This window comes from Salmo trutta, chromosome 38 (assembly GCF_901001165.1).
Source record: "Salmo trutta chromosome 38, fSalTru1.1, whole genome shotgun sequence".
Classification (NCBI taxonomy): domain Eukaryota; kingdom Metazoa; phylum Chordata; class Actinopteri; order Salmoniformes; family Salmonidae; genus Salmo; species Salmo trutta.
This window is the reverse complement of record NC_042994.1, coordinates 24,195,231-24,266,462: the sequence shown is the minus strand read 5'-3', so window position 1 is coordinate 24,266,462 and position 71,232 is coordinate 24,195,231. Positions and strand designations below refer to the sequence as shown.

At 41.5% G+C, this 71,232-nt stretch overlaps 4 protein-coding genes and 1 long non-coding RNA gene across 11 annotated transcripts; 1 reads left to right on the top strand and 4 right to left on the bottom strand.

Annotated features, from left to right (window-relative positions):
• Positions 1–3,832: 3,832 nt before the first annotated feature.
• LOC115177980 (zinc finger protein 180) lies at positions 3,833–11,675 on the bottom strand. Its single transcript, XM_029738993.1, has 2 exons — positions 11,541–11,675; positions 3,833–5,233 (listed from the first exon to the last, which is right to left on the bottom strand). The coding sequence occupies exon 2, from the start codon at positions 5,127–5,129 to the stop codon at positions 3,966–3,968; it is 1,164 nt and encodes a 387-aa protein (XP_029594853.1). The 5' UTR covers positions 5,130–5,233; positions 11,541–11,675; the 3' UTR covers positions 3,833–3,965.
• Positions 11,676–11,760: 85 nt separating this feature from the next.
• Positions 11,761–12,681, bottom strand: LOC115177960 (uncharacterized). The gene is made up of 2 exons (XR_003872529.1): positions 12,601–12,681; positions 11,761–11,934 (listed from the first exon to the last, which is right to left on the bottom strand). It is a non-coding gene; the product is annotated as an uncharacterized LOC115177960 (long non-coding RNA).
• A 14,604-nt stretch (positions 12,682–27,285) lies between these two features.
• LOC115177959 (trichohyalin) lies at positions 27,286–50,032 on the bottom strand. 4 transcript variants are annotated; one of them, XM_029738958.1, is made up of 3 exons: positions 49,816–50,032; positions 49,268–49,354; positions 32,014–33,789 (listed from the first exon to the last, which is right to left on the bottom strand). In XM_029738958.1, the coding sequence occupies exons 1-3, from the start codon at positions 49,918–49,920 to the stop codon at positions 32,740–32,742; spliced, it is 1,242 nt and encodes a 413-aa protein (XP_029594818.1). In that variant the 5' UTR covers positions 49,921–50,032; the 3' UTR covers positions 32,014–32,739. The 4 variants fall into 4 exon arrangements, 3 of the variants coding, with proteins under 3 accessions (XP_029594818.1, XP_029594819.1, XP_029594820.1); XR_003872528.1 differs by lacking the exons at positions 32,014–33,789; positions 49,268–49,354; positions 49,816–50,032 and adding exons at positions 27,286–28,388; positions 48,601–48,807; XM_029738959.1 differs by lacking the exons at positions 49,268–49,354; positions 49,816–50,032 and adding an exon at positions 48,601–48,820 and having other exon boundaries at positions 32,014–33,870.
• Positions 50,033–53,586: 3,554 nt separating this feature from the next.
• LOC115178559 (endopolyphosphatase-like) lies at positions 53,587–56,039 on the bottom strand. The gene is made up of 4 exons (XM_029739817.1): positions 56,010–56,039; positions 54,964–55,087; positions 54,665–54,812; positions 53,587–53,701 (listed from the first exon to the last, which is right to left on the bottom strand). The coding sequence occupies exons 1-4, from the start codon at positions 56,037–56,039 to the stop codon at positions 53,587–53,589; spliced, it is 417 nt and encodes a 138-aa protein (XP_029595677.1).
• Positions 56,040–60,518: 4,479 nt separating this feature from the next.
• Positions 60,519–69,763, top strand: LOC115178636 (zinc finger protein 239). 4 transcript variants are annotated; one of them, XM_029739890.1, is made up of 6 exons: positions 60,519–60,593; positions 63,586–63,705; positions 67,315–67,400; positions 67,431–67,461; positions 68,215–68,536; positions 68,630–69,763. In XM_029739890.1, exons 2-6 carry the CDS (start codon positions 63,600–63,602, stop codon positions 69,345–69,347), a joined length of 1,263 nt encoding a protein of 420 aa, XP_029595750.1. In that variant the 5' UTR covers positions 60,519–60,593; positions 63,586–63,599; the 3' UTR covers positions 69,348–69,763. The 4 variants fall into 4 exon arrangements, 3 of the variants coding, with proteins under 3 accessions (XP_029595750.1, XP_029595749.1, XP_029595751.1); XM_029739889.1 differs by lacking the exon at positions 60,519–60,593 and adding an exon at positions 61,152–61,447; XR_003872652.1 differs by lacking the exons at positions 60,519–60,593; positions 67,431–67,461 and adding an exon at positions 61,152–61,447 and having other exon boundaries at positions 67,315–67,388.
• The last annotated feature ends 1,469 nt before the right edge of the window (positions 69,764–71,232 follow it).

Genomic DNA, 71,232 nt, shown 5'->3' with positions numbered 1-71,232 from the left:
AAGCACAGTTCCCGCTCAGCCCAGTCAAAACTGTTCGCTGCTCTGGCACCCCTATGGTGGAACAAGCTCCCCTACGACGCCAGGACAGCGGAGTCAATCACCACCTTCCGGAGACACCTGAAACCCCACCTCTTTAAGGAATACCTAGGATAGGATAAAGTAATCCTTCTAACCCCCCCCCCCCCCCTTAAAAGATTTAGATGCACTATTGTAAAGTGGTTGTTCCACTGGATATCATAAGGTGAATGCACCAATTTGTAAGTCGCTCTGGATAAGAGCGTCTGCTAAATGACTTAAATGTAAATGTAATACAAATGTCAAATATATGTCAACAATCCTTCCTCCAAAGGACCCATCTGTGGATGAAATCGATTTTTGTTCAAGTTTCGTGATGATTAGCTTTCTAATAGCTACAATAATGTGGCATACAGACTGTGACTTTCTAGCTAACCTTCCTTCCTCAAGTAGTTAATGTTTCCTCTTTCAGGACCTATTCATAATTCACTTCCCTGCCGGTGACAAGCATACACATAACATGATGCTGCCACCACAATACTTAAAAAATCCAAAAGGGATCAACATCATTGCATTCACTACACTCGCATTAACATCTGTTAACCATGTGACCAATACAATTTGATTTGATTCACTCCATGTTACTGGCCTGTATGACAAAGTGAAAAGGAAGAAGCGTGTGTTAAAGAATCCACTCCCATTCTGTTAGTAACAAGGCTGTTAAGTAATACTGCAAGACAAAACCTTTTGGCATAAATTAAAAACTACAGGGTTGTGTCAAATCCAATCCAACACAGACTGAAACAGTCTATTTTCAAGTATTGTGGTGGCAGCATCATGTTATGGGTATGCTTGCCGTTGGCTGGGAGTGGGGAGTTTGTCAGGATCCAATGAAATATGAAAGGTAAAAAGTTAGAGGAAAACCAGTCTCAGTCTTCTGAAAACCCTGGGATAGAATACAACTTTTCAGCCAGACAATTACACAAATGTTTTTGCCAAAGACACACCAAAATGGATTTCCAAGTGGTGTTAAGTGTTCTGGAATCGTCTAGTCTCAGTCCTGATTTAAATTTCCTTAATAAAAATCAGAGACTAGGTTTGAATACTGCAATCCATCAATGATTCCCAACCAAATTGAATGAGCTTGAGCAATTTTGACAAAAACAATGGATATATGTAGCCCTAACAGTTGTGCAAATTTGGTCAAATCTTATTCCAAATGATTCACAGCTGTAATGGCTGACAAAGGTGCTTCCACCAAGTATTAACTTAGGGGCGTGGAGACTTATCCAATTACTATATATTTTTTTCTTAATTTGGAAAATTGTATAACCTTCTTTCACTATGAAAATATGGAGTAAATCTGTAGGAAAAATGGTCTAATTGAATCATTTTTCACATTTAATTTTAAAGGCACCAAAATATGAAAAAAGTTAACGGGGAATTCAGGGCACAGCGAGCATTGCAGAGCAGCTAGCTAACTAAAAGCTAGGCTAGGTTGAAGATACCATTGTAGCTAGCAACAAAACAAACAAAATTGTTTAAAATGTCAACGTATGCCGTGTCCGTCTCGCAACGGTACCTTAAACTACAACGGGCGTTGCTTTTTCACTCCGTTGTGGACGTCCCCATTAAAATGCATGACATCCGGGGCAATGTAATGGAGTGTTTATGGGTGATGTGAACGAGGCTTAAGTTCCATCGCTATCGGGAAACCGGGCCCAGACTGATTACCACTGGAATCCATGTAGCAAAACAAAACATAAGCTTGCGAGACTTCCGGATAGTTGTACGACATTAAGCAACCTTTGCAGTGGCAGGCAAGAAAAGGCCCCTTGCGTAGCCTCTTCTAGCCTGGGCGTTTATTCCCCTTTATTGGAGAATAGTGATACTACATGTTGTTTGGATATTTGCTATACACGGTTGTTTGGATATTTGCGATACACACCTACGTATTTATTTGGACAGTGAAGCTAAAACGTTTAATTTGGCTCTACACTCCAGTATATTGTTTCATATGAGGCGACAGTACAGAATGTCACCTTTTATTTAAGTATTGCATTCCCAAAAAGACAGCTGTATAGTGGAAATACTGACGTTGACAAGCCATGTCTGTTAAGCACCAACAAAATAAATACAGTTTCTGTAAAACTGCCTTTTCTCTGCAGTGCTGACTTTTTGGTGATTCCTGAAAAAGTGATATGATGATAATGGCTTATTGTGAACATACCAGCTTAATTTCAATAAACAATATTCAAACAACTCCAGAACACAGTAAGGCTTCTAAACTGTGCGAGTACAGCCCATTAGGGATAGGGGGCAGTATTGTCAATTTCGAAAAAAATTTGCCCATATTAAACTGCCTCCTACTCAAACTCAGAAGCTAGGATATGTATATTATTAGTAGATTTGGATAGAAAACACTCTGAAGTTTCTAAAACTGTTTGAATGATGTATGTGAGTATAACAGAACTCATATGGCAAGCAAAAACCTGAGAGAAATCCTACCAGGAAGTGGAAATCTGGATGTGTGGGCTCTCTTCAAGTCATTGCCTATTGAACACACAGTGATGTGGTAATCATTGTGCACTTCCTAAGGCTTCCACTAGATGTCAACAGTCTTTAGAAAGTTGTTTGAGGCGTCTACGATGAACAGAGACCGAACAAGAAGGCTGGGAAGTTGGTAACCCAGGGAAGGACATCACTTCATTGGCGCGCATTCACGCGAGAGGTAGCTCTGTTCCAAAATGTTTTTCAAGACACTGGAATGGTCCGGTTGGAATATTACTGAATTTTCACGTTCTAAAGGCCCTAAAGATTGATGTTTTACAACGTTTGACATGTTTTAACGAATGTAAATACAACTTTTTTAAACTTTTCGTCGTCAAGTTTTCCGCGCGCTTCCTACATTTGGAGTAGCTGAACTGAACGCGCGAACAACAAGGAGTTATTTGGACATAAATTATGGAGTTTATCGAACAAAACAACATTTATTGTGGACCTGGGATTCCAGGAAGTGCCTTCTGATGAAGATCATCAAAGGTAAGGGAATATTTCTAATGCAATTTATGATTTTAGATGACCCCAAAATGGCGGCTATCTGTATTGCCTAGTGTATTTTTCTGAGCGCAGTACTCAGATTATTGCAGAGTGCTTTCCTCGTGAAGCTTTTTTGAAATCTTTCACAGCGTTAGCATAAAGGAGATGTTCATCTATAATTTGAATGACAGTTTAATATTTTATCAACGTTTATGACAAGTATTTTTGTAAATTGTGGTGCTGATTCACCGGCAGTATTTGAGGGAAAATATTTTCTGAACGTCACGCGCCAATGTAAAATGCTGTTTTTATATATAAATATGAAGAGCTTTATCGAACAAAAAATGCATGTATTGTGTAACATGATGTCCTAGGAGTGTCATCTGATGAAGATCGTCAAAGGTTAGTGCTTCATTTAGCTGTGTTTTGGGTATTTGTGATGCATGTAGTTGCTTTGAAAATGGATGTGTGGTTATTTGTGTCTATGTACTCTCCTAACATAATCTAATGTTTTGCTTTCGCTGTAAAGCCTTTTTGAAATCGGACAACGTGTTTCCATTCAGGAGAAGTGTATCTATAAAATGGTGTTAAATAGTCTTATGTTTGAGAAATAGAAATGATTAGATTTGTGGTTTTGAATATGGCGCTCTGATTTTTCACTGGCTATTGTCAAACTCGTGTCGTAACAGGTTTAAATGGTGTGTCTTCAAATTTGATGCCTGACTGAAGCTTTCCACACAGACATCTTGTTCCACACTCCTTTGCAAGTTTTTCCCCCTTCAAGTAACCAGTTAAAGTTATTGTTAGTCATAATTAGTTGGTGTTATATTTTATTAATATAAACTGGTGAAACTATCCCCATATTGACAGCAGAGTTTAGGCTTCTTCCCTATGTGAATAAGCTAGTGTCTTCAGCTCTGATGACACAGCTTTCCTCCTGAGTGAGTTCTCTGATGTTTCTTCAAAGTTGATGACTGGCTGAAACTCTTCCCACACTGAGAGCAGCGGTGAGGCTTCTCTCCTGTGTGAGTTATCTGATGTGTCTTGAGAGTTGATGAATGACCAAAACTCTTCCCACACTGAGAGCAGCGGTGAGGCTTCTCTCCTGTGTGAGTTATCTGATGTGTCTTCAAAGTTGATGAATGACTGAAATTCTTCCCACACTGGGAGCAGTGGAATGGCTTTTCTCCCGTGTGAATTAGCTGGTGTTTCTTTAGGAAATATGAACTGGTGAAACTATCACCACATTGAGAGCAGTGGTAAGGTTTCTCTTCTGTGTGCGTTATTTGGTGTGCCTTCAGTTGATATAACCTGGTGAAACGCTTCCCACATTGAGAGCAGTGGTAAGGCTTCTCTCCTGTGTGAGTTAGCTGGTGTTTTTTCAGAGTTGATAACTGACTGAAACTCTTTCCACATTGGGAGCAGTGGAATGGCTTCTCTCCTGTGTGAGTTCTCTGGTGTGACTTTAAGTCTTTTGGATGACTGAAACTCTTCCCACATTGAGAGCAGTGATATGGCTTCTCTCCTGTGTGAATTAACTGGTGTGTCTTTAGATGGTGTAACTGACTGAAACTCTTCCCACAATGAGAGCAGAGGTAAGGCTTCTCTACTGTGTGTGTTAGCTGGTGTCTCTTTAGGTTTCCTACCAGACTGAAACGCTTTACACACTGCGAGCAATGGTAAGGCTTCTCCCCTGTGTGAGTTATCTGGTGAGTCTTCAGGCTGTGTAACCAACTGAAACTCTTTCCACACTGAGAGCAGTGGTAAGGCTTCTGTCCTGTGTGAGTTCTCTGGTGTGTCTTTAGTTGGTTCGACTGACTGAAACCCTTCCCACAAACAGAGCAGTGGTACGGCTTCTCTCCTGTGTGAGTTCTCTGGTGCGTCTTTAGTTTGCTTGGTGTTTGAAATCTCTTCCCACATTGACCACATGGGTACACCTTCCTCCTTTTTTGAGTCTGTTTTGATTTGAGGTGAGTTGGGCAAATAAAGCTGCCACTGCAATCTGAGCAGGGGTGGGGCCTACAAGTGTGCCTTCTCAACTCCTCTGGCTCATAGAAACTAGTGAAGCAGTCCATGCAGTGGTGATGTTTCTGTCTTGAGTTCCTCTGTCTGTGTTGTTTATGGTTTCCTGATGCTGTGGAACTGGGCTCACTGTCTGAACCTGGGTTGGAGATCTCTCCTGTGGGAATATGAACAGATATGGGGTTAGAATCAGGGACAGCATTGAAATGGTCTTTAAAAGACTTGTTTAAAGGCCTAATGCAGCCGTTTTATATCAATATCAAATCATTTATTAGGTAACAATTAAGTAATTTACTTGAATACATTGAACAAAAATATAAAAGTGTAACATGCAACAATTTCTAAAAATATACTTAGTTTTAGTTCATAAGGAAATCAGTCAACTGAAAAAAAAATCATTAGGCCATAATCTATGGATTTCACATGACTGAGAATACAGATATGCATCTGTTGGTCACAGAAACCTTTAAGAAAAGGTAGGGGTGTGTATCAGAAAGTCAGGCAGTATCTGGCATGACCAACATTTGCCTCATGCAGAGCAACATCTCCTTTGCATAAGTTGATTAGGCTGTTCAAATCAAATTGTATTGGTCACATACACCTATTTAGCAGATGTTATTTCGGGTGTAGCGAAATGCTTGTGTTCCTAGCTCCAACAGTGCAGTAGTATCTAATAATTCACAACAATAGACACAAATGTAAAAGTAACATAATGTTAAGAAATATATAAATATTAGGAAAAGCAATGTCGGAGTAGCATTGACAAAAATACATGAAATGAGTAAAGCAGTATGTAAACATTATTAAAGTGACTAGTGTTCCATTATTAAAGTGACCAGTGATTCCATCTAGGTAAATGGGGCAGCAGCCTCTAAGGTGCAGGGTTGAGTAACCGGGTGGTAGCCGGGTAGTGATGGCTGTTGAACAGTCTGATGGCCTTCAGATAGAAGCGGTTTTTCAGTCTCTCGGTCCCAACTTTGATGCACCTGTACTGACCTCACCTTCTGGATGGTAGCGGGGTGAACAGGCCGTGGCTTTGGACTTCCTGTGACATTAGGTGCTATAGGTGTTCTGGAGGGCAGGCAGTGTGCCCCGGTGATGCGTTGGGCAGACAGCACCACCCTCTGGAGAGCGCTGCGGTTGCGGGCGGTGCAGTTGCCGTACCAAGCGGTGATACAGCCCGACAGGATAATCTCAATAGTTCATCTGTAAAATTTTGTTAATGTCTTAGAGGCCAAGCCACATTTTTTCAGCCTCCTGAGGTTGAAGACGCGTTGTGGGTGGACCATTTCAGATTGTCAGTGATGTGTATGCCGAGGAACTTGAAGCTTTCCACATTCTCCACTGTGGTCCATCGATGTGGATAGAGGCGTGCTCCTTCTGCTGTTTCCTGAAGTCCACGATCAGCTCCTTTGTTTTGTTGACGTTGAGGGAGAGTTTCTTGATTGTGGCCTGTGGAACATTGTCCCACTCCTCTTCAAAGGCTATGCAAAGTTTCTGGATATTGGCGGGAACAGAACACGCTGTCATACACATCGATCCAGAGCATCTCAAACATGTACAGTGGGTGACATGTCTGTTGAGTATGTAGGCCAGGTCCTTGCGACATGGGGTCGTGCATTATCATGCTGAAACATTAAGGTGATGGCGGTGGATGAATGGCACGACAATGGGCCTCAGGATCTCGTCACGGTATCTCTCTGCATTCAAATTGCCATCAATAATATGCAATAGTGTTAATTGTCCGTAGCTTATGCCTGCCCATATCGTAACCCCACCGCCATTATGGGGCACTGCGTTCACAACAGAAAACCGCTCGCCCACACGACCCCATACACACTGTCTGTCATCTGCCCAGTACAGTTGAAACCGGGATTAATCTGTGAAGAGCACACTTCTCCAGCGTGCCAGTGGCCATCGAAGGTGAGCATTTTCCCACTGAAGTCAGTTACGACGCCAAAATGCAGTCAGGTCAAGACCCTGATGAGGACAACGAGCATGCATTTCTGACAGTTTGTGCAGAATTCTTCGGTTGTGCAAACCCACATTTTCATCAGCTGTCTGGGTGGCTGGTCTCAGCCAATCCCGCAGGTGAAGAAGCCAGATGTGGAGGTCCTGGGCTGGCGTGGTTACATGTGGTCTGCAGTTGTGAGGCCGGTTGAACATAATGCCAAATTCTCTAAAATGACGGTGGAGGTGGCTTACGGTAGAGAAATTAACATTACATTCTCTGGCAACAGCTCTGGTGGACATTATTGCAGTCAGCATGCCAACTGCACGCTCCCTCAAAATTGCAGACATCTGCGGCATTGTGTTGCGTGACAAAAGTGCACATTATAGAGGGCCCTTTTATTGTCCCCAGCACAAGGTGCACCTGTGTAATGATGCTGTTTAATCAGCTTCTTGATATGCCACATCTGTCAGGTGGATGGACTATCTTGGCTAAGGAGAAATGCTCACTAACAGGGCTGTAAACAAATTTGTGCCCTACATTTCAGAGAAATAAGCTTTTTGTGCATATGAAAAATTCCTGGTATCTCAGCTCATGAAACATGGGACCAAAACGTTACATGTTGTGTTTATATTTTTGTTCAGTGTAGATTTCCATTATAAAATGGGGAAAATAATAGCTTTTTAGGACAGAAAAAAACTATTTCTCCAGCAAGAAGTTTGCCACAATTTACCACATGGTGATATCACCATAGAAAGCCTAAACTCCCATCCACGCAGGTCTGCTGATTAGAAGGTCCTGTGTAACAGATTTTTTTTAAATCACACTTTTACAGCTTTAGTTTCATCCCGTTGTACAATATCATATAAAACACAGGAAAAACGGAATGTTTTGCACTTGGTCTTTATAGCTAGAATCCTTAAATTAAACTAATAACAAAACCCTTCTCTGTTTTGGTAAAAAGCTGAGGGATGGGCTTTGAGATATGTAACTACTCAAATGAATAGACAGGTAATAGACGGCTCAGCCACAAAGTGGTAGGCCACACAAGCTCACAGAACAGGACCACAGAGTGCTGAAGTGCGTAAAATTAATCTGTCCTCGGTTGCAACACTCACTACCGGGTTACAAACTGTGTCTGGAAGCAACATCAGCAGAAGAACCGTTCGTCGGGAGCTTCATGAAATGGGTCTCGAGGGCCGATCAGCCACACACAAGCCTAAGATCACCATGTGCAATGCCAAGCGTCGGCTGGAGTGGTGTACGCTTGCCGCCATTGGACTCTGGTGCAGTGGAAACACGTTCTCTGAAGTGATGAATCACGCTTCACCATCTGGCAGTCCGATGGACGAATCTGGGTTTGGCAGATGCCAAGAAAACGCTACCTGCCCAAATGCATAGTGCCAACTGTAAAGTTTAGTGGAGGAGTAATAATGGTCTGGGGCTGTTTTTCATGGTTTGGGCTCGGCCCCTTAGTTCCAGTGAAGAGAAACCTTAATGCTACAGCATACAATGACATTCTAGACGATTCTGTGCTTACAACTTTGTGGCAATAGTATGGAGAAGGCCCTTCCCTGTTTCAGCATGACAATGCCCCCGTGCACAAACGAGGTCCATACAGAAATGGTTTGTCAAGATCGGTGTGGTAGAACTTGACTGGCCTGCACAGAGCCCTGACCTCAACCCCATCGAACACCTTTGGAAAGAATTGGAAAGCCGACTGCGAGCCAGGCCTAATCGCCCAACATCAGTGCCCAACCTCACTAATGCTCATGGCTGAATGGAAGCAAGTCCCCGCAGCAATGTTCCAACATCTAGTGGAAAGCCTTCCCAGAAGAGTGGAGGCTGTTATAGCAGCAAAGGTGGGAGCAACTCCATGATTTTGGAATGAGATGTTCAGACGAGTAGGTGTCCACATACTTTTTGTCATGTCGTGTATTTCAAGGCATTCTCAGTAGACTATTTGAAACCACTTCATTCATAGGCTACTGGGCTAATGACCAGGATAAAAAGAAGCACCTACAGTAGCAGTCAAAAGTTTGGACACACCTATTTATTGCAGGGGTTTTCTTCATTTGTTACTATTTTCTACATTGTAGAATAATAGTGAAGACATCAAAACTATGAAATAACACATATGGAATCATGTAGTAAGCAAAACAAAGTGTTAAATAAATCAAAATATATGTTTTATTTGAGAGTCTTCAAAGTAGCCATCATTTGCCTTGATGACAGCTTTGCACACTCTTGGCATTCTCCCAACCAGCTTCATGAGGTAGTCACCTGGAATGCATTTCAATTAAAAGGTGTGCCTTGTTAAAAGTTCATTTGTGGAATTTCTTTCCTTCTTAATGCGTTTGAGCCAATCAGTTGTGTTGTGACAAGAGGTAGGGGTGGTATACAGAAGTTATCCTTATTTAGTAAAAGACCAGGTCCATATTATGTCAAGAACAGCTCAAATAAGCAAAGAGAAACGACAGTCCATCATTACTTTAAGACATGAAGGTCAGTCAATATGCAACATTTCAAGAACTTGCAGTCGCAAAAACCATCAAGTGCTATGATGAAATGGTCTCTCATGAGGACCGCCACAGGAAAGGAAAACCCAGAGTTACCTCTGCTGCACATGATAAGTTAATTCGAGTTACCAGCCCATGAAATTACAGTCCAAATAAATGCTTCACAGAGTTCAAGTAACAGACACATCTCAACATCAACTGTTCAGAGGAGACTGCATGAGTCAGGCCTTCATGCTCGAATTGCTGCAAAGAAACCACTATTAAAAGGCCACCAATAAGAAGAGACTTGCTTGGACTAAGAAACACAATCAACGGACATTAGACTGGTGGAAATCTGTCCTTTGGTCTGATGAGTCCAAATTTGAGAGTTTTGGTTCCAACCGTCATGTCTTTGTGAGACGCAGAGTAGGTGAACGGATGATCTCCGCATGTGTTGTTCCCACCGTGAAGAATGGAGGAGGAGGTGTGATGGTGCTTTGCTGGTGACGCTGTCTGTGCTTTATTTAGAATTCAAGGCACACTTAACCAGCATGGCTACCACAGCATTCTACTACGATATGCTATCACATCTGGTTTGCGCTTAGTGGGACTATCATATGTTATTCAACAGGACAATGACCCAACACACATCCAGGCTGTGTAAGGGCTATTTGACCAAGAAGGAGAGTGATGGAGTGCTGCATCAGATGACTTGGCCTCCACAATCACCCAACCTCAACCCTATTGAGATGGTTTGGGATGAGCCAACAAGTGCTCAGCATGTGTGGTAACTCCTTCAAGACTGTTGGAAAAGCATTCCAGGTGAAGATGTTTGAGAGAATGCCGAGAGTGTGGAAGCTGTCATCGAGACAAAGTACTTTGAATAATCTCATAAAATATATTAATATATTTGTTTGGTTACTACATGATTTCATGTGTCATTTCATAGTTGATGTCTCCACTATTATTCTACAATGTAGAAAATAGTAAAAAAAAAATAAATAAAGAATGAGTAGGTGAAAAAACCTTTGAATGGTACTGTATGTGATGCTGCTAAACCAGCCATGATTTTGGGGGGGGGGGGTAGGCTATGCTTTGTTTTGAGTCAAATTAAACAAAATGGGGGTGAAACCAAAAATGTTTTGATGTTATCTAACTATAAGATTCACCAGCAAAAAAATTAACATCTCTCTACCATTGGTGTCATGGATGGATAGGCTGCGCTTCCACTCTCAAAATCAATTGTGAAGACCTGCTGTTTGTGAGTCTGAAACGTTCCTTTTAGCACTGTATGAAACTGTCAATTTTGCGTGTTTTTAAGGACACGCCTCAAATATTTCCACCCCTCCCACCTCAGCACAAGTGAGCTGATGTTAGACAGGTACATTGCTGAACCTGGCGTTACGGCTGGAAAATGCCAGCGCTCATGTTTTTACATGACGAAATTCCAAACTAACGTGTGTTTGACACTTGGGCCTCCTAATCGCCAGCTGAAAACAGGCCCAGAATGTTAAAGCCCCGAAGCAGTATTTTAAAATCATCACTGTGTCTAATAAATCACTATGTTTTTATTTCATGAAAATAACTCCAAATATATTTGTTATCATTGATTTCCCTGAGCCTCCTTTTGCCATTGAAATGCTCAGTCTGATCTTGTGGGCATGTTGATAGAAATTAAAATATATTTACACACACGGCCCTGATTGGTGGACAGAGCCTACCACACTAACCCCTTCAAAGTAGGAGGATACAAGTGCAAATAAAAGATGACTGGTCATTCAGATCAGATTGTGATGTCATGATCTGGGCCAAAAACTCCATTCCACCTGAACAGGCTGAAATTCCAGGAATTATTTTCAAAACAGGAACGTCACATTTTTAACTGCACTGCCCCTTTAAAATGAGTTGAAAGCAAGTTACTCTTCAGAAAGAGGCACCAGATTGGTGGAAAGAGTTCTGGAATCCCCTGTGGCTGTCAATGCACCAACCTCTCCATCCTACACAACTGAACTTACCTGGGTCAGTGTTACCATCTACTTCTTCCTCCTCTTCCCTGTTCTCCACTTCTGTGACTGCTCTCTCCTCCGCCTCCTCCTCTTTGAATGCGCTCTCCTCTGCCTCCTCCTCTTTGAATGCTCTCTCCTCCGCCTCCTCCTCCTCTTTGAATGCTCTCTCCTCCGTCTCCTCCTCTTTGAATGCTCTCTTCTCCTCCTCCGCTTTAATCCCCATCTCCTCTTCTTTGACTTCTCTCTCCTCCTCTTCCTCTTTGACTATCACATTGAGTTCCAGTGCTTGCCTACAGTCCTCCAGCTTCACTAAGACCATCTCTGGACCCCACTGTGAGCTTATCTCTATCTGTCCTGGAACACCACAGTAAGAACCCGGGGACTTGGGTTCAGACATGGAAGGCTATAGTAGGATTCAAAAGAGGCACAAACAAAATGTAAGGTGAGTTTCACAACTGGAACAGCTTAGTTGATAAAGGAATATAACTAAATATTCCAACCACTAGGAATCTACTAATACATTTAGCTAGCTAGCATTGCTGTGGTAATCGTACAGCTAGCCTTAGCAATGTTGAGCTAGTTGGCTCACTGACACCTTTCTCACTAGGATGAAACGATCTAGCTAGATAACCAAATTACCAGCAGGAAGTTATTTTGAAGCAACGGCGAACCAAAATAACATTTGATTTGTAATCTATAAATGACCAGTTAGCTAATGATTAGATACTGAAAGTAAATTAACTAGTTAGCTAGCCAGCCTTAGATAACGGCCACGCTAACTAGTCATGCTCACTTATTAGCTAAGGGTGCCAATATATTTATGACATCTTCAAGATGGACAATTCACATTGCTGTCTTAATAACGAATAACGTTATCATTCACAACAGTGTCTTGAAGATAAACACATTTGCTTGGTAGGATAGATAGTTAGCTTGGGTAGCCATTTTACTGGCTAGCTAACGTTAGCACAAATGGCTATTGTTTACACATGATCTGGTGGACAAATAATCAACTCCTAATGTTTACATATGGAAACGTTTCAGAATATGTTAGAAATCTTGATTTTACCATCACACTTGACATTGAACTGGCAGCTGTTGTTGTTCTAGACAGCGTAACTTCTTCTTTGGTGGGGTTTAACGGCGGTTGGCGTCCAATATAATGTTGCATTACCGCCACCAACTGGACTGGAGAATATAGCCATTATACTTTGTGATAGAAAAATACAAATTACCCTGCCAACTATTGTTGATGTTAATGTGTTGATGTTCTCCGTATCCATAGCCAGAATGATTTTGCAGTGCATGGTGATCGAAAAGATGGCCTGTTATATTCAGAGGTTTAGGGAGGGTGAAGTCTGTGAATCCCCCAAAAAATGGCATTATACAGATGATTAACAAAACATGCACACGACAGTATTCATACCTTGGTTTTTGTGGTGAATGTGAATGAAAACTTGTTTTGATAATGGTTTTCATACACATGCCTTGTCCATAATGTAGAGGCCTATGGGATATTCAGTGAAGAGGTAAGGGAAGAGGATGGTACATGTGATCTGCATAACATACATTTACATTTAAGTCATTTAGCAGATGCTCTTATCCAGAGCGACTTACAAATACCAATTGACATAACTTTGTATGCCTCCTCATCTGTATACCTGCAGACACAGACACAAAACTGAGCAGTTCAGTCATCTGCACCCAATACAGCTAGCCTTCAACATATTCTTATAGCCTACATATTCATACCGCTTTGTTGATTGATATCCATTGAATTGTCTCCATTTTTTGCACAAGTATAAAAAGATATTTAGCTAATTTCCTCAAATTATTTCAGATTTTGAAATTGTTTTAATTATGTGTATTTAGGATACATTGTATGCTAGCTGTCCAACTGGAGTTAGCATGCTAGAATCCCTGCTATTTATGACCAAATACTGCAAAAATGCAATTCTCACCACAGGTCATTGCCACCACATAATGAACTGTGATGGTAAGGACAGAATGTGGTGATAATGACAAAATGCATTAGTTCATACATTTTGACTTACGTAACAAGAACATTTCCCAGGACATAGACATATCTGATATTGGCAGAAAGCTTACATTCTTGTTAATCTAACTGCACTGTCCAATTTACAGTAGCTATTACAGTGAAATAATACCATGCTATTGTTTGGAGAGTGCACAGTTATGAACTTGAAAAGTTATTAATAAACCAATTAGGCACATTTGGGCAGTCTTGATACAACATTTTGAACAGAAATGCAATGGAACAGTCTAAAGCTTTGCACATACACTGCTGCCATCTAGTTGCCAAAATGTTACTTGCGCCTGGGATGGAATAATACATTATGGTCTTTCTCTTGCATTTCAAAGATGTTGGTACAAAGAAAATACCAAAAAAACGCATGTTTTTTTCTTTGTATTATCTTTTACCAGATCTAATGTGTTATATTCTCCTACATTAATTTAACACTTCCACAAACTTCAAAGTGTTTCCTTTCAAATGGTATCAAGAATATGCATATCCTTGCTACAGGCAGTTAGATTTGGGAATGTCATTTTAGGCGAAAATTGAAAAAAAGGGGCGGATCCTTAAGAGGACCTGAAAAGACAAACAAATTGCATATGATCATGGTTAAGTTGAAATTGAACACTTATTTGCTAAATAAGACCATTACATGTATTATGTTAGGATGATTAAGTGATTTTGATGTCTATTTATGTGACTTACAATGTTTCTATAAGATGCCCCCTAAATCAACTAAGGAGAAGACAAGGACATACACTATATATACAAAAGTATGTGGACACCCCTTCAAATTAGTGGATCAAATTAGTGGATATGGCTATTTCAGCCACACCATTTGCTGAAAGGTGTATAAAATCAAGCACACAGCGATGCAATCTCTATAGACAAACATTGGCAGTAGAATGGCCCATACTGAAGAGCTCAGTGACTTTCAACGTGGCACAGCCATAGGATGCCACCTTTCCAGCAAGTCAGTTCGTCAAATTTCTGCTCTGCTTGAGCTGCCCCGGTCAACTGTAAGTGCTGTTATTGTGAAGTGGAAACATCTAGGAGCAACAACAGCTCATCCCCGAAGTGGTAGACCACACAAGCTCACAGAACGGAACCGCTGATTGCTGAAGCATGTAGTGCATAAAAATTGTCTGTCCTACGTTGAAACACTCACTACCGAGTTCCAAACTGCCTCTGGAAGCAACTTCAGCAAAATAACTGTTTGTCGGGAGCTTCATGAAATGGGTTTCCATGGCCGAGCAGCTGCACACAAGCCTACATACAGTGGTAGCCTACACACTTCAATGCAAAAGATCAACTGTCTGTTCACCTGTTAATAAACTCTACTGTATGTTATAAACCGAGCGCCCTTTCGGATGCATAAAGCAAAAACTAGAAATTATAATAGTCTATCTAATAGGCCCAATTAGATGGGAGATGTGTATGGTCATTTGTTGTATGGCTACTTCAGGAATATGAACTCATGGCCAGAAAAGGTGAGGAAATTATTCTGCAATGATTATGATCAGGGGTGAAAATCTGATATCAACTTTGGAGGGGACAATTACATGAAATTTTCTCAAGAGCAATTCCTGAGGGGGACACCAAAAGTAGTGCTGTAACACATAGCCTACATTGTAATATGGTAAGTGTATATTGAGGAACCAAAGAAATAAGGTGTTTGCCGTACTCCTAACTACCGGTACCCAAAACTACACAACTAATCACAACAGCAATACCATTGCCTTTAACAAATCTTAGTTCAGTCACCAGTTTAAGTTGAGAGTGGGGGTATCCATGGCATTTTCCAATTATGTTCCTATTTTACAAGTAAAAAAAATTGAGAACCTTTCATAATGTTGCCAAACAAAGACTCAACAAACTTACCTGAGACTCCCTGTCTCTGCCAGTCTGTCCCTGCATATCTGTCCCCAACTCTGCTGTCTGTGTGCCATCTGTTGCCTGCTCTGCCCAATGACATCATTGTGAAACATTTCCATTAGAATTTCATTTCTTTCTTATGAACATTTTATCAACTAGTCTTTGAGATATTAGGCTACTAGGGTTCTTACTTTGCGTTTTGGTGTACTGAAAAATACTCTGATGTCCGTCTTTTATTTTTCTGCCATTTTTCTACCTGGCTGGCTGGCTGGCTACACACACACACACAGTGTGTAGGTTATTTACAGTAGGAGATGGGCTTCTATCATCGTATCTTTTATCATTCTATTTGGGCTTCGATCTAAAAGGTAGCTAGCAAATGTGAAACGGAAAGGGGGCAGTATTGAGAATTTTGAAAAAAATATGTGCCCATTTTTAACTGCCTCCTACACCAACTCAGAAGCTAGAATATGCATATTATTGTTCAGGTGTGGATAGAAAACACTCTGAATTTTCTAAAACTGTTTGAATGGTGTCTGTAAGTATAACAGAACTCACATAGCAGTCAAAACCCTGAGACAAATTCTGACAGGAAGTGGATACCTGATGTGTTGAATTACCTTTAAGCCTATGCCATTGAAACACACAGGGGCTTATTAATCGTTGAGCACTTCCTATGGCTTCCACTAGATGTCACCAGTCTTTACAAAGTGGTTTGAATCTTCTACTGTGAGATCTGACCGAACAAGAGCCTTGGAACCGTGGTGGCCGATAAGACTCTGGCGCGCGAGTTCATGTTGGGTACTCTCGTTCCAATACGTTTTAAAAGAGAATGCAATCGTCCGCCTTGAATATTATTCAAGTTCTGATTGAAAAAGGCACTAATGATTTATGCTATACAACGTTTGACATGTTTGAACGAACGTAAATATTTTTTTCCCCTCTTTCATGAAGACAAGTCCGGCGGGCGTAGTTCATGTGCTAACAACACAGAGCTTTTTGGACATAAATTATGAGCTTTTTCGAACAAAACTACATTTGTTATGGGCCTGGGATTCCTGGAAGTGACATCTGATGAAGAGAATCAAAGGTAATGGATTATTTACATAGTATTTTCGATTTTAGATCTCTCCAACATGGCGGTTAGTCTGTATCGCAAAGCGTATTTTTCTGGGCGCAGTGCTCAGATTATTACAAAGTGTGATTTCCCAGTAAGGTTATTTTTAAATCTGGCAATCCGGTTGTGTTCAAGAGATGTAAATCTATAATTCTTTGAATGACAATATAATATTTTACCAATGTTTTCGAATAGTAATTATTTAATTTGTTGTGCTGATTGACTGGCGGTGTTGGAGGGAAAAGATTTCCTCAACATCAACGCCATAGTAAAATGCTGTTTTTGGATATAAATATGAACTTGATAGAACAAAAAATGCATGTATTGTCTAACATAATGTCCTAGGAGTGTCATCTGATGGAGATTGTCAAAGGTTAGTGCATAATTTTAGCTGGTTTTCTGCTTTTGGTGATGCGTGTCTTTGCATTGACAAAACATTACACACAGCTATTTTCAATGTACTGTCCTAACATAATCTAACTTTATGCTTTCGCCGTAAAGCCTTTTTGAAATCGGACAACGTGGTTAGATTAAGGAGATGTTTATCTTTCAAAGGGTGTAAGATAGTTGTATGTTTGAGAAATTTGAATTATGACATTTGTTTTCAAATTTGGCGCTCTTGATATTTCACCTGTTGTTGATAGGGTGTACCAGGGGTGGGACGCTTGCGTCCCACATAGCCCATAGAGGTTAAAATGACAAGAGTTGACAGCTGTATGAGTTCACCATTTACACAACATATGCTGCAACCTTTTGTAATTTTAATAGTTTGTTTCATATTGGCTGGCTTTCAACAATAGCTGAATTTGCAAAGCTAGCGAGCACCAATTCCGTTTCAGTGGTGTTTGCTATAATCTTTGCTACCCGGGTTAAATAAAATAAATAAATAAAAGTTCCCTTTTGACAATTTAGCTTTTGCAACGAGACCATTAAATATATTTAAGACAATGGTAGAAGAGAGTGTAGTTCTGTTCAGTTTGGACTTCAGTTTATCGCTAACCTTATCACAGGGACTTTGAAGCACTAACTTACATCATCTGCCTGCTGATCTTGGAATAAATTGACGATAGCAAAGATTCCATCTTTGACGAGGCCACATAAATGGAATAGGTACTAGCTAGCTTAATAGTTAATATTTGCGCGCTAGCTCTGCATATTCAGCTAGTGTGTGTGCGCGATTGACTGGATTAACCTCACGTCAGTTACGTTCATTGAGTGCCTTTCAGACAGTAGATACGACCCCTCTGTTAGCTTGCCAACTAAGAAACTGGCAGTGGATCAAACCATTGTGAGGCAAAGGGTGGGGGGGGGGGTCGCAATCTTTTTAAACTTAAAAATGCGCTATTAAGTGTCTATAATCAGCACAATTGCTTTCATTGCTTATTATTAATATTATTTAAATTACATAGTTATGTTTCAGTGATATATTGGGGGGGACAAATCATATTTTTCCCAGGATGGGGGGGTCGTGTCCCCCCCGGGATTTCCGCCCCTGATTATGATACATGTATAATGTATTATGTTTATAAATGAAATATTGTCTACTTGATAAATTTGGCATTACAGTATTCAGACGTAGCCTACAAACGTCAATGTAAAAGGTGAACTGTCTGTTTTACTGTTTAACTTCAGATCGGAGCTATATAGAGCTAAATACTTGAAGTAGCTTATCTGTTTACTACTATTCTATTTACTACTGTGAAGTAGGTCCAATTAGAGATGGGACGAATGGTAGGTAGCCTATCCTAACTTGTTGTAGGCCTATAGACTATGTTGCGAGTATGAAACCATGACAACCAGTGAAGGTGAGGAATGTATTCTTCAGTGGTCATGGAAATTAAATAAATAATAGGAAGTAGATGCCTATTTCTAATTATTTTAGAATGCAAAAATAAAATCTATCAATTTTCGCTCCTCTCACTAATTGCTAATGATCTCATCTACTTATTATATTTAGCTACCTGTTTTTTTTGTTGTTATGAATAAGAGTGTCATATATTCCACATTTGCACAAGGCTACTAGGCTACTTTTGCCTTCTTGCAATGCAATACTTCAACCACTGGTAACTGTGTGTACGGATGGTTTGTAGGGAGTAAAGCACATTATCATGCCAAGTTGTTGTCAGTAAATGCTAGGAGTGGTGGTAGGAGTCAGGCGCAGAGAGCAGAGGTAAGGAGATAAGGTGTTTATTCCGTAACACAACAAAAACGGTCGACGCCAACACAACCGGCGTGAAATGCGAGGTGCCCAAAAACAACAGGTACACAGCACGCACATAAAACAACACTATTCGATCGCCAGCACATCCAATAACAAAACACGCTGACGCAAATAATCCCGCACAAACCTGGGCGGGCTACACAGGCTTAAATAACCAAAATCAAGAGAACCAAATGAGGAACAGGTGCAAACAATCAGACATACCAAACGAAAAGGAAAAAGGGATCAGCGGCAGCTAGTAGGCCGGCGACGACGACCTCCGAGCGCCGCCCGAGCAGGCAGGGGAGCCACCTTCGGTGGGATTCGTGACAGTTGTGTTTTTATAAATTCTAACTTTTCTGTGAAAACTGGCGCACACACATTTTGGGGTCTATTTTGTACATATGAAGGGTTTATAAATGAGGACCCTGGAGCGCCTTTGGATGCCACACCCTTGACCCATCTTCCTCTACTTTCTTCAGTGCCTCAGCAAAAGACACCTTCTCCACAACTCTGACCCTGGCAACCTCAACCTGCTTCTCTTGCACTGGACCCTTCTGATTCCAGTCTGAGGTCCTGAGTGCTCTGCAGCAGGTTTTCGTCAAGGATCTCTCAAGTACTTTGCTCCATTCATCTTTGCCTCGATCCTGACTAGTCTCCCAGTCCCTGCAGCTGAAAAACATCCCCACAGCATGATGCGGCCACGAACATGTTTCACCTTAGGGATGGTGCCAGGTTTCCTCCAGATGTGATGCTTGGCATTCAGGCCAAAGAGTTCAATCTTGGTTTCATCAGACCAGAGAATCTTGTTTCTCATGGTCTGAGAGTCTTTAGGTGCCTTTTGGAAAACTACAAGTGGGCTTTCATATGACTTTTACTGAGGAGAGGCTTCAGTCTGGCCACTCTACCATAAAGGCCTGATTGGTGGAGTGCTGCAGAGATGGTTGTCCTTCTGGAACCTTCTCCCATCTCCACAGAGGAACTCTAGAGCTCTATCAGTGTGACCATCAGGTTCTTAGTCACCTCCCTGACCAAGGGCCTTCTCCCAGATTGCTCAGTTTGGCCGGGCAGCCAGCTCTAGGAAGAGTCTTGGTGGTTCCAAACTTCTTACATTTAAGAATAATAGAGGCCACAGTGATCTTGGGGACCTTCAGTGCTGGAAGTACCCTACCCCAGATCTGTGCCTCGACACAACACTGTCTTGGAGCTCTACAGACAATTCCTTCGACTTCATGGATTGGTTTTTGCTCTGACATGCACTGTCAACTGTGGGACTTTATATAGACAGATGTGTGCCTTTCCAAATCATGTCCAATCAATTGAATTTACCACAGGTGGACTCCAATCAAGTTGTAGAAACATCAAGGATGATCAGTGGGAAAAGGATGCACCTGCGCTCAATTTTGAGTAAGGTATTTGTTTTTTATTTTTAATAAATGTGCAAAAAATTCTAAACCTGTTTATGGGGTATTGTGTGTAGATTGCTGAGGATTTTTTTTTATTTTATCCATTTAAGAATAAGGGTGTAACGTAACAAAATTTGTAAAAAGTCATGGGGTCTGAATACTTTCCAAAGGCACTGTATATTCAACCTGCCATGAAATTCTTAACATGATCTTTAGTACACACACACACACACACACACACACACACACACACACACACAAATAGAATGACTGTATTGACTGTGCTATTCACTGAGTGTTGTTGTAATTTCCTCTCTCTCCAGATGGGGGAGCTGTGGGCTGACCTGGTACCCAGTGTGACCAGTCTCCTGGAGGGGTTCCTCCTGTAGTACCCTCTCCCCTCCCTCCAGACCCCCACCCAGCCCCAGGGTTCTCTCCAGCCCCTGACCCGCCTCCACCCCCAGCCATGGAGCTCCAAGGACCACAGGAGTGTTCTTCCCATGACCAACAGACACACTCAAACACATTGTCCTCATAACTGACCGTTGAAATATAACTATGGTCCGGTCCAGAAACTAACTTCCACTAAACCCCATTGAGATGTTGGTGTTTGTAGATCTGAAGGGGCTGGGAAGGTTAAACACTTGTAATTGTCTTATTCAACAAACCCTTTCATTTCAGCAAAGCTTTATTGTAGTCCAGGACTAAAAAGCTAAATGAATGGGACGTCTCTATTGAAAATGCTGTTCAGTTCAGGATTAGGCTTCATCTGTGTTTGGTAAACCACTTTTCAAATTACTCAAGTTTGTCAGGCATGTGTCTTTGATAGGTTAAAATGCCGTATGCAGCTTTGTGTGTTCTGTACATTTTAGTCTTGCATTATATACTAACGTAATCTTGTCCACCAGCCAGAATATACAGAGGATCAACAACATTGCATTCACTCCACATTACTGGCCTGTATGACAAAGTGAAAAGAAGGAAGCCTGTGTAAAAAAATAAAAAATCCACTCAAAATCATCAATTCCATTTGCAACAAGTAATACTGCAGGTCAAAAAGGTAATTTGTTTGCCATGTCTTGCAGGCTTGGGTTAAATCCAATACAACACAACACAGAGTGAAAGTATTGTGATGGCAGCATCATGTTATGGGTATGCTTGTCACTGGCAGGGACTGGGGAGTTTGTCAGGATAAAAAGAAATATGAAAGGAGCAAAGTTCTGAAAAAAGTTTGAATATTGTTGTTAATCAATGATTCAAGGTCAAATAGGTGGTGCGTTTATTTGTCCTGTTTCACATATGTACAGCGTGTGGTGTGAAAGAGATAATTTTTTTGCACATCTCAAGCCGCCTGAGACACCCTGAAAGAGTGGGGTCACGGCCAGGGATAAGCCATTATTGATGGCAACCTTGGAGCAATTACGGTTACATGTCTTGCTCTAGGACAGATTTTACACCTAGACAGTTAGGGATTTGAACTAGCAACCTTTCAGTAACTGGCCCAATGCCAGGCTACCTGTTGCCCCATATATCCCAACTAAATATATTGAGCTTGAGCCATTTTTACAAAAACGATGGATATATGTTGCCCTTAGAGTTGTGCAAAGTCATTAGAATCTTATGCAAAATGATTCACAGCTGTAATGGCTGCCAAAGGTGCTTCCACCCAGTATTAACTCTTGCGTTTGAAGACAAGACACAATCAAGACATCTTTCTCTTCATTAATTTGGGAAATATTCTATAATTTCGTTATTTTATGTAAAATGCAATTAAAAGGTGTATTACATTACTGTTATGTTTTTAATGCTTTTTAGTTCTGGGTTTATGTATCATTCAGGATACACAACTGTTGATTATCACCACTTTACCTACATTAAAATCCATTAAAGTAGTAACTGTTGTTATTATTACTGAAATACAAAGTGTAACTTGTCATGGTACCTCATTATGGACTAAATTAATAATCGTCCTGTGACACCCTAATATAAAAAAATATAACTATTTAAAAAATATATTTGAAAGCAGGCCTTGTCATTTTAGAAATCAAACTCAAATTTTACTGCTGCAATGTCATAAGAATCCACCCTCATAAAGGCCATACATCATGTGATATTGACATGTGCTATGGTTCACCTGGTGTTTTACTATTTTATTTAGTCATTGTATTCACAGGAATGTCCCTGTATTGACACTTAATATTGGTATTATTGTTGCAATAAAAAGTTTATTAAAAATAAGTGACCAAGATATGTCATGTGATCTCCTACTGCCATCTAGTGGACAAACTGGGAATCAGACAGAGGATATATTTACATCAATGGATAAGTAGACTTCAGCTTTCTCCTCGTCTGTATATCATCCCTGTTAGACGTTGCACAAGCCCTGCACTTTTCAAATGGCTGTGTTTCAAGGGGAATTTGCACATGTTTAGAGTGCCACCATTAGGTAAAATAATATTTTTTTAATTCCTTTTGGAACACTAATTGATGACATATTTGATCTCAAACCTAGACTTTCAAACATCATAGTATCTGCTGTATTTCGGGCTCTTTATCTGAATTCCACAGTTCTTACCGTTCTAATGTGTTTGTAGGACAGAAATGTACTTTATGAGGGTAGTATACAATATTAAGCGTCGGTTAGAAAGTGCCTTCAGAAGTGGTTAGAGGTTAACAGGATAAGAAGGAAGTTTATACCCCAGAGAGCAGTGGAGGCTCCTCAGAGGAGGAAGGGAAGGGCCACCTCAGTGAATTTCATAAAAATGTAAATAATGAAACATTATAGGTAAATCTATACTAAATATATTCACGTCACCAAATAATTGATTAAAACACTGTTTTGCAATGAAGGTCGACAGTAGCCTCAACAGCACTCTGTAGGGTAGCACCATGGTGTAGCCAGAGGACAGCTAGCTTCCGTCCTCCTCTGGGTACATTGACTTCAATACAAAACCTAGGAGGCTCATGGTTCTCACCCCCTTCCGTAGACTTACACAGTAATTATGACACCGTCTGGAGGATGTCCTCCAACATATCGGAGCTCTTGCAGCATGTATTGACATGTTGTTCATCCAATCAAAGGATCAGAGAATTAATCCAGTACTGAAAGCATAAGCTACAGCTAGCTAGCACTGCAGTGCATAAAATGTGGTGAGTAGTTGACTCAAAGAGAGAGAAAGACAATATTTAAACAGTTTTGAACAAATGAATTTATTTAAAAATTAAGGAGAAGTGAGCGAGAGGGAGAGCTAGCTATATCTGGTTGTATTTTTATTTTACTTTCACTTCGACCTGTGCACCGATGTTTTAAACTTTCATTCATAGGCCAGGTTGTAGCAACCTCATGATGGGTAGAGGGAAATTTTTAGTATCATGTAGTAGCTTAAAGCAATCAATGTTACATTGATCTGGGAGAATGGAATATGAATGACTGTCATCCAACATGCTGTAATATAAATAAGGCCATGATTGATTTGGAGGTGGAGGGTCCGTCATGGTCTGGGGCGGTGTGTCACAGCATCATCGGACTGAGCTTGTTGTCATGGCAGGCAATCTCAACGCTGTGCATTACAGGGAAGACATCCTCATGTGGTACCCTTCCTGCAGGCTCATCTTGACATGACCCTCCAGCATGACAATGCCACCAGCCATACTGCTCGTTCTCTGCGTGATTTCCTGCAAGACAGGAATGTCAGTGTTCTGCCATGGCCAGCAAAGAGCCCAGATCTCAATCCCATGGAGTACATCTGGGACCTGTTGGATCAGAGGGTGAGGGCTAGGGCCATTCCCCCCAGAAATGTCTGGGAACTTGCAGGTGCCTTGGTGGAAGAGTGGGGTAACATCTCACAGCAAGAACTGGCAAATCTGGTGAAGTCCATGAGGAGGAGATGTACTGCAGTACTTAATGCAACTGGTGGCCACACCAGATACTGACTGTTACTTTTGATTTTGACCCCCCTTTGTTCAGGGAAACAGTATTCAATTTCTGTTACTCACATTTCTGTAGAACGTGTTCAGTTTATGTCTCAGTTGTTGTATCTTATGTTCATACAAATATTTACACATGTTAAGTTTGCTGAAAATAAACGCAGTTGACAGTGAGAGGACGTTTCTTTTTTTGCAGAGTTTACTTACAGTACAGCCTACCTGTAAAGCACCAGAAATATTTAGGATCTCCCTTTTTACCCCATGTGCATCTTCAATAATTATCTTGTCGTTACTTGCTTTGTACCATATGCATCTTCAATGGTTCTCTTGCCGCTACTTCGTATACATTTAAATAACACCCATATTCAAAAACACTTTGTCTTATTTGTAGTGGCTGCAGACCACATAGACACTTGTTATGTATGCCTACAGACAGCTGTCAACGGGGCTTTCCATAGTAGTTACGCCCTCACTCTAGTCTTCTCATGACTAGTGAATAGCCTTCTCTCTACAAGACTATAGGTACCTTTTTATGCGTTACTCGCCTTAATTTTATTTATCATTTATTTTTATACAGATTCGTTTAAATTCACTTACTGAAATTCAGAAGACATGTCCCTCAGAGGTTCGAGGATCAGGTATCTTCCCCCGGGCAGCTCTCAGTAAAAGTCTGGTCTGGGCGGGTCCACGTAATCTTTGGTCAGATGGGAAATTCCCTTACGCTTCCCACTAGGGAACGCGACACCGGTGTCTCCCTCGCAGACATTCACTAGGATGCTCCACAGGTGGGATCACTGATCCAGTTTGTGATGCCAAATTGTGTTGGAAATTCAAGACTGGGAAACTCAGTCAATATTAAATGAATCACCCTTCCTTGTCAGCAAGCTGGAGAGGTCACAGTCAAACCTAGATGCATAAGTACTGGTCTGAAGTGAGCTCTAAAAGAGCCTTCCTTATATAAAGCCGTACAGCAGTGGCCAAAAGTTTTGAGAATGACACAAATATTAATTTTCACAAAGTCTGCTGCCTCAGTTTGTATGATGGCAATTTGCATATACTCCAGAATGTTATGAAGAGTGATCAGATGAATTGCAATTAATTGCAAAGTCCCTCTTTGCCATGCAAATGAACTGAATCCAACCAAAAACATTTCCACTGCATTTCAGCCCTGCCACAAAAAGACCAGCTGACATCATGTCAGTGATTCTCTCGTTAACACAGTGTTGACGAGGACAAGGCTGGAGATCACTCTGTCATGCTGATTGAGTTTGAAGAACAGACTGGAAGCTTCAAAAGGAGGGTGGTGCTTGGAATCATTGTTCTTCCTCTGTCAGCCATGGTTACCTGCAAGGAAACACGTGCCGTCATCATTGCTTTTCACAAAAAGGGCTTCACAGGCAAGGATATTGCTGCCAGTAAGATTGCACCTAAATCAACCATTTATCGGATCATCAAGAACTTCAAGGAGAGAGGTTCAATTGTTGTGAAGAAGGTATCAGGGCGCCCAAGAAAGTCCAGCAGCGCCAGGACCGTCTCCTAAAGTTGATTTAGCTGCGGGATCGGGGCACCACCAGTACAGAGCTTGCTCAGGAATGGCAGCAGGCAGGTGTGAGTGCATCTGCACGCACAGTGAGGCGAAGACTTTTGGAGGATGGCCTGGTGTCCAGAAGGGCAGCAAAGAAGCCACTTCTCTCCCAAAAAAATCATCAGAGACAGACTGATATTCTGCAAAAGGTACAGGGATTGGACTGCTGGGGACTGGGGTAAAGTCATTTTCTCTGATGAATCCCCTTTCCGATTGTTTGGGGCATCCGGGAAAAAGCTTGTCCGGAGAAGACAAGGTGAGCGCTACCAGTTTTGTGGGGGTCATGGGGGTCAGGACCCCCCCCCCCCATATCTTTACCATGCACAGGCAGGAACCAAGGATTGTTAATGACACCAAAGACAAGATTAACATTTTCAAGGCTCTCTCTTCACACAATACAATTTCCTTCACACCTTCAACCCTCCATAATAACAGGAGACAGGAGACTGAGCCTACAATATGTTTTTTAATTTTTGTTTATTTTCAGCCATTTATGTTGCATATATTTTTGGTGACTAAATAAACATTTATTTTTTAAACTTGAAAAGAAAGAAAAAAAGAGTGATTATAGAAATCCAACTACAAGATACTAGCTCTGGATTCCACCATGAAATACAACTTCACTGAATAGTTGATAGAATAATTTGATATCTTGATGATAATAATCAATAATCAATTCGCCTTGACTAATGCCCAAGGTTTGTAAGACAATGGGTTAAATAATTAGGCAAGGACTCAGCTTTCTGCAAAAGGTTTCTCTAGTTTTATTCAGAGAACGTTCTGAGGTCAGGATAACAAAACAGTCATTTTATAGTTCTTGCTTACTTACGCACATGCATTTACACACAAACTGTTGGTGACCTGCATCCCCCATTGACTTCCCACACTGTTCTCGCTCAGCCTGTTCCTTTCCCTCAAGGTTAGGAACCCTTTGAAGTTTTACTCCCTTTACCATCTGTCCCCTGCTTTCTACACTAATTACATACACACATTTCTTTCCCTCTCCAGTGGTTCCTGGACTTTCTGGGACTAATCAGACCAATCGATCACTACATTGATCATTACATTGATTATTCATTAACCATGCTGTATGACTAATAATTCATTTATTGATTCATTTACCTTTATTAGATCATTCTCTTATCAATAGTCCATTGTGGCAGCGTCCTCTAGAAAATCATCTGGATGTTCTCTGCTGAAGGTCTGCAGGTATAGAAGTATTGCATTCCCAAACAGACAGCTGTTTAGTGGAAATACTGACAATGACAAACCATGTCCCCTAATCACCAATAAAATAAATATATTTTCTGTAAAACTGCCTTTTCTCTGCAGACCTTATTGGTGATGCCTGAAATAGTGATATGTTCAAAATAACCCCTAATCATGATACCAGCTTTATTTCAATAAACAATATTCAAACTCAAGAACTTGGTAAGGATTCTCTCCAGTGTGAGTTAGCTGGTGTTTCTTTAGGTCTCCTAGGCAACTGAACCTTTTCCTCACACAGAGCAGAGGTACGGCTTCTCTACTGTGCCAGTGAAAAGGTAGGTCTTCACATTTGATGACTGACTGAAGGGTTGTGGAAATTCTAACACTGGGACACTCAAAGTCAATATTAAATGAATCACCCTTTATTGTCAGCAAGCTGGAGAGGTCACAGTGAAACTTAGATGCATCTAAGTACCAGTTCATGACATCAAATATAAGATGCACAAAGAACATTTTATTCATTACAGAACCTTTCCACAGCTGGTGTTTTTTTGGGGAAATATAAACTGGTAAAACTACCCCCACATTGATAGTAGAGTTAAGGCTTATGTGAGCAAACTGGTGTCTTCAAATTTCATGACCCAGCTTTTATCCTGTGTGAGTTCTCTGATGTTTCTTTAAAGCTGATGATTGACCGAAACTCTTCCCACAATGAGAGCAGCGGTAAGGCTTCTCTACTGTGTGGGATAGTTGGTGTCGCTTAAGGTTTCCTACCAGACTGAAACTCTTCCCACACTGACGGCAGTGGAACGGCTTCTCTCCTGTGTGAGTTATCTGATGTGTCTTCAGAATTGATGACTGACTGAAACTGTTCCCACACTGGGAGCAGTGGAATGACTTTTTCCCTGTGTGAATGAGCTGGTGTTTCTTTTGGAAATATAAACTGGTGAAACTATCCTTCATTTCACATAACCTGCTGAAATTCTTCCCACATTGAGAGCAGAGGTGAGGCTTCTCTCCTGTGTGAGTTAGCTGGTGTTTTTTCAGAGTTGATAACTGACTGAAACTCTTTCCACGTTGGGAGCAATGGTAAGGCTTCTCTCCTGTGTGAGTTCTCTGGTGTCTTTAGTTGATCCGCATGACTGCATCCCTTTCTACAAACAGAGCAGTGGTATGGCTTCTCTCCTGTGTGAGTTATCTGGTGCATCTTGAGTTTGCTTGGTGTTTCACATATCTTCTCACATTGACCACACGGGTATGTCATAATCCTTTTTTGAGTCTGTTTTGATTTGAGGTGAGTTGGACAAATAAAGCTGCCTCTGCAATCTGAGCAGGGGTGGGGCCTACAAGTGTGCCTTCTCAACTCCTCTGGCTCATAGAAACTAGTGAAGCAGTCCATGCAGTGGTGATGTTTCTGTCTTGAGTTCCTCTGTCTGTGTTGTTTATGGTTTCCTGATGTTGTGTAACTGGGCTCACTGTCTGAACCTGGGTTGGAGATCTCTCCTGTGGGAATATGAACAGATATGGGGTTAGAATCAGGAACAGCATTGAAATGGTCTTTGAAATACTTGTTTAAAGGCCTAATGCAGATGTTTTTATATCAATATCAAACTGTTTACTGGGTAACAATTAAGTACCTTACTTCAATACACTGAACAAAAACAAAATGGAAGAAGCAATAATTTTCAAAATTATACTCAAAAGGAAATCAGTAGATTTAGGCCCAAATCAATTTAGAACATTTCAAACATGCGTTTTTCTGGATATTTTTGTTGTTATTCTGTCTCTCACTGTTCAAATAAACCTACCATTCAAATTATAGACTGATCCTTTCTTTGTCAGTGGGCAAACGTACAAAATCAGCAGGGGATCAAATACTTTTTTCCCCCACTGTATGCATCTGTTGGTCACAGAAACCTTTAAAAAAAGGTAGGGGTGTGTATCAGAAAACCGGTCAGTATCTGGCATGACCACCATTTGCCTCATGCAGAGCAACATCTCCTTCGCAGAGTTGATTAGGATGTTGATTGTGGCCTGTGGAACGTTGTCCCACTCCTCAATGGCTGTGCGAAGTTGCTGGATATTGGTGGGAACTTGAACAAGCTGTCATACACATCAATCCAGAGCATCCTAAACATGTTCAATGAGTGACATGTCTGGTGAGTATGCAGGCCATGGAAGAACTGGGACATTTTCAGCTTACAGGAATTGTGTACAGATCCTTGTGTCATGCATTATCATGCTGAAACGAGGTGACGGCGGTGGATGAATGGCACGACAATGGGCCTCAGGATCGTCATGGCATCTCTGTTCATTGAAATTGCCATCGATAAAATGCAATCGTGTTAATTGTCCGTAGCTTACGCCTGCCCATAACATAACCCCACCGCCATCATCACCACTCTGTTCACATGACGTCTAAAAAAAACACTGTATAATTCTAATAAAAAATAGGCTGCCTAAATACAGTTACAGGCACCATAAATTGTTCCCTGTGCCTTTAATACAGACAAGGCAACTTAGACTATGGAGGGTTTTACATAGAAACTTTTCACAGGAGCTGGATAAAGATCCAATATAAAGAGACAGGGGGAATGTCCACTCACCGTTATACTGCTGTAATGTTATGTTTTATAAACATCCTTCAACCATCTAACAGATCAAATTTGCACTTTTCCATAAATAGAAGGGGAAATTGCATTGCATTGGAGCCATGTACAATCTCACCATAAACCCATGGATGCTGAATCTTTCTAATAAGTTTGTTTTTCGTTTAATTTGATTAAAACCCCATCTATTTGTTAAAACAACAACAATATTTCTAAATAGGATTGGGTCAGAAACATCAACTCATAAATCACTTCTCTGTGCACACACCTAAATGTCTTTACACATAACATGTACACGTCTTTACAAAATACTCGGCTGCTACCAATAGTTCATGGCATTATAGCAGGATGGAATAGTTTGGAGGAGCGCCCATGTCTTTGGTAATCAGAAAAGGGGCACCATTTGAAAATGGGTCTGGATAACGTACTCAAAACGAGCAAGATGAAGTATGCTGGTATGTGAATTGTGAATAATGAAAAAACATTAAGGCAAATATTTCAAGGCTCTCTCAGTAGACCATTTAAAAGCCCTTTATTATTAGGCTACTGGGCTAATGGCCAGGATAAAAAGACACCTATGTGATGCTGCTAAACCAGCCAGGACTTAGGAGTAGGGTAGGCTGTGTTTCTATATACGAGATTCACCGACACAAAATGAACATCTCTCTACCATGGGCACTGTGTGTCATGGCTGGATAGGCTGTGGTTCCACTCTCAAAATTAACTGCATTACCTAGAAGACCTGCTGTTTGTGGGTCTGAAATGTTCCTTTTAGTGCTGCATGAAACTGACATAATTGCCTGTGTATTTAATGACACGTCTGAAATATTGCCACCCCTCCCACCTCAGCACAAGTGAGCTGATGTTAGACAGGTACATTGCTGAACCTGGCGTTAGGGCCGGAAAATGCCAGAGCTCATGTTCTAAAGTGTGTTTGACACTTGGGCCTCCTAATTGCCAGCTGAAAACAGGCCCAGAACGTTAAAACCTCCATGCAGTAATTTCATTTTTTTAATGTTTTTATTCAACTAGTGTCATGATGTTGGCCTGTGGGTAAGGTTTATGACCCCCCATAAATACCTTTCTCCCCTCTCTCTCTTGACTCTACTGAAGGACTCTTGAATAGCCTTTGTTAAACATAGAGAATCTTGGAACATCAAACGGTGGGGGGAAAGAAACCATATTTCGGTAATCCAACCAGTGGAAAATATGCGTTGGTACTTAATGAATATGATGTCAGTTCGGTTGTCATCTGAGACATTATGACTGATGACAGGATGACATAAACTGTATCTGGGAAAGTCTACACATTCTAGTTATCAGATTCACATGGAATTGTTGTGCAATTTACATTTTTAAATATGAAACTATTTGTGAAAAGATTAAATGTAATTTCAAATGAGAGAATTGGGTTTTCATAAGGTTAGAGCTCTGCTCAATCAGTGGCCCGCCCCTGTGAAGAGACATGGGTTATAAACTATGAAACACACCCTTCTCTCCCTCCACTATATAAGCCATTGACGTGTTCGGTGGGAATGCTAGTCACATGCTAATGTAAAAAGCTGTTTTTTTATATATAAATATGAACTTGATTGAACAAAACATGCATGCATTGTATAACATAATGTCCTAGGTGTGTCATCTGATGAAGATCATCAAAGGTTAGTGCTGCATTTAGCTGTGGTTTGGGTTTTTGTGACATTATATGCTAGCTTGAAAAATGGGTGTCTGATTATTTCTGGCTGGGTACTCTGCTGACATAATCTAATGTTTTGCTTTCGTTGTAAAGCCTTTTTGAAATCGGACAGTGTGGTTAGATTAACAAGAGTCTTGTCTTTAAAATGCTGTAAAATAGTCATATGTTTGAGAAATTGAAGTAATAGCATTTCTAAGGTATTTGAATAACGCGCCACAGGATTCCACTGGCTGTTACGTAGGTGGGACGATTTGGTGCCACCTACCCTAGAGAGGTTAAACCCAATTTTGTATTGCTGATTCAACTTGTTAGCCATGGTTCGTGAAGATAACCAAGAATTTACAACTTTCAGATGAGAGTGAAATAAGGTGATGATTAATATTGACTGCTATTGATGTAAAATATTACTAGGTCTTTAAGAATTTATTCGGAAGATAACAGCTCTATAAACACTCTTTCGTGGTGCCCCGACTTTCTAGTTAATTACATTTACATGATTAGCTCAATCAGGTAATATTAATTACAGAGAAAGGATTTTATAGAATAGCATGTCATATCACTTAATCCGGCAAAGCCAAAGACACGACACTAGGCAAGTCAGTTAAGAGCAAGTTCTTATTTACAATGACAGCCTACCAGAAGGTAAAAGGCCTCCTGTGGGGATAGGGGCTGGGATATAAAAAAATATAGAACAAAATACACATCAAGACACTACATAAAGAGAGACCTAAGACAACAACATAGCATGGCAGCGACACATGAAAACACAGCATGGTAGCAATACAACATGACAACATGGTAGCAACACAACAAGGCAGCAGCACAAAACATGGTACAAACATTATTGGGCACAGACAACAGCACAAAGGGCAAGAAGGCAGAGACAACAACACATCACGCGAAGCAGCCACAACTGTCAGTAAGAGTGCCCATGACCGAGTGTTTGAATGAAGAAATGGAGATAAAACAGTCCAGTTTGAGGGGTTTTTTTGCAGCTCATTCCAGTCGCTAGCTGCAGCGAGCTTACAAGAGGAGTGTGCTTTGGGGACCTTTAATAGAATGTGACTAGCAGAACGGGTGTTGTATGTGGAGGATGGGGGCTGCAGTAGGTATCTCAGATAAGGGGGAGTGAGGCCTAAAAGGGCAGTACAAAGACAAAATAGCTGAAGTGTTTCTTGTTCACCCTCGATCATCTCCTTGTACTGATGGTGGAGAGCAGATTTAAGCTGAACTGAAAAGAGGAGTGTGCTTTGGGGACCTTTAACAGAATGTAACTAGCAGAACGGGTGTTGTATGTGGAAGATGAGGGCTGCAGTAGGTATCTCAGATAAGGGGGAGTGAGGCAAAAGAGGGTTTTCTAAAGAAGCATCAACCAGTGCATCATGCGACAGGTATACAGAGATGACCAGTTTGCAGAGTAGTATAGAGTGCAGTGATGTGTCCTATAAGGAGCATAAGGAGCATTGGTGGCCAGTGTGATGGCAGAATGGTTAAATCACTGTATGTCTAATACATCACTGTTAATTTCATGAAAATAACTTCCAATATATTATTTGTTATCATTGATTTCCCTGAGCCTCTTTTTGCCATTGACATGCTCCGTCTGATCTTGTGGGCATGTTGATACAAATGTATCATCCTCCTCCAATTTGAGGGCCGCCTCCTCCTCCAATTTGAGGGCCATCTCCTCCGCCTCCTCCTCCAATTTGAGGGCCATCTCCTCCAATTTGAGGGCCATCTCCTCCGCCGCCTCCTCCAATATGAGGGCCATCTTCTCCATTTCCTCCTCCAATTTGAGGCCCATCTCCTCCGCCGCCTCCTCCTCTTTGAGGGCCATCTCCTCCAATTTGAGACCCATCTCCTCCGCCGCCTCCTCCTCTTTGAGGGCCATCTCCTCCAATTTGAGGGCCATCTCCTCCTCCGCCTCCTCCCATTTGAGGGCCATCTTCTCCATTTCCTCCTCCAATTTGAGGCCCATCTCCTCCGCCGCCTCCTCCTCTTTGAGGGCCATCTCCTCCATTTCCTCCTCCAATTTGAGGCCCATCTCCTCCGCCACCTCCTCCTCTTTGAGGGCCATCTCCTCCAATTTGAGGCCCATCTCCTCCGCCGCCTGCTCCTCTTTGAGGGCCAGCTCCTCCAATTTGAGGCCCATCTCCTCCGCTGCCGCCTCCTCTTTGAGGGCCATCTCCTCCGCCTCCTTCTCCAATTTGAGGGCCATCTTCTCCGCCTCCTCCTCCAATTTGAGGGCCATCTCCTCCGCCTCCTCCTCCAATTTGAGGGCCATCTCCTCCACCGCCTCCTCCAATTTGAGGGCCATCTCCTCCAATTTAAGGCCCATCTCCTCCGCCACCTCCTCCTCCTCTTTGAGGGCCATCTCTTCCAATTTAAGGCCCATCTCCTCCGCCACCTCCTCCTCCTCTTTGAGGGCCATCTCCTCCAATTTGAGGCCCATCTCCTCCGTCTCCTCCAATTTGAGGGCCATCTCCTCCGCCTCCTCTTTAATCTCTACCTCTTCTTTGACTTCCCTCCCCTCCTCTTCCTCTTTGACTATCACATTGAGTTCCAGTGCTTGACTACAGTCCTCCAGCTTCACTAAGACCATCTCTGGACCCCACTGTGAGCTTCTCTGTGCTGGAAAGCCACAGTAAGAACCCAGGGACTTGGGTTCAGACATGGATGGCTATAGTAGGATTCCAAAGAGGCACAAACAAAAATGTAAGATGAGTTTCACAAAATACTGGAACAGTTTATCTAACAAAGACATATTCCAACCACTTGGAATATACTTATACATTTTGCTAGCTGGCAATGCTGTGGCAATGGTACAGCTAGCGTTGACAGTGTCGAGTTAGTTAGTTTAGCTTTAACTTACAGACGAATTCAAATGTCACCTTTCTCACTAGGATGAAACGATCTAGCTAGATAGACAATTTACCAGCAAGAAGTTTGCTTGACGCAATCGCGAACCAAAATGTAATTTCATTTGTAATCTCTAAATGAACAGTTAGCTAATGATTAACGTTAGCTACTGAAATTAAGTTCGTTATCTAAAGCTGGCTAACTAGCCATGCTAACTTACTAGATAAGGGATGCCAATAGATTTATGCCATTTAAAAAATATGGACATCACATAGTTGACATTAGTTGTTATTAAGATAGCAACGTTATCATTCACAACAAAGTTTTGAAGATAAACTCACTTTCTCGGTATGACAGATAGCTAGTTAGCTTGGCTAGCCGTTTTAATGGGTAACTTAGTAAGCAAGCTAACTAACGTTAGCTCAAATGGATATTGTTTACACACGATCTGGTGGACGTGGACAAATAATCCCACTACTAATGTTAACCTAAGGAAAAATTACAGAATATGTTAGAAATCTTGATCTTACATTGACACTGGAATTGGCAACTCTTGTTGTTCTAGGTATCTAGCGTAACTTATTCGGTTTAAGGGTTAACTTCTTCTTTGGTATAATGGCGTTCGCAACAATTATATGTGCGTTCCGCCACCTACTGTACAGGTGGATAATAAGGATCCAAAAAGGAAAAAAATGCGAGGTAAAAAATAAAACGTATACAAAAAACTATGAGTAACGAAATGTTAATTAAACTAAATCAGCCTGCTTTTCTGTTTAATCAGGTTCCTACACAGGCTCATAAGGATCCTGTGATGGCAGGACATGTCCTGGCAACAGTAGTCCATGTAGTGCATCTGCCGTTAAGTCTTGGAGGCCCAAAAACCTCTCGCTTGCAGATATGATGTCCAGCTTCTTGGACACTTGTGCAGTACAATTAATAGCTGTTGCTATGAAAGCTACAAAATCCACCTTCTTCACAATAAGCGTATCCAGATCACTGGATTGACGAATAACATTGGCAACTGGTTGTGGTGCATCCTTCGCCATATCTTCTTCAGAACTGTGGCTTCTTGCCCCTTCAATGCTCTTGCACCCTAACAGGGCACTCAGGGAATTCAGAAATATGATCCCCACCACAGTTGCAACATGTTACATTCACACTCTTCAATAACATATTCCTTCCATCTGCAAACACTTGACACATGGCCAAACTTTTTACACTTCTTGCATTGCATCGGGTTTTTCACGAACGATCTTACCGTGTATCTTATATATCCCAACTTTACATAGGGTGGTAAATGCTCATCAAACATCAATAATACAGATAAACGTAGCTCCTTTTCCCCATTCTCCAAAAGAGTCAAGCAACGTGCATGAACTAATCCTGGAATATTTTGTCTGAAATATTGATTATCAATGTCCAACGGGATGCCATTGGCGCCTGAGGAGATGGCTGCCGTTTTACGGTCTCCTAACCAATTGTGCTATTGTGTGTGTTTTTTCACGTTATTTGTAACTTATTTTGTACATAATGTTTCTGCCACCTTCTCTTATGACCGAAAATAGCTTCTAGATATCAGGACAGCAATTACTCACCTCGTACTGGACAAAGATTTATTTCTTCAACGAGTCGGACGAGAAGGATTTACTTCAGACACTCGACAAGGCCCAAATCCCTGTGATTCGCATGAGAAAGACAGATATTGGAGATATCAGGGACATAGGTTGGGGTGCCTTGTAAGGATCCAACAGCGAGTGGGTAATCTGCCTCTTCCATCAGTCCTATTTGTCAACGTACAATCATTGGATAACAAAAGAGATGATCTACAATCACGTATATCCTACCAACGGGACATTAAAAACTGTTATATCTTATGTTTCACAGAGTTGTGACTGAACAACGACATGAATAACATACAGCTAGGGGGGTTTAAGCTGCATCTGCAAGATAGAACAGCCTCCTCCGGTAAGACAAGGGGTGGCAGTCTGTGTATATTTGTAAACAACAGCTGGTGCATGAATCTAATAGTAAGGAAGTCTTGAGGTTTTGCTCGCCTGAGGTAGAGTATCTCATGATAAGCTGTAGACCACACTATTTACCAAGAGAGTTTTCATCTATATTTTTTGTAGCTGTCTATTTACCAACAAAACCGATGCTGGCACTAAGACCGCACTCAACAAGCTATATAAGGCCATAAGCAAACAGGGAAACGCTCATCCAGAGGCGGCGCTACTAGTGGCCGGGGACTTTAATGCAGGGAAACTTAAATCCATTTTACCTCATTTCTACCAGCATGTTAAATGTGCAACCAGAGGGGGAAAAAAAACTCTAGACCACCTTTACTCCACACACAGAGATGCATACAAAGCTCTAGCTCACCCTCCATTTGGCAAATCTGACCATAATTCTATCTTCCTGATTCCTGCTTACAAGCAACAATTAAAGCAGGAAGCACTAGTGACTCTGTCAATAAAGAAGTGGTCAGATGATGCAGATGCTAAGCTACAGGACTGTTTTGCTAGCACAGACTGGAATATGTTCCAGGATTCTTCCCATGGCATTGAGGGCGTACACCACATCAGTCATTGGCTTCATCAATCAAGTGCATTGACGACGTCGTCCCCACAGTGACTGTGGTGCAGTCAACCTGTCCCTGACTGAGTCTGTAATACCAACATGTTTCAAACAGACCACCATAGTCCCTGTGCCCAAGAACATGAAGGTAACCTACCTAAATGACTACCGATACGTAGCACTCACGTCTGTAGCCATGAAGTGCTTTGAAAGGCTGATCATGGCTCACATCAACACCATTATCCCATAAACCCTAGACCCACTCCAATTTGCATATCATACCCACTCTATACCCACTATCCACCCATACCCACTCTATATTGCATATCAACACCATACCACTCCTGGTTACTATGACTACACGATATCAACACCATACCACTCCTGGTTACTATGACTACACGATATCAACACCGTACCACTCCTGGTTACTATGACTACACGATATCAACACCATACAACTCCTGGTTACTTTGACTGCTTCCACTTTTCCCAAAGCCTTCTTCACCATCCTCGTGACTTCAAAAGTGTTTCCAAAATAAACATCATTATCCAAAAAACGTACTCCAACAAGTAACGATTCATCAGACTCATTTTCCACAACAATTTGTTCCCTTTTTGTTCCATTCTTGGACTTCACTGTTGTCCACTCATCATTCTTGCTACTGTACTCGATGTACTTTCAGCACAACACTTCTGCTTCCGCCATCATCCCTAGTGTCATCCCAGGGTTTAACTTATCCAATGAGATTTAACAGAGGTTGGCATCCAATAAATATTGCATTACAGCCACGTACTAGAATGGAGAATATCTCCATTATACTTTGCTTGAAAAAATGTTTAAACAAATACACTACCATCTAACACTACACTCAGAAAAAAAGTATATATATACACAGTGTCAGTCAAAAGTTTGGACAAGCCTACTATTAAAGGGTTTTTCTTTATTTTGACTATTTTCTACATTGTAGAATAATAGTGAAGACATCAAAACTATGAAATAACACATACTGTACAGAATCATGTAGTAACATAAAAAAGATTAATAAATTAAAATATATTTTATTTGAGATTCTTCAAAGTAGCCACCCTTTGCCTTGATGACAGCTTTGCGCACTCTTGGCATTCTCTCAACGAGCTTCATGAGGTAGTCACCTGGAATGAATTCAATTAACAGCTGTGCCTTGTTAATTAATTTGTGGAATTTCTTTCCTTCTTAATGCGTTTGAGCCAATCAGTTGTGTTGTGACAAGGTAGGCGGTGGTATACAGATAGCCCTATTTGGTAAAAGACCCAAGTCCATATTATGACAGCTCAAATGGCATGAAGGTCAGTCAATTCGGAAATTTTCAAGAACTTAGAAAGTTTCTTCAAGTGCAGTCGCAAAAACCATCAAGTGCTATGATAAAACTGGCTCTTATGAGGACCGCCACAGGAAGGAAAGACCCAGACTTACCTGTGCTACAGAGGATAAGTTCATTAGAGTTAACTGCACCTCAGATTGCAGCCCAAATAAATGCTTCACAGAGTTCAAGTAACAGACACATCATAACATCAACTGCTCAGAGGAGACTGCGTGAATCAGGCCTTCATGGTCGAATTGCTGCAAAGAAACCACTACTAAAGGACACCAATAAAAAGAAGAGCCTTGCTTGAGCCAAGAAAGACGAGCAATGGACATTAGACCGGTGGAAATCTGTCCTTTGGTCTGATGAGTCCAAATTTGAGACTTCTGGTTCCAACCCCCGTGTCTTTGTGAGACGCAGAGTAGGTGAACGGATGGTATAGCGTATCGCTGCAGAATGCTGTGGTAGCCATGCTGGTTAAGCGTGCCTTGAATTCTAAATAAATCACAGGCAAATGACCCCCACGCAATCACACCTCCTCCTCCGTGCTTCACGGTGGGAATCACAGTGGGACTATCATGTTTTTCAACAGGACAATGACCCAAAACATACCTCCAGGCTGCGTAAGGGCTCTTTGACCAAGAAGGAGAGTGATAGAGTGCTGCATCACATGACCTGGCCTCCAATCCCCCAACCTCAACCCAATTGAGATGGTTTGGGATGACTTGGACCGCAGAGTGAAGGAAAAGCAGCCAACAAGTGCTTAGCATATGTGGAAACTCCTTCAAGACGGTTGGAAAAGCATTCCTCATGAAGCTGGTTGAGAGAATGCCAAGAGTGTGCAAAGCTGTCATCAAGGCAAAGGGTGGCTACTTTGAAAAATCAAAAATATATTTTGAGTTGTTTAACACTTTTTTTGGTAACTACATGATTCCATATGTGTTATTTAACAGTTTTGATGTCTTCACTATTATTCTACAATGTATAAAATAGTACAAATAAAGAAAAACCCTTGAGTCGGTGTGTCTAAACTTGACTGGTACTGTATTCAACAAGCAAAGTGATCATGCTGTTTTTATGTGGCTGCTATGAAAGTGAACTGTTTAAGTGTGATCAGTGGTGTGTTCATTCCACACATTCTGTTGAAAAACTTTTCTTAAACGGAAGCAAATGGAACAAAACAGGGATAAACCTACCTTTGTCCAACAGAAACTCTAATGTGCAACTGTTGGACTAATGACTAATGATTAAACCCTAGATTAGCTAGATGCAGGCAAGGGTGCAAGGCAGTATTGAATGTGTCACTGTCTGTAACCATGATTACTCAAAATTATCTCGACCTGTGCACCTATGTTTTAAACTTTAATTCATAGGCCATGTTGAAGCAACCTCATGTTGGGTATAGGGAAAATGTGAGTATCATGTAGTAGCCTAAACCTATCGATGTTACATTGATCTGGATGAATGGAATATGAATGACAGTCATCCAGTATGCTGTAATAGAAATAAGGCTCATACATTTTTTTTTAAATATATTCCTTCTCATCTTAAAACAGCACCAACCGCCACTGCCTTACTTACAGTATAGCCTACCTGTAAAGCACCAGAAATAATGACTCTTCAACAAGGATACTTACAATAGTTGTATTTATTTTCAGCCATTTAGAAGTTTTTGTTGTCCATTTTTCGTGACTAAATTCTATTTTATATATTTTTTTAAAAGCGATTATAGAAATCCAACTAGAATATATGATGTCTGTGATTACTCAGGATTCTCTATGGACAGATATTAGCTATGGATTCCACAATGTCAACTTCACTGAGTTTTTTGCCTTTTTGGTGATTCCTCAAATAGGGATATGTTCACAATAAAGCGTTATCACACCAGCTTTATTTTAAGAACATGGTAAGGAATCTCTCCAGTGCGAGTTAGCTGGTGTTTCTTTAGGTCGCCTAGGGGACTGAATCTTTTCCTCACACTGTGCCAGTGAAATGGTGGGTCTTCAAATTTGTTCACTGACTGGGAGCAGCTGCCACACTCCTTTGCAAGTATTTTTTTTTACCCCCTTTAACTAACCAGGTAAGTTATTATTAGTCATAATTATCTGGTGTTTTTTTGGAAATAAACTGGTGAAACTATCCCCACATTGATAGCAGAGTTAAGGCTTTTCCCCTATGTGAACAAACTGGTGTCTTTAGATCTAATGACACAGCTTTCCTCCTGTGTGAATTCCCAAATGCTTTTTCAAATTTGCTGATTGACAAACTCTTCCCATACAGAGCAGTGGTATGGTTTCTCTCCTGTGTGAATTAAATGGACTTTAGGTGGTGTAAATTACTGACACACTTCCCACAATGAGGGCATCGTTAAGGCTTCTCTACAGTGTGGGTTAGCTGGTGTCTCTTCAGGTTTCCTACCAGACTGAAACTCTTTCCACAATGAGAACAGTGGTAAGGTTTCTCCCCTGTGTGAGTTATCTGATGTTTCTTCAGAGTTGACGAATGACTGAAACTCTTACCACACTGGGAGCATTGGAACAGCTTTCCACCCATGTGAATTAGCTGGTGTTTCTTTAGGAAATATAAACTGGTGAAGCTATCCCCACATTGAGAGCAGTGGTAAGGTTTCTCTCCTGTGTGAATTAACTGGTGTGTATTTAGGTTGGCTAACTGACTGAAACTCTTCCCACAATGAGAGCAGAGATAAGGCTTCTCTCCGGTGTGAGTTAGGTGGTGTTTCTTTAGGAAATATAAACTGGTGAAACTATCTCCACATTGAGAGCAGAGGTAAGGCTTCTCTCCTGTGTGAGTTATCTGGTGTGGCTTCAGTTCAGATAACGTGGTGAAACTTTTCCCACATTGAGAGCAAAGGTAAGGCTTCTCTCCTGTGTGAGTTAGTTGGTGTCTTTTCAGACTTGATAACTGACTGAAACTCTTTCCACATTGGGAGCAGTGGAATGGCTTCTCTCCTGTGTGAGTTCTCATGTGTGACTTTAATTCTCTTGGAGATCTGAAATCCTTCCCACACTGAGAGCAGTGGTATGGCTTCTCTCCTGTGTGAATTAACTGGTGTGTATTTCGGTTGGCTAACTGACTGAAACTCTTCCCACAATGAGAGCAGCGGTAAGACTTCTGTCCTGTGTGAGTTAGGTGGTGGTTTCTCAAAGTTGTTAACTGACTGAAACTCTTTCCACATTGGGAGCAGTGGTAAGGCTTCTCTCCTGTGTGAGTTCTCTGGTGCGTCTTTAGATGGTCCGAATGACTGCAACCCTTTCCACAAACAGTGCATTGGTATGGCTTCTCTCCTGTGTGAGTTCTCTGGTGCGTCTTTAGTTTGCTTGGTGTTTCACATCTCATCCCACATTGACCACACGGGTATGTCGGCAACATTTTTTGAGTCTGTTTTGATTTGAGGTGAGTTGGGCAAATAAAGCTCCCTCTGCAATCTGAGCAGGGGTGGGGTCTACAAGTGTGTCTTCGCAACTCCTCTGGCTCATAGAAACTAGTCAAGCAGTCCATGCAGTGGTGATGTTTCTGTCTTGAGTTCCTCTGTCTGTGTTGTTTATGGTTTCCTGATGCTGGGGAACTGGGCTCACTGTCTGAACCTGAGTTGGAGCTCTCTCCTGTGGGAATATGAACAGATATGGGGTTAGAATCAGGAACAGCATTGAAATGGTCTTTAACAGCCATTTTTATATCAATATCAAACCATTTCTTGGGTAACAATTAAGTACTTTACTTGAATACACTGAACAAAAATCTAAACGCAAGAAGCAACAATTTCAAGGGGGCGTGGATCAGAAAACCAGTCAGTATCTGGTGTGACCACCATTTGCCTCATGCAGAGCGACATCTCCTTCACATAGAGTTGATTAGGATGTTGATTGTGGCCTGTGGAACATTGTCCCACTACTCTTCAATGACTGTGCGAAGTTGCTGGATATTGGCGTAAACTGGAAAACGCTGTTACACACGTCGACCCAGAACATCCCAAACATCTTCAATGGGTGACATGTCTGGTGAGTATGCAGGCCATGGAAGAACTGGGACATTTTCAGCTTACAGGAATTGTGTACAGATCCTTGCGACATGGGGCCGTGCATTATCATGCTGAAACATGAGGTGATGGCGGTGGATGAATGCCACAACAATGGGCCTCAGGATCTCGTCACGGTCTCCCAGTGCATTCAAATTGCCATCAATAAAATGCAATCTTATTAATTATCCGTAGCTTATGCCTGCCCATAACATAACCCCACCGCCATCATTACCACTCTGTTCACAACGTTATCAGCAAATCGCTCGCCCACACGACACCATACACGCTTTCTGCCATCTGACCGGTACAGTTGAAACCGGGATTCATCCGTGAAGAGCACACTTCTCCAGCGTCCTTATGGTAGAGAATTTAACATTAAATTATCTAGCAACAGCTCCGGTGGACATTCCTGCAGTCAGCATGCCAACTGCTCCCTAAAAACTTGAGACATCTGTGGCATTGTGTTGCGTGACAAAACTGCACATTTTAGAGTGGCCTTTTATTGTCCCCAGTTCCATGGGCACTAGTGTAATGATCATGCTGTTTAATCAGCTTCTTGATATGCCACACCTGTCAGGTGGATGGATTCTCTTTGCAAAGGAGAAATGCTCACTAACAGGTATATAAACAAAGTTGTGTCCCAAATTTAAATAAACTTTTTGTGCATATGGAACATCTCTGGGGTCTTTTATTTCAGCTCATGAAACATTGGACCAATATTATACACGTTGTGTTTACATTTTTGTTCAGTGTAGATTTCCATTGAAATTGGGTAAAAAAAAAAATGTTTAGCAAAAAAACTATTTCTCCACCAAGAACACAATTTACCACATGGTGATATCACCATAGAAAGCCTAAACTCCAACCCATGCAAGTCTGCTGATTACAAGGTCCTGTGTAAAACAGCAACTAACAGGAAATAACTCTATTATTTTTAAATCACACTTTTACAGTGTTAGTTTCATCAGCTGTCTTACAAAATGATATAAAACACAGGAAAAACTGCATTTTGACTGCACTTGGACTTTAAAAGCTAGATTCCTTAATTAAACCAATAACAAAGAAACACCCCATCTCTGTTTTGGTAAAACTCTGAGGGATAGGCTTTGAGAAATGTAACCACTCTCAAATTATATAGACAGATCTGAAGATGCAAGAACTGACCATGCATGATATCAAAATTACAGTTTTAACCATGTTTAGGGGCTATACAGTGTTTGGTTACATTTAACATTGTTTACAAATATTGGAGTAAAACAAGCTTGTATGTTGGGTTCTGATGGGGAGCGACTGTTGAACTACGCTCATGGGCCATTTCTAAGTTACATTCTTCAAGAATCAATGGGTATATATCATTAATTTCAAAGTCTAAAAATGGATGTAGCAACTAAGGACTCTAGATTTAAGAATTTGCCCAATGAAAATGTTAACTTCTGCTTTATCCCTGAAACACACACACACAGGTTGGAGCAGGGGGACGTCCATACTATGGCGCCTGTGGAGCAGTTGTTGTGGAGGTTAAGTGCCTTACTCAAGGGCACAACAGCGGGTGATGACATCTAGGATTTGATATCAGATACCAGCAACCTTCCAGTTGCACAGCTCACTTCCCGACAGAGTTTTGGAATCCCCTGGGGCTGCCAATGCACCAACTTCTCTGCAGGACCCGGAATTCAAACTGGCAATCCTTGGTCGCTGGCTCACCTCTAACCGTTAGGCTACCGGCCACCCCTTTAAACAAACAACCACAATATGGTTGTTCCAGGAAAAATGTGTCTTTTGCGTCGCATGATATTTTAAGTAGAAATTGTGCACCAATAATGACTTTTTAAAGCTTGTTATATTAAATGACCACAGAGAAGTGCAGATATGTAGCATTTTGCCATGTCCCTCCTGTGCACCTCAGTGGCATCGTGGAAGATGTTAACCCATCTAACACCAAAATGTATCAACATTTTCACCATCATTGTAAAGCCCTAGTGATGTTGATGCTTATAGAAAGTCATTTCTGAACATTATTATTTATTTCATGTGATTAGTGACTCATTTACGACCGTCCCTCATTTTAAGGTCAACCCTGTTACGTAAACTGAACTCTCGTTTTAAGATGGTGAAACTATTCCTTTTTGGAAAGAAGAGGAGGTGCAACCTAAAAAAAACGTATCATCATTGCAAAAGAAAAGGCATAACACTGGCACTTCCCATTGTGGGATTATTCTGATGAAGGCCAATGTAGGCTGAAACATTGATCTTTAACCTTGCTTAAATAAAACAAAGACACTATTACTTCTAAATATATTTTTTTCAACAGCAACATTGACCATCTAATAGTCAAATCATAGTGTAAAAGCAGGTGAGCTGGTTCTACTCTTTATGTAAAAGCAGGTGAGCTGGTTCTACTCTTTATGTAGAAGCAGGTGAGCTGGTTCTACTCTTTATGTAAAAGCAGATGAGCTGGTTCTACTCTTTATGTAGAAGCAGGTGAGCTGGTTCTACTCTTTATGTAAAAGCAGGCGAGCTGGTTCTACTGTTTATGTAAAAGCAGGTGAGCTGGTTCTACTCTTTATGTAAAAGCAGGTGAGCTGGTTCTACTCTTTATGTAAAAGCAGATGAGCTGGTTCTACTCTTTATGTAAAAGCAGATGAGCTGGTTCTACTCTTTATGTAAAAGCAGATGAGCTGGTTCTACTCTTTATGTAAAAGCAGATGAGCTGGTTCTACTCTTTATGTAAAAGCAGATGAGCTGGTTCTACTCTTTATGTTAAAGCAGATGAGCTGGTTCTACTCTTTATGTAGAAGCAGGTGAGCTGGTTCTACTCTTTATGTTAAAGCAGATGAGCTGGTTCTACTCTTTATGTAAAAGCAGGTGAGCTGGTTCTACTCTTTATGTAAAAGCAGGTGAGCTGGTTCTACTCTTTATGTAAAAGCAGGTGAGCTGGTTCTACTCTTTATGTAGAAGCAGGTGAGCTGGTTCTACTCTTTATGTAAAAGCAGATGAGCTGGTTCTACTCTTTATGTAAAAGCAGATGAGCTGGTTCTACTCTTTACTTAAAAGCAGGTGAGCTGGTTCTACTCTTTACTTAAAAGCAGGTGAGCTGGTTCTACTCTTTATGTAAAAGCAGGCGAGCTGGTTCTACTCTTTATGTAAAAGCAGATGAGCTGGTTCTACTCTTTATGTACAAGCAGATGAGCTGGTTCTACTCTTTATGTAAAAGCAGGTGAGCTGGTTCTACTCTTTATGTAAAAGCAGATGAGCTGGTTCTACTCTTTATGTACAAGCAGATGAGCTGGTTCTACTCTTTATGTAAAAGCAGGTGAGCTGGTTCTACTCTTTATGTAGAAGCAGATGAGCTGGTTCTACTCTTTATGTAAAAGCAGGTGAGCTGGTTCTACTCTTTATGTAGAAGCAGGTGAGCTGGTTCTACTCTTTATGTAAAAGCAGATGAGCTGGTTCTACTCTTTATGTAAAAGCAGATGAGCTGGTTCTACTCTTTATGTAGAAGCAGATGAGCTGGTTCTACTCTTTATGTAAAAGCAGATGAGCTGGTTCTACTCTTTATGTTAAAGCAGGTGAGCTGGTTCTACTCTTTATGTAAAAGCAGATGAGCTGGTTCTACTCTTTATGTAGAAGCAGGTGAGCTGGTTCTACTCTTTATGTAAAAGCAGGTGAGCTGGTTCTACTCTTTATGTTAAAGCAGGTGAGCTGGTTCTACTCTTTATGTAAAAGCAGATGAGCTGGTTCTACTCTTTATGTTAAAGCAGGTGAGCTGGTTCTACTCTTTATGTAAAAGCAGATGAGCTGGTTCTACTCTTTATGTAAAAGCAGGTGAGCTGGTTCTACTCTTTATGTAAAAGCAGATGAGCTGGTTCTACTCTTTATGTAAAAGCAGATGAGCTGGTTCTACTCTTTATGTAAAAGCAGGTGAGCTGGTTCTACTCTTTATGTAAAAGCAGGTGAGCTGGTTCTACTCTTTATGTAAAAGCAGGTGAGCTGGTTCTACTCTTTATGTAGAAGCAGATGAGCTGGTTCTACTCTTTATGTAGAAGCAGGTGAGCTGGTTCTACTCTTTATGTAAAAGCAGATGAGCTGGTTCTACTCTTTATGTAAAAGCAGATGAGCTGGTTCTACTCTTTATGTAGAAGCAGATGAGCTGGTTCTACTCTTTATGTAGAAGCAGGTGAGCTGGTTCTACTCTTTATGTAAAAGCAGATGAGCTGGTTCTACTCTTTATGTAAAAGCAGGTGAGCTGGTTCTACTCTTTATGTAGAAGCAGGTGAGCTGGTTCTACTCTTTATGTAAAAGCAGATGAGCTGGTTCTACTCTTTATGTAGAAGCAGATGAGCTGGTTCTACTCTTTATGTAAAAGCAGATGAGCTGGTTCTACTCTTTATGTAAAAGCAGGTGAGCTGGTTCTACTCTTTATGTAAAAGCAGGTGAGCTGGTTCTACTCTTTATGGCCATTTTGTGGTGTTTTGTGGTGGAAAACTGAGTGGTTTAGAATAACACGTCGACCCTGTTACCCATACAGTGCCGTGAAAAAGTATTTGCCCCCTTTCTGATTTTCTCTATTAATTGGGAGTAGGTCTGGACTTTGAATAGGCCACTCCAGAACTAGAAATTTGACAGAGGGCTCTATTTTAACAAACCTAACGCAATGGTAAATATTGTGCTATTTTCAGAACCGAAATGATGTCCGCAGTAGCTTGTGGTGGCGTGAAAGAGCTGGGTTTTGATGAATAAACAAGTTGTGGGGGTTGGAGACTTGGCCCCTCACTGGCCAATCAGTAAGTGCTTAATGGCTAAATATGTGGTTCCTTCATGTTGTGTATTTACAGTTTTATTTATTGCGTTGTCATCAACTCCAATTCGTATATTAGTCTGTTTATAGCCTAGTTCATTAAACAGCTCGCCCCATATTTGCTAAATACGTTGAACATGTTTGCAGTCAACATTGTTCTTATTGCATTGTCTCAACATGGAAATACATGATTAAACATAGGCTATAGCATTAACACTGATATAGGGGCTAGGCCCACTTTAAATTGCAGTCTGGACATGCCAAACAGTCAATAAGCAAGATTAAATTCAACAGGCTATTGATAAGGCCTAAAAAAACAGTGTATAATTCTAATCTAATTCTAATCAAAAATAGGCTGCCTAAATACAGTTACAGGCACCAGAAATTGTTCCCTGTGCCTTTAATACAGACAACTTAGACTATGGAGGGTTTTACATAGAAACTTTTCACAGGAGCTGGATAAAGATCCAATATAAAGAGACAGGGGGAATGTCCACTCACCGTTATACTGCTGTAATGTTATGTTTTATAAACATCCTTCAACCATCTAACAGATCAAATTTGCACTTTTCCATAAATAGAAGGGGAAATTGCATTGCATTGGAGCCATGTACAATCTCACCATAAACCCATGGATGCTGAATCTTTCTAATAAGTTTGTTTTTCGTTTAATTTGATTAAAACCCCATCTATTTGTTAAACCAACAACAATATTTCTAAATAGGATTGGGTCAGAAACATCAACTCATAAATGGCTTCTCTGTGCACACACCTAAATGTCTTTACACATAACATGTACACGTCTTTACAAAATACTGGGCTGCTACCAATAGTTCATGGCATTATAGCAGGATGGAATAGTTTGGAGGAGCGCCCATGTCTTTGGTAATCAGAAAAGGGGCACCATTTGAAAATGGGTCTGGATAACGTACTCAAAACGAGCAAGATGAAGTATGCTGGTATGTGAATTATGAATAATGAAAAAACATTAAGGCAAATATTTCAAGGCTCTCTCAGTAGACCATTTAAAAGCCCTTTATTATTAGGCTACTGGGCTAATGGCCAGGATAAAAAGACACCTATGTGATGCTGCTAAACCAGCCAGGACTTAGGAGTAGGGTAGGCTGTGTTTCTATATACGAGATTCACCGACACAAAATGAACATCTCTCTACCATGGGCACTGTGTGTCATGGCTGGATAGGCTGTGGTTCCACTCTCAAAATTAACTGCATTACCTAGAAGACCTGCTGTTTGTGGGTCTGAAACGTTCCTTTTAGCGATGTATGAAACTGTCAATTTTGCGTGTTTTTAAGGACACGTCTGAAATATTGCCACCCCTCCCACCTCAGCACAAGTGAGCTGTTGTTAGACAGGTACATTGCTGAACCTGGCGTTACGGCTAGAAAATGCCAGTGCTCATGTTCTTACATGAGGAAATTCAAAACTAACGTGTGATTGACACTTGGGTCTCTAATCTCCCGCTGAAAACAGAGCCCCCATGCAGTATTTTTAAATCATCACTGTGTCTAATAAATCACTGCATGTTTTTATTTCATGAAAATAACTTCAAATATATTTGTTATCATTGATTTCCCTGAGCCTCCATTTGCCATTGAAATGCTCGGTCTGATCTTCTGTGCATGTTGATACATTTACATACACAGCCCTAATTGGCGGATAGAGCCTACTTCAATCCCTATATTAGGGATTGGTGTAAAGACTCAATAAAAGTACTGGAATCCCCTGTGGCTGTCAATGCACCAACCTCTCCATCCTACACAACTGAACTTACCTGGGTCAGTGTTACCATCTACTTCTTCCTCCTCTTCCCTGTTCTCCACTTCTGTGACTGCTCTCTCCTCCGCCTCCTCGGTGACTGCTCTCTGCTCCGCTGTGAATGCTCTCTCCTCCGCCTCCTCCACCTCCTCTTTGAATGCGCGCTCCTCCGCCACCACCTCCTCTTTGAATGCTCTCTCCTCCGCCTCCTCCTCTTTGAATGCGCGCTCCTCCGCCACCACCTCCTCTTTGAATGCTCTCTCCTCCACCTCCTCCTCCTCTTTAATCCCCATCTCCTCCGCCTCCTCCTCCTCTTTAATCCCTATCTCCTCCTCCTCTTTAATCCCTATCTCCTCCTCCTCTTTAATCCCTATCTCCTCCTCCTCTTTAATCCCTATCTCCTCCTCCTCTTTAATCCCTATCTCCTCCTCCTCTTTAATCCCTATCTCCTCCTCCTCTTTAATCCCCATCTCCTCCTCCTCTTTAATCCCCATCTCCTCCTCCTCTTTAATCCCCATCTCCTCCTCCTCTTTAATCCCCATCTCCTCCTCCTCTTTAATCCCTATCTCCTCCTCCTCTTTAATCCCTATCTCCTCTTCTTTGACTTCTCTCTCCTCCTCTTCCTCTTTGACTATCACATTGAGTTCCAGTGGTTGCCTACAGTCCTCCAGCTTCACTAAGACCATCTCTGGACCCCACTTTGAGCTTCTCTCTATCTGTCCTGGAACACCACAGTAAGAACCCAGGGACTTGGGTTCAGACATGGAAGGCTATAGTAGGATTCAAAAGAGGCACAATCGAAAACGTAAGGTGAGTTTCACAAAATGACCAGTTAGCTAGTGATTAGATACTGAAATTAAATGAACTAGCTTGCTAGCTAGCCAGCCTTAGAAACAGCCTAGCTAACTAGCCATGCTAACTTACTAGCTAAGGGTTGCCAATAGATTTATGCCATCTTGAAGATGGACAATTCACACATAACACAGTTGACATTGCTGTCTTAATAACAAATAACGGTATCATTCACAAGAGCATATTTAAGAGTTGCTTGGTATGATAGATAGAAACGTCAGTTAGCTTGAGTAGGCATTTTAATGGCCAGTGAGTAAGCTAGCTAACGTTTGCTAAAATGGCTATTGTTTACACATCATTTGGTGGACATGGACAAATAATCCGACTACTAATGTTTACATATGGAAACGTTACAGAATATTAGAAATCTAGATCTTACCTTGACACTTGACATTGAACTGGCAGCTGTTGTTGTTCTAGACAGCGTAACTCCTTCTTCTTTGGTGGGGTTTAACGGCGGTTGGCGTCCAATATAATGTTGCATTACCGCCACCAACTGGACTGGAGAATATAGCCATTATACTTTGTGATAGAAAAATACAAATTACCCTGCCAACTATTGTTGATGTTAATGTGTTGATGTTCTCCGTATCCATAGCCAGAATGATTTTGCAGTGCATGGTGATGGAAGAAGTTTCTGTTATATTCATCATACCTTGGTTTTTGTGGTGAATGTGAATGAAAAAATATTTTGGGATAATGGTTTTCATACACATACATTGTCCATAATGTAGAGGCCTATGGGATATTCATTGGCAAGGGAAGGAAGGAGGATGGTACATTTGATATGCCTAAAATACCAATACCAATTAACATACATTTGAATTTTTTGGATTCACAGACTTCAAACTCCCTACACCTCTGAATATAACAGGAAACCTGTTCAATCACCATGCACTGCAAAATCATTCTGGCTATATACAGAGAACATCAACACATTAACATCAACACACCAGAGGATATACCCACTGGACTTGGAGCTCTGCTGGGAGTTAACCTCATATTTCGATTATTTTTATTCTGCTTTGCCACTAAAATCATAATTAACACTGAGAACTAAAATATTGTGTTATTGTTATGCATATTAATAATAATATGGGGGAGGGGGTTACATTTTTACCCCAAAAGGTTATTTAAAAGGTTATTTGAAGAACTTATAGGGGTTCCCCCACAGTTTCAATTAGAAGAACTCCTAAAGGATACACAAGGTACCTTTTCTTTTTAGAGCGTACAGTTGATAACCATGGCAATGAACACTAAAAAGACAAACTTAGCCAACCGTACTGAAGCACGTCACTCTGTACTGGCAAAATTCTACTACTCACAGGGGCCTCGTTCATAACTGTTGCGTAAATGTAACAGTAAATATCTGCATGCACCATTTCTGACAAATCTGCACACATATAAAAATTATGAGATTTATAAACTTGGCACACGCCATACAATCTAAAAAGACGAGGTTCCTGGAGTATCCTTTAGGGGTTCTTCAAATGTAAACTGTGGGGGAACCCCTATAAGTTCTTCGAAGAACCCCTTTCGCGAGGGAAGAGACTTCGCTTCTTTTCCATTACACAATGGTAATCACAATTGTTAATGGTATTCCCCCCAGAAGTAAAACAGGAAATGACAAAATTTGTGAGAGAAATGTAGTTCAGCGTAAACAACATTACTCCCCCACTGGAGACCGGAGTTCAACCCTGTGCCCTTCCTATTGATCTCCTTTCTGTTTCCAGCAGTCTGAATAAAATTGTCACGTCTAGCTCTCCCCTCCAGCGTCCGACGTCGCCGGAATACTAACCATCTTCCTCTGTCGGTATTGTTCCTGTGTTCATGCTATATCGCCACTGTTACGCTGTCTTGTTTTCATGTTTGTTGTTTTATTAAACGTTTCACCTGCACCTACTTCTCGACTCACAGCGTCATTGTAAAACAAAAAGCTAAATGTAAAACACACACATAAAAGGTTTAACTTCTTAGTGATCCATTCGCGCGCCAGTCCCGTTAACGGGATTGATTTGAAATAGCAGCGCGCCAAATTCAAAAACAGAAATACTCATAATAATAATTTATCAATCATACAAGTGTTATACACTGGTTTAAAGATGAACTTCTTGTTAATCCAGCCACAGTGTCAGATTTCAAAAAGGCTTTACGGCGAAAGCAAATTTGTTTGTTGTTTAATTAAACGTTTCACCTGCACATACTTCTCGACTCACAGCATCATTGTAAAAAAAAAACTACATGTAAAACACACACATGAAAGGTTTAACTGTAAGGGCTGTCTTCAGGAATGGACCAAGGCGCAGCGGGAATGTGGATACTCATATTTTTTATAAACTCAAGTAAAGCATCCACAGGAAAAAAACAATAAACACGACAGCAACAGTTTTGCAGGCTACCAAACGCAGTGCAAAAACAACTACCCACAACCCCAAAGAAAAACACACACTACTATATAGGACTCCCAATCAAAGGCAACTCAACACACCTGCCTTCAATTGGGAGTCCAACAACCCACTTACATGTAACACAAAAAATCTCTGCCACGTCCTGACCAAAACTAATACAATTGCTCCCTCTGCTGGTAAGGACGTGACATTAACAGAATAATGACAAAAACAGTCAGTCAATATTAGGTAGATATGTACAGTGCCTTCAGAAAGTATTCATACCCCTTGACTTATACCATATTTTGTTGTGTTACAGCCTGAATTGAAAATTGATTAAATCGTTGTATTTCTAACCTATCTACACACAATACCCCATAATGACAAAGTGAAAACATGTTTTCAGAAATGTTTGCATATTGATTGGAAATGAAATACAGAAATATCTCATTTCCATAAGTATTCACACCCCTGAGTCAATACATGTTAGAATGACCTTTGATAACAATTACAGCAGTGCCCACTGGATTGTACAATATTTGGCCAATATGCTTTTCTGAATTTTTCAAGTTTTGTCAAATTGGTTGTTGATCATTGCTAGACAGCCATTTTCAAGTCTTTCCATTGATTTTCAAGCAGATTTAAGTCAAAATTGCATCTAGGCCACTCAAACATTCACTGTCTTCTTGGTAAACAACTCCAGTGTAGATTTGGCCTTGTGCTTTAGGTTATTGTCCTGCTGAAAGGTGAATTCATCTCCCAGCGTCTGGTGGAAAGCAAACTGAACCAGGTTTTCCTCTATGATTTTGCCTGTGCTTAGCTCCAACCCATTTCTTTATCTTAAAAAAGTCCTCAGTCCTTAACGATTACAATCCCACCCATAACATGATGCAGCCACCACTTTGCTTGAAAATATGGAGTGGTCTTCAGTAACGTGTTGTAGTGGATTTGCCCCAAACATAACACTTTGTATTCGGGACAAAAAGTGAATTGCTTTTGCCACATTTTTTGCAGTATTACTTTAGTGCCTTGTTGCAAACAGGATGCATGTTTTGGAATATTTTTTGATTCTGTACAGGCTTCCTTCTTTTCACTTTGTCAATTAGGTTAGTATTGTGGAGTAACTACAATGTTGTTGATCCATCCTCAGTTTTCTCCTATCATAGCCATTAAACTCAGTCACTGTTTTAAAGTCTCCATTGATCTCAGGGTGTAATCCCTGAGCGGTTTCCTTCCTCTACAGAAACGTTAGGAAGGACGCCTGTATCTTAGTAGTGACTGGATGTATCGTTACACCTTCCAAAGTGTAGTTTATAACTTCACCATGTCAAATGGATATTCAATGTATGCTTTTTGTTTTGTTTTACCCATCTACCAATAGGTGACCTTCTTTGAGAAAACCTGGAAAACCTCCCTGATCTATGTGATTGAATCTATGTTTGAAATTCACTGCTCGACAAAGGGACCTTACAGATAATTACTATATATTCTGAAAGTAAAGCATTGCTAACTACAGTGGCTATAGTTTTTATTATTTAAATTCAAAAAGTTATTTGTAATGTTACCTTCTTAAGGACAACTGTAATATTTATAGTATTGATTTTTGCAGATTGAAACTGAACTGATTGTCTGGAAGAAAATACACTTTAATTCAAATGTGACCCTCTTGGCATAATTAATACTCTTTAGTACATTTTCATATGAGAATACTGAAAATGAACATCAGGTTTCACAGAATAATGTGCAGAGCCCGTGGTCTAGCGTTAACGCTCACATTGAGTCACGTGTACTCTACTGCCCACCTGAGACCGGGGATCAATCCCTGTGTCCTTCCTATTGATCTCCCACTTGCCTGTCTCCCCCTCTGTTTCCAGCTGTCTGAATAAAATGTTAAACTTAAAACATTTATAAAACTTTTTTTTTAACAGAATAATGAAAAAAACTGGCAGTCAATATTAGATAGATATGAGGTTGACCAGTTTGGTAACGCCATTGTAAGATCAGTATTGGGCACTGCTGTCCTTTGCCTTTTATGTTCTTTCAGGCCTCTGTCCCATTTAAAACAATTCCCACACTAATCCCAGCAGTATGCCTTGTCTCCTATGTGTATTCTTAGATGACTCAAGAGTTCTCATTCCCACAATGAGAGCAGTGGTAAGACTTCTCTCAGCGGTGTATTCTATAATGTTTCTTTAGGTCTTCTACCTGACTGAAACGTTTCCCACACTGGGAGCAGTGGTGAGGCTTCACTCCACTGTGTATTTTCTGATGTTGCTTTAGACTTCCTTCAACACTGAAGCTCTTCCCACATTGGGAGCAGTGGTAAAGTCTCCTGTGTGCATTTTCTGGTGTTTCTTCAGAAAATATAAACTAGTCAAACTATCCCCACATTGAGAGCAGTGGTAAGTCCTCTTACCTGTGTGAGTTAGCTGGTGTGTCTTCAGATTTGATGACTGACTGAAACTCTTCCCACACTGAGAGCAGTGGAAAGGCTTCTCTCCTGTGTGAGTTCTATGGTGTTTCTTCAGATCTGATGATTGAATAAAAGCCTTGCCACACTGGGAGCAGTGGTAAGGCTTCACTCCACTGTGTATTCGCAGATGTTTCTTTAGATCTCCTTCCTGACTGAAACTCTTCCCACACTGAGAGCAGTGGTAATGTTTTTCTCCTGTGTGCGTTAGCTGGTGTGTCTTTAGTTTGCTTGGTGCCTGAAAACTCTTTCCACATTGACCACACGGGTAAGTTTTCTTTCTATTGAGAGTCTGTTGGTGTAATTTCAGGTGAGTTGGACACATAAAACTGCCTCTGCAATCTGAGCAGGAGTGGGGCCTACAAGTGTGCCTTCTTAACTCCTCTGGCTCATAGAAACTAGTGAAGCAGTCCATGTAGTGGTGATGTTTCTGTCTTGAGTTCCTCTGTCTGTGTTGTTTATTGTTTCCTGATGCTGTGGAACTGGGCTCACTGTCTGAACCTGGGTTGGAGATCTCTCCTGTGGGAATAAGAACAGATATGGGGTTAGAATCAGGAACAGAGCACTGAAAACTTGACTGGATGCAAGCAGAAGCACTACAATAGTTTTGGAATCCCCTATGGCCACCAAGGCACCAACCTCTCTCTCCCTACTCCACACTTGAACTTACCTGTGTCACTGATACTATCTACTTCTTCTTCCTCTTCCTCTAGATCTGGAGCAGACACTTCTCTGTTCTCCTCTTCTTCTTTGACTAGTCTCTCCTCCTCCTCCTCTTTAATGCTTATATCCCCCTCTTATTTGATCTCTTCCTCCTGCTCTTCTCTAATTCCTCTCTCCTCCACCTCCTCTTTGACTGCTCTCTCCTCCACCTCCTCTTTGACTCCTCTCTCCTCCACCTCCTCTTTGACTGCATTCTCCTCCACCTCCTCTTTGACTGTTCTCTCCTCCACCTCCTCTTTGACTGCTCTCTCCTCCACCTCCTCTTTGACTGCTCTCTCCTCCACCTCCTTTCTCACTCCTCTCTCCTCCACCTCCTCTCTCCTCCACCTCCTCTCTCACTCCTCTCTCCTCCACCTCCTCTTTGACTGTTCTCTCCTCCACCTCCTCTTTGACTGTTCTCTCCTCCACCTCCTCTTTGACTGCTCTCTCCTCCACCTCCTCTTTGACTGCTCTCCCCTCCACCTCCTCTTTGACTGCTCTCTCCTCCACCTCCTCTTTGACTGCTCTCTCCTCCACCTCCTCTTTGACTGCTCTCTCCTCCACCTCCTCTTTGACTGCGTTCTCCTCCACCTCCTCTTTGACTGCTCTCTCCTCCACCCCCTCTTTACCTACTCTCTCCTCCACCTCCTCTTTGACTGCTCTCTCCTCCACCTCCTCTTTGACTGCTCTCTCCTCCACCTCCTCTTTGACTTCCATCTTCTCCTCTTCTTTAACTTCCATCTTCTCCTCCTCTTCAGACGTGTTAGGCCATGAGGTGGATCCGTAGCTAGTATGATCAAGAGGCCCAAACAGCAGAAGGTGAATTCCACGTAGCTACATAGTACAAGCTACATTACAGAGTGGTTTTCTAAAGTCGCTTGCTAGTAGATAATGGGTAGAACCTACCGCACAACCAGAGCAGATTTGTGAAGGTGCTGGAGGCAAAAGGCAAAAGGCAAAACTGGAGAAACAGAAAAAAGTCTCGGCACAATTTAAAGTTGTTTGCTACCTCACTATGTCGCGCAGCGGTCTAAGGCACTGCATTTCAGTGCTAAAGGTGTCATTACAGACCCTGGTTCAATTCCAGGCTGTATCACAACCGGCTGTGATTGGGAGGTCCATGGGGCGGCGCACAATTGGCCCAGCATCGTCCGGGTTAGGGTTTGGCCGGGGTAGACCGTCATTGTAAATAAGAATTTGTTCTTAACTGACTTGCCTAGTTAAATAAAGGTAACATTTAAAATGTGGTAGCTACCACTACAAGCCACATTCCATGGAGTGGTTTGCTATGTGGTGGCTAGCTGATATAAATATACACTCAGTGGCCAGTTTATTAGGTACACCGCCCAGTTCACAGAAATGGTTAGCTCCTACAGACAGTGAGTCATGTGGCCGTGGCTTGCTATATAAAGCAAGCTGACAGGTATGGCAGCATTCAGTTACTGCTCAATTGAACGTTGCAATTGGCAAAATGAGTGACCTAAGCGACTTTGAGCGTGGTATGATCGCCGGTGCCAGGCGCGCCAGTTCCAATATCTCAGAAACGGCCAGCCTCCTATGCTTTTCACGTACGACAGTATCATAATGGAGCAGTGCAACGGTGGTCTAGTGTTGTCGCAATTCTAGGAAGTAAGGAAGCCAAGGAAACAATACTAGACGACCCGGTACTAGATGGGTGTACCTAATAAACTGTATATCGCATTAGTTATTTTTTTCAAGTTGTTTGCTACATAGCTATGTGATAGCTAGCTAGTACACGCTGCATTCCATAGAGTGTTTGCAAGCTATGTGGTAGCTAACTAGTACATGCTGCATTCTATAGTGTTTGCAAGCTATGTGGTAGCTAGCTAGTACAGTCGTAGCGAAAAGTTTTGAGAATGACACAAATATTCATTTTCACAAAGTCTGCTGCCTCAGTTTGTATGATAGCATTTTGCATATACTCCAGAATGTTATGAAGAGTGATCAGATGAATTGCAATTAATTGCAAAGTCCCTCTTTGCCATGCAAATGAACTGAATCCCCCAAAAACATTTCCACTGCATTTCAGCCCTGCCACAAAAGGACCAGCTGACATCATGTCAGTGATTCTCTCGTTAACACAGGTGTGAGGGTTGACGAGGACAAGGCTGGAGATCACTCTGTCATGCTGATTGAGTTTGAATAACAGACTGGAAGCTTCAAAAGGAGGGTGGTGCTTGGAATCATTGTTCTTCCTCTGTCAGCCATGGTTAGCTGCAAGGAAACACGTGCCGTCATCATTGCTTTGCACAAAAAGGGCTTCACAGGCAAGGATATTGCTGCCAGTAAGATTGCACCTAAATCAACCATTTATCGGATCATCAAGAACTTCAAGGAGAGCGGTTCAATTGTTGTGAAGAAGGCTTCAGGGTGCCCAAGAAAGTCCAGCAAGCGCCAGGACCGTCTCCTAAAGTTGATTCAGCTGCGGGATCGGGTCACCACCAGTACAGAGCTTGCTCAGGAATGGCAGCAGGCAGGTGTTAGTGCATCTGCACGCACAGTGAGGCGAAGACTTTTGGAGGATGGCCTGTTGTCAAGAAGGGCAGCAAAGAAGCCACTTCTCTCCAGGAAAAACATCAGGGAAAGACTGATATTCTGCAAAAGGTACAGGGATTGGACTGCTGAGGACTGTGGTAAAGTCATTTCTGATGAATCCCCTTTCCGATTGTTTGGGGCATCTGGAAAAAAGCTTGTCCGGAGAAGACAAGGTGAGCGCTACTATCAGTCCTGTGTCATGCCAACAGTAAAGCATCCTGAGACCATTCATGTGTGGGGTTGCTTCTCAGCCAAGGGAGTGGGCTCACTCACAATTTTGCCTAAGAACACAGCCATGAAAAAAGAATGGTACCAACACATCCTCCGAGAGCAACTTCTCCCAACCATCCAGGAACAGTTTGGTGACGAACATTGCCTTTTCCAGCATGATGGAGCACCTTGCCATAAGGCAAAAGTGATAACAAAGTGGCTCGGGGAACAAAACATCGATATTTTGGGTCCATGGCCAGGAAACTCCCCAGACCTTAATCCCATTGAGAACTTGTGGTCAATCCTCAAGAGGCGGGTGGACAAACAAAAACCCACAAATTCTGACAAACTCCAAGCATTGATTATGCAAGAATTGGCTGCCATCAGTCAGGATGTGGCCCAGAAGTTAATTGACAGCATGCCAGGGCGGATTGCTGAGGTGTTGAAAAAGAAGGGTCCACACTGCAAATATTGACTCTTTGCATCAACTTCATGTAATTGTCAATAAAAGCCTTTGACACTTATGAAATGCTTGTAATTATACTTCAGTATTCCATAGTAACATCTGACAAAAATGTCTAAAGACACTGAAGCAGCAAACTTTGTGTAAATTCATATTTGTGTCAATCTCAAAACTTTTGGCCACGGCTGTAAACACTGCATTCCATAGTGTTTGCTAGCTATGTGATAGGCAGGGGTGAATGTATATTTCATTTATTTCCAGTATGGGACCTCCTATATGTACACACGCTTGTGCATGCACCAAAATAATTAATGGGACTAATCATATAATTACATACAGAATCCCTTTTAATTCAATAGCATCTTTGTGGGCCTAGTCATATACAGTGGGGGGGGGGGGGAGTATTTGATCCCCTGCTGATTTTGTACGTTTGCCCACTTACAAAGAAATGATCAGTCTATAATTTTAATGGTAGGTTTATTTGAACATTTTACAGCATAAGAGAGACAGAATAACAAAACAAATCCAGAAAAACGCATGTCAAAAATGTTAGAAAATTATTTGCATTTTAATGAGGGAAATAAGTATTTGACCCCTCTGCAAAACATGACTTAGTACTTGGTGGCAAAACCCTTGTTGGCAATCAGAGGTCAGACGTTTCTTGTAGTTAGCACCAGGTTTGCACACATCTCAGGAGGGATTTTGTCCCACTCCTCTTTGCAGATCTTCTCCAAGTCATTAAGGTTTCGAGGCTGACGTTTGGCAACTCGAACCTTCAGCTCCTCCACAGATTTTCTATGGGATTAAGGTCTGGAGACTGGCTAGGCCACTCCAGGACCTTAATGTGCTTCTTCTTGAGCCACTCCTTTGTTGCCTTGGCTGTGTGTTTTGGGTTATTGTCATGCTGGAATACCCATCCACGACCCATTTTCAATGAGCCTGGCTGAGGGAAGGATGTTCTCACCCAAGATTTGATGGTACATGGCCCTGTCCATCGTCCCTTTGATGCAGTGAAGTTGTCCTGTCCACTTAGCAGAAAAACACCCCCAAAGCATAATGTTTCCACCTCCATGTTTGACGGTGGAGATGGTGTTCTTGGGGTCATAGGCAGCATTCCTCCTCCTCCTCCAAACACGGCGAGTTGAGTTGATGCCAAAGAGCTCCATTTTGGTCTCATCTGACCACAACGCTTTCACCAGTTGTCCTCTGAATCATTCAGATGTTCATTGGCAAACTTCAGACGGACATGTATATGTATTCTTGAGCAGGGGGACCTTGCGGGCGTTGCAGGATTTCAGTCCTTCACGGCGTAGTGTGTTACCAATTGTTTTCTTGGTGACTATGGTCCCAGCTGCCTTGAGATCATTGACAAGATCCTCCGGTGTAGTTCTGGGCTGATTCCTCACCATTCATTGCAACTCCACGAGGTGAGATCTTGCATGGAGCCCCAGGCCGAGGGAGATTGACAGTTCTTTTGTCTTTCTTCCATTTGCGAATAATCACACCAAATGTTGTCACCTTCTCACCAAGCTGCTTGGTGATGGTCTTGTAGCCCATTCCAGCCTTGTGTAGGTCTACAATCTTGTCCCTGACATCCTTGGAGAGCTCTTTGGTCTTGGCCATGGTGGAGAGTTTGGAATCTGATTGATTGATTGCTTCTGTGGACAGATGTCTTTTTTACAGGTAACAAGCTGCGGTTAGGAGCACTCCCTTTAACAGTGTGCTCCTAATCTCAGCTCGTTACCTGTATAAAAGACACCTGGGAGCCAGAAATCTTTCTGATTGAGAGGGGGTCAAATACTTATTTACCTCATTAAAATGCAAATCAATTTATAACATTTTAGACATGCGTTTTTCTGGATTTTTTTGTTGTTATTCTGTCTCTCACTGTTCAAATAAATCTACCATTAAAATTATAGACTGATCCTTTCTTTATCAGTGGGCAAACGTACAAAATCAGCAGGGGATCAAATACTTTTTCCCCCCACTGTAATTACATATAGAATCCCTTTTAATTCCGATAGCATCTCTGTGGGCCTAGTCATATAATTACATATAGAATCCCTTTTTATTCAATAGCATCTCTCTGAGTCATAAAGATTTGTCATTTGACTTTATAAATGTATTACCTTTTATTGTGGCATAAACACAACCAGTCATGATGTTTTCATCTGATTGTCAAACAATCACTTCAAAAGGTCTGCTTTATTAGGCTACAGTCATGAATGGAAAGAGACATCTGTTAAACAAGACACCAGAAAGTGTAATGACATTTGGCGATTGTCATTATGCCAGAATTTTTGCGTCCACTGCTGTCCGCATGAGTCTCGTGTCAGCCACTCATCTCTGCCTTGGCAAAATGTGATGAGGTCAGACGAGAACACTGACATTATAGAGCGTAGGCTACACCACCCGTTTAAGGCCATTGGCTCGTTGTTCATGCCTCTGACAGGCAGTAGTGATAAACATGACAACTGGGGGGGAAACGAGGTTAAATAATGACGTTAGTGAACTTCATGTCGGAGCTCTAGAAAGATGCCATAGTGTCCGTCTTGGAATTCCGAATTGGATGACTTTGGAAAATCGTTTTGAACATCGGAGCAAATGTATTTTGACATTATAACGGTTGCAGAGTTGTCTTTTGGGGCAATAGATTGTAAATTACCGGACAAGAGAGGAGATTCGTCAAATTCAATGTTTCCTCTAACAAGATACTGGTGCAGCTAGCTAAAGTTAGCTAGTAATAGAAAAAGCTACCTTTGGCTAGCAGCTAGCTAACTGCAGTAGGCCTAATGTTTACTGTGCGCCATGCAAGCTTTAGTCGCACATTATTCATCAACTCCTAAACTCACATTTAACGTTAAAGTCCTTGCTATTAATCGTTTGGGGGAGAAAAAGTTGAGCTCAAGTAGGACAGTGAACTTCCGTTCCGTACTAAAACCGGAAGTGACGTAATATTTGTGCTGCCATCAGGTAGGTGGCTAGCAACTCCGCGTTTTCCAAGTTATAATAAATATATGTATATATGAGACGTGACTTGATACGGTCCTGATTTAAGGATTACTGCCACTACTAGAATGCGAGATAATTTAAATAGCTAGAACTCTATGAAAAGGACAGTCACAGAGAGAGCAAGCTAACAGCAGTACTAGCATCGTTAGCATAGGTGGGTGGCTGTTTTGTTTGCTGCAGTGCTGTTAACGTCAGAAGCTGGCCTTTATTGGTGAGTGCTGAAATAGTGGCAACATGTTCACAGAAATAAACCGTGATATTTCCACCGTTGTCACATGTCACCTGTGCCTCCACATGTCATTGCTAATGGCAGCCCTCTGTCTTGTATGTCTGTAAACATCAGATCTGTAATAACGTTAAACATTATGCCTCTGCCTACCAGCTATATTCTGTGAGTAACTTATCTCCTTTCTGTCACTAGTTATGTTTCCATGAACTTGTCCAGTGATTTGTCGACATTTACAAAGTTCACATAGAAAATAGATGCGACAGTTGCCTGGAAACCCGACATTGAATTCCCTAGAATTCTACGTCCATCCGAAATGAGCGTTTGAATCAGGAAAGTTTCCTCTCACGAATGTTGAATACAATTATATTTTAAGGTAGGTCTACCGGTTGTCCGTGCAGTTGGTCCTTTTGGCGGTAGGAATGTGAGACAAATAGATAAGAAAGTATAATTACATAAAATGTAATTGTATTCATCATTCTATCCTACAGCGGGGCGGCAGGTAGTATAGCGTTTGACTAGTAACCGGAAGGTTGCAAGATCGAATCCCCGAGCTGACAAAGTAAAAATCTGTCGTTCTGCTCCTGAACAAGGCAGTTAATCCATTGTTCCTAGGCCGTCATTGAAAATAATAATTTGTTTTTAACTGACTTGCCTAGTAAAATAAAATGGAGGTCGTGAGAGGAAACGTTCCTGATTCAAAGCCTAATTTCTTGCTGACAGAATTCTAACCAATTCAATGTTGGGTTTCAAGGCAAATGCGACAATTGCCTGTTATGGTGCGTTTCCATTCAACTATCTTGTCTTGTCGAGAAAAACAGCTGGACATAATGACTTCACACTTTTTTTAAAACACTTTCGCTAAAACCTACAGTGTCGAATAAAAATGAAGTGGTTTAAGTGTTTCCATTACCCATTTAAACAAGTTGCGCATTAATAAGTTCTCGACAGCCCGTATACCCACCTATATGTTTCATGTCTCAGGTAGCCCGTGAAAGCCAGCATGGATAGAATGCAATAATTGACTAATATTTGCCATATTCTAATAATTAATGTGCCAACATATCGCTATGGTCCATGCAGCTCTCTCTAACTCTAGGTGGCATTCTGCCTTCTCCCTACATGTTCCAGTGATTTAGCTTCTCTAACAACTGGTTCGTGTGAACTACAATCTCGACACTGTGTTTTAACGTTTAGAAACAACAACCACTGCTACTCTGTCATCTATGCATTGTCACTTTAACAACTCTACATGTACTTACTACCTCAAATAACCACGCCCCTGCACATTGACTCTGTATCGGTACCGCCCTGTTTAGTCTCCCTGTTATTTCATGCTGCTCTTTAATTGTTACTTTTCTCTTATTCTTATTTTTTAAACTGCATTGTTGGTTACGGGCTTGTAAGTAAGCATTTCACCTGTTGTATTCGGTGCATGTGACTAATACGATTTGATAATCATCGCTCTCGAAACATATGGCCCTTTCATTAGCGAGAAAAAAAATACTTAAAATAAAAAAGAATTTGCACAGATTCATACAGATATGGGTGCCTCCCATATACGCTTCGAACACACCGACCGTGTCATTGCGCAAAATGGTATGCAGCATCATCTGGATAAAGTTCAACATTCACCTTCTTTCACCATAATTGGATGGTGAAACTTGCCAGCCAACCAGAAAAGCAAGGCAAAGCAATTCAGGCATTCTTGAACTGTTAGGAAAATCAGTCCTAAAAATAAATGTAATTTTTAGTTGAAAAAATGGTTTTTGCAGGCAGTAGGGATTTACAATTAAATGTGGAGTTTTATATATAGTTATGTGATGACATCACGTGCCCCGCGTACCTTCAACATTATCCTGCTATAATTTCTTTGAAAAAAACACTTTCCATCATCATGTCTCGTAGTAAAGAAAGTTTGGCAAAAGACAAATCTACCCATGTCGAACAGATACAAATGTTGTTGATGTTTACAAAAGTTCTCCTAGATCTGCCGTTTCCATTACACATGTCGCAATGATATTTTTTGCGACATTGCTGGGTCAATGGAAACCTGCCTACTTTTGCCAAAACTAAACATTTCACTTCATTTTGTGTGTGTGTACGTGCCATCACACCTACAGATAAAGCACCGTATATGGATCCTCACATCAGTGTTAAAGACGAACCCACTAGTGATGATGACGTTACACTATGGTGGTGCAACCCTGTCCAGCCCTCACAAATGGACTACAGTCATGAAGGTAAACTAGGATATATATAAAAAAAGTGTTTAAGAAGTGGGGCAGTGCTACTCCTCTCATATGTTCTGTTTCATTGGGTAGGATAGAGTAGAGAGGAAAGAGTTCTGAATTCTACTGGAGTACACGGTGGTGGGATGTTACTGCCTGAAAACATGCCAACATGTCAGATCTCACAACGGCTGGATGGATGTTTAACATACCAGCTAACCACATCATGTGATATAGCAATTTGATGCCAGACTGAGCAGTCGATGATGTGGCACGAAACCATTGGTTGTCGCAACGCCTGCGCAGCTAGTCGGGCCGGAACACCACCGACGGTATATTTGTTCTGGAGCCAGCGACTTAGACCGCTAGACCACCCTAGACTACATGTCTCATTTCCATGTAAAAGGACCCATGAGCACCAACATGTAAAGGTCATAGGAGAATGTGAAATCTGGTGTCAAATGAAAGCTGAGTCTATATTTTGGAGAAATTAAGGCATATACAGTTGAAGTCAGAAGTTTACGTACACTTAGGTTGAAGTCATTAAAACTCGTTTTTCAACCATTCCACAAATTTCTTGTTAACAAACTGTAGTTTTTGCAAGTTGGTTAGGACATCTACTTTGTGCTTGACACAAGTCATTTTTCCAACAATTGTTTACAGACAGATTATTTCACTTATAATTCAGTGGGTCAGAAGTTTACATGCACTAAGTTGACTGTGCCTTTTAACAGCTTGGAAAATTCTAGAAAATGTTGTCATAGATTTAGAAGCTTCTGATAGGCCAATTTACATCATTTGAGTCAATTGGAGGTGTACCTGTGGATGTATTTCAAGGCCTACCTTCAAACTCAGTGCCTCTTTGCTTGACATCATGAGGAAATCAAAAGAAATCATCCAAGACCTCAGTTAAACAAATTGTCTGGTCATCCTTGGGAGCAATTTCCAAATGCCTGAAGATACCATGTTCATCTGTACAAACAATAGTACGCAAGTATAAACACCATGGGACCATGCAGCCATCATACCGCTCAGGAAGGAGATGCGTTCGGTCTCCTAGAGATGAATACTTTGGTGCGAAAAGTGCAAATCAATCCCAGAACAACAGCAAAGGACCTTGTGAAGATGTTGGAGGAAACAGGTACAGAGGTATCTATATCCACAGTGAAATGAGTCCTATATCGACATAACCTGAAAGGCCGCTCAGCAAGGAAGAAGCCACTGCTCCAAAACCGCAATAAAAAAGACAGACTACGGTTTGCAACTGCACATAGGGACAAAGATTGTACGGGGGTGGCAGCATCATATTGTGGGGGTGCTTTGCTGCTGGAGGGACTGGTGCACTTCACAAAATAGATGGCATCATGAGGGAGGAAAATTATGTGGATATATTGAAGCAACATCTCAAGGCATCAGTCAGGAAGTTAAAGCTTGGTCACAAATGGGTCTTCCAAATGGACAATGACCCCAATCATACTTACAACGTTGTGGAAAAATGGCTTAAGGACAACAAAGTCAAGGTATTGGAGTGGCCAACACAAAGCCCTGACCTCAATCCTATAGAAAATTTGTGGGCAGAACTGAAAAAGCGTGTGCGAGCAAGGAGGCCTACAAACCTGACTCCGTTACACCAGCTCTGTCAAGAGGAATGGGCCAAAATTCACCCAACTTATTGTGGGAAGCTTGTGGAAGGCTCCCTGAAACGTTTGACCCAAGTTAAACAATTTAAAGGCAATGCTACCAAATACTAATTGAGTGTATGTAAACTTCTGACCCACTGGGAATGTGATGAAAGAAATAAAAGCTGAAATAAATCATTCTCTCTACTATTATTTTGACATTTCACATTCCTAAAATAAAATGTGATCCTAACTGACCTAAGACAGGGAATCTTTACTAGGATTAAATGTCAGGAATTGTGAAAAACTGAGTTTTAAATGTATTTAGCTAAGGTGTATGTAAACTTCCGACTTCAAATGTGTACTTTCCCCAACCATTTTATATCCTTAATATTAGGAAAAAGCAAAGTTTTGATTTCTGCTCAAACCACAGATGGAGGACTCGAGATGTATATCACCCGTTTTAGCATGGACGTTGCCATTGAGGGCTTCCACCATTTTTTTAAATAGTCAACTGGGTGGGGATTCCTCTGGGTGGGGATTCCTATGGGTGGGGATTCCTATGGGTTGGGAGCATAGAGAGAGATGGAGGACGCACCTTTGCATGGGCAATCTCCCTTTTGTGAAGTAGTCAATTTTCTTCTTCACGATTGGCTGATCCCTCCTGATGACCCGGTTGGACATGACTTCAACAGGAGGGATTAGCCAATGAAGTTGGAAGTCCCACCCAGTTGACTATATTCAAATGGTAGAAGCCCTCAATGGTGGAAGCCCTCAATGGTGCTGCCCATGCTAATAAAGCCTTTTGGCCACTAGAGGCCTCTATCATTCTCTATGATTGTGAGCCTTCTTCAAATTGGGTTGCCTAAAGTTCATAAATGGGTTTAAGCTCTATCGCCGCCATCCAGTGGCTACAGTAAATAAATGACAAGACTGCAACGCTGCAGGTGGCAGGAAATCACCAAAATTAGCTTTACACTTTTTTTTATACATCTCCCATTTGGTATGTCTCTTGTGATGCGGTTCACAGCAGCACTGACAAATGTGTTGACATGACAACTGTGTCAGAGGTTGGAACGACCCCCCCCCTCCCCTCCTTTGTTCCATGCTGGCTGAATACCTAGTTAGCATCGAGCTGACACAGATGAAAGGGGAAACGTAGAAGTATCTTTGCCATAGATGAACAGGGTCCACTTTTCATTATATTTGCTGACACCCTACAGTCACATTTTGGCACCAGTAGAGTAGCTATCTAGCTCACAGGAGGTTGGTGGTACCTTAATTAGGGAGAACGGGCTCGTGGTAATGACTGGAGCGGAATCAGTGGAATGGTATCAAATCTCCAGGTGTTTGCCATTCCATTTGCTCTGTTTCTGCCATTATTATGAGCCGTTCTCCCCTCAGCAGCCTACTGTGATAGAGCTATATAAACCACGCCCCTCTGAAAACGTGCCTTTTCTGATGTTGGTTACAAGGCGGTACTTATTTAAATTAGGTAAGAGAATATCATGTTACCATTGGTGTATTAAAATGAGAGTTATGGTGATGGCCCCTTAATAATGAATCCAAGTGGGTAAGGGGAACAGTAACTTTATGATCAAACTTTATCTTGGTTACATAAAAAAAACTGAGGGAGATTTTACCAAAATTCTGTTACCTAACTTTGGATCTGAACAGTTCTAGTAAATGTGTTTTATAGTAAAATGTTCAGTGTTAAAAATAGAGTGGTTGGTTTGTTAAACTTTGAAATCAATGGTGTTTGTTAGGCATACATTTTTTTAAGTGAAAAATTTGAGTCTGTTTCATTCCATTACCATGTAACAAACCTAGCTAGTGTTGACAATAAGACCGGTTAGGCACAATTCCCATAACTCCACAAATTCCCAGAAATCTTAGTTGGAGGATTCACAGATTTCCTGCTTCTCACCTGATTCTGAGATTCTTCCAACTGGGATTTTGTTAAGGGGATTTAGAAGTGAACCTAATTCTATTCCATCCCCAGGTGCTGTTGATAAGTCTGAGTTGGAACCAGAGGGCCTTCCAGGGCTCAGTGAAGCAAGAAAACCAACATTCAATGTGATTGTCAAAGAGGAGGAGGAGGAGGAGGAGGAGGAGGAGGAGGAGGAGGATGAGGACATGGTTGACCGAGGTTGGGTTTGGGGAGAACATTAGCAGTTTCATAGTAATGCCGGTAGCATTGTGTTAAAGGCCCAGTTGCGGTCAAAATTTAGTTTCTTTGTTTTGTGTCATATTTATACAACAGCTGATGAAACTAACACTGTAAAAGTGTAAAAAATATATATATGATCAGTGTTATTTCTTGATAGTTGCTGGTTGAAAATGCCATCTACACCAGGGGCGGGCAATTCCAGTCCTCAAGGGCCTGATTGGTGTCACAGGACTGGAGTTGCCCGCCCCTGATATACACCTAATCAGCAGGTTTTGTGTGGGTGGAGTTAATAGACCAATAAGAGTCCCAAACCTCTCTGCCAATAGCAGATAGTTTTCAGGTGACATTTCCCTCCAATTAGGACCCTCACTCAGACCACTCCCAGACAGAACTAGCAAAATTCTTGCATTACATTTTTTTTGTTGCTAAAAAGCTATTTTTTCTTTTTGACAACTTTAATGGGAAACTATTACAGTAAGGTACTTAATTGTTACCGAGAAATTATTTGATATTCAGTCAAAAATGGCTGCATTGGGCCTTTTAATAGTATATATCACATTGTGTAATATGCCCGACATTGAGTGACCTCCCGCCCGCCCAATGACTACCTGTGTCTCGTCTCTCACTCACTCACACTTTTTGTTTACTCTAAACTGAACAATTCTAGCCTTTGTTAATCCAGACACTAACCAATGTTTTAACCAGGCTAAATCTATTCCATTGTCTGTCTAGGTTCAGACTCCGACTACACACCTAGTCCCACTGTGGTAGTGAAGGTGGGAGAACCCAAACCACCAACGAAGAATAAGAACACAGTAAAGAAACTTCACCAGTGCCCCGACTGTGGTAAAACCTTTGAGAGGCTGTCGCGTCTGAAGAGGCACGAGCCATCACACTTGAGGAAGAGCAAGCACCCGTGCCCTGACTGCAACCAGTCTTTTGGCAACCTCTCAGTCCTGAAGAAACACAGTGCAACACACAAGAGCACCGAGAAGCTGACTCACCAGTGTCAACAATGTGGCAAGACGTTTGAGAAGCTATCGCGCCTCAGAAGGTAAGCCAGAACACCAAAGATCCATTTCTGTTCTGTTAAAAAGTTAATGGACGATTAATTGTGTAGACAATAACAATAGTGTTCTAATCTAAGGCACCAGCCCGTACACCAGAGGAGAAAGAGGATGGACCACCCTTGTCCTAAATGTGGCAAAACCTTCAAGAAGTTATCCGGCCTGGTTCTGCACGAGCGAGGACACACCGGAGAGAAACCGTTTCCTTGCTCCCAGTGCGGGAAGAGCTTTGCCGACAACCGTCACCGGAAAGTGCACGAGCAGGCTCACCAAGGGAAGCTGGAGAGACCCCACCGCTGCGCTGACTGCGGGATCTGCTTCCCGAAACCATCCGAGCTTCGACGGCACCAACGTGCACATACGGGAGAGAAACCGCACCGCTGCCCTGACTGTGGGAAGGCCTATTCCCGGTCAGAGACTCTGAAGAGGCACCTTCTCATCCACACTGGGGAGAGACCTCACCTCTGCGCCGATTGTGGGAAAAGCTTCATCGACTTGCAGCAGTTGAAATCCCACCAGCGGATTCACACAGGAGAGAAACCTTTCCACTGTCCCGTGTGTGGGAAGGGTTTCTCACAGAGGGGTAACATGAGGGCACACCATCGGACTCACACAGGGGAGAAACTTCACCACTGTGCCGACTGCGGGGCCAGTCTCTCCACATCTTCTAGTTTAAAAGAGCATCAGCTCATTCACACAGGAGAGAGGCCCTTCCAGTGTCTGGTCTGTGGCAAATGCTTTCTGCACATCTGGAGACTCAGAAAACACCAGAAGACACACACACACACACCGGACTAACATAGACACCGGATTAGCACACACGCCGGACACGCTGGACGTCTCTGTATGCTTTGAAAGAGCAGCAACTGTAGTGTTCTGCTACTAATACTAATACTAGAATTCTGTGTTCAATTCCTGGGACCACCCATAAGTGAATGTGTGCATGCATGACTGACTGACTGTAAGTTGCTTTGGATAAAAGCATCTGCTAAATGACTTATTATTATTAATCTCAGCAATCCAGAACCAACAAAAATAATTAAATTCACTTTAATAGCTTGTAGTAGGGATCTGCTTGTGAGTATTCAAATTACATGTGTGTACAGAGGGGGTATACTACAAAGCAGGATCAATTAGTTATCCAGCTAACTTTGATAAGCAACCAGAAATATCTATTGATTTTCTGACTAATTAATAAATTCAAAATTAGATATGCGTTTTTGGTTGAGTCAGTTAAACAATTTTGGTATTTTTATTTCACCTTTATTTGACCAGGTAGGCTAGTTGAGAACATGTTCTCATTTACAACTGCGACCTGGCCAAGATAAAGCAAAGCAGTTTGACACATACAACAACAGAGTTACACATGGAATAAACAAGCATACAGTCAATAACACAATTTTAAAAAATTAAAAATCTATATACAGTGTGTGCAAATGGCATGAGGAGGTAAGGGAATAAATAGGCCATAGTAGCGAAGTAATTACAATTTGGCAAATTAACTCTGGAGTGATAGATGAGCAGATGGTGATGTGCAAGTAGAAATACTGGTGTGCAAAAAAGCAGAAAAGTAAATAAAAACAATATGGGGATGAGGTAGGTAGATTGGGTGGGCTATTTAGAGATGGACTATGTACAGCTGCAGCGATCGGTTAGCTGCTCAGATAGCTGATGTTTAAAGTTAGTGGGGGAAATATAAGTCTCCAGCTTCAGCGATGTTTGCAATTTGTTCCAGTCATTGGCAGCAGAGAACTGGAAGGAAAGGCGGCCAAAGGAGGTGTTGGCTTTGGGGATGACCAGTGACATATACCTGCTGGAGCGCGTGCTACGGGTGGGTGTTGTTATCATGACCAGTGAACTGAGATAAGGCGGAGCTTTACCTAGCATAGACTTATAGATGACCTGGAGCCAGTGGGTCTGGCGACGAATATGTAGCGAGGGCCAGCCGACTAGAGCATACAGGTCGCAGTGGTGGGTGGTATAAGGGGCTTTGGTGACAAAACGGATGGCACTGTGATAGACTGCATCCAGTTGGCTGAGTAGAGTGTTGCCAATGCCAATTCCAAGCTTATCTTTCTAAAACAAGAAAAGGTCATTTCAGAATATTTAGACAAGCTGACTCATTGAATCTGCTTTGTAGTAAAACCCCTCTGGTCTACGCCTTGTCCCATTTTAATGAACACTGAACAATGCTCTTTATACGTATGACATAACAATTGTAATGGTACATTTAATAGTCGTATGTTTTGTATGTGTGTGTACACATTTTACTATACTTGTGAGTACCAGAAGTACTCATGAATAGTAAACCAACTAAAATTCAGAGAAGTAAGTACTTTTTGGCAGTCTTCACTTAAAAAGGTTATTTTAGGCTCAGGGGTTAGTTTACAGTTAGGGTTAGGGGTTATTGTTTAGGGGTTAGTTTACAGTTAGGGTTAGGAGTTATTGTTTAGGGGTTAGTGAACAGTTAGGGTTAGGGGTTATTGTTTAGGGGTTAGTGTACAGTTAGGGTTAGGGGTTATTGTTTAGGGGTTAGTGTACAGTTAGGGTTAGGAGTTATTGTTTAGGGGTTAGTGTACAGTTACGGTTAGGGGTTATTGTTTAGGGGTTAGTTTACAGTTAGGGTTAGGGGTTATTGTTTAGGGGTTAGGAAAAATAGGATTTTGAATGGGAATCAATTGTT

What these genes read in the sequence shown, in the direction of transcription:
- LOC115177959 (XM_029738958.1), bottom strand. Translation starts at nt 49,920, where the DNA reads ATGCAACATTATATTGGACGCCAACCGCCGTTAAACCCCACCAAAGAA. An exon ending in GTTCAATGTCAAGTGTCAAG is followed by an intron (nt 49,355 to 49,815) that starts GTAAGATCTAGA and finishes ATCCTACTATAG; the next exon opens with CCTTCCATGTCTGAACCCAA. An exon ending in CAAAGTGGGGTCCAGAGATG is followed by an intron (nt 33,790 to 49,267) that starts GTCTTAGTGAAG and finishes GGTCCAGAGATG; the next exon opens with GTCTTAGTGAAGCTGGAGGA.
- LOC115178636 (XM_029739890.1), top strand. Translation starts at nt 63,600, where the DNA reads ATGGATCCTCACATCAGTGTTAAAGACGAACCCACTAGTGATGATGAC. An exon ending in AATGGACTACAGTCATGAAG is followed by an intron (nt 63,706 to 67,314) that starts GTAAACTAGGAT and finishes TTCCATCCCCAG; the next exon opens with GTGCTGTTGATAAGTCTGAG. An exon ending in TGAGGACATGGTTGACCGAG is followed by an intron (nt 67,462 to 68,214) that starts GTTGGGTTTGGG and finishes TTGTCTGTCTAG; the next exon opens with GTTCAGACTCCGACTACACA.
- LOC115178559 (XM_029739817.1), bottom strand. Translation starts at nt 56,039, where the DNA reads ATGCAGTGCCTTAGACCGCTGCGCGACATA. An exon ending in AGATAGTATCAGTGACACAG is followed by an intron (nt 54,813 to 54,963) that starts GTAAGTTCAAGT and finishes TTATTCCCACAG; the next exon opens with GAGAGATCTCCAACCCAGGT. An exon ending in GAGCCAGAGGAGTTAAGAAG is followed by an intron (nt 53,702 to 54,664) that starts GCACACTTGTAG and finishes CATTTTATTCAG; the next exon opens with ACAGCTGGAAACAGAGGGGG.
- LOC115177980 (XM_029738993.1), bottom strand. Translation starts at nt 5,129, where the DNA reads ATGGACTGCTTCACTAGTTTCTATGAGCCAGAGGAGTTGAGAAGGCAC.